Raw genomic sequence first — 72,089 nt, 5'->3', positions numbered from 1 at the left:
ATCCTCTGTGCAGAGCAATGCTCCGCGAACAATTCCCCTGGCGAATGGCCCGGTGCAGCCGCCTGCACGAGCCCAGGCTGCGCACACCCAGCCAGGGCCGCGCCCTCAGGCAACTGAGGCCGCGCCGCTGTCACAGACGCTGAGGGCCCGGGCGCGGTTACCGGGCAACCGCGGCACCGAGTGCCGGGCCGGGCGGGGCCGGGCCGGGCCGCAGGGATTTGCAAAGGAGATTGTCTCTGAGCGACTGACTGCAGTTTGGTGCTTCCCAAGAGTCTTTCTGTAAGTAATGAAAGGTTAAAATGTGGGGATAAAGGCACCGATGTCAGGTCTATACATTGCTCTTTGCCGCACTAGTATTTGACCCTGGCTGGAACAGCAGGAGGGGCTGAGGCAGCAGGGAAGGGGGCTCAGCCTGGAGAAAAGGAGGCTCAGGGGGGACCTTTTGGCTCTGCACAACTCCCTGACACGAGGGGACAAGAGGCTGCTGCAAGCTCAGGCAGCGCCGGAGCCGGGTGGTTCCCCCTCTCCTCCCCAGCTCCGCCTCTTCCTCCCTCCCTCCTCCTCCTCCCCCGCTGCCGGAGCCCTCGCAGTCCGCGGCAGGGGCAGGGATGGAGCCAGGACAAGTCGGAACGCAGAGAGGGCTGGGGGGATGCCAGGAGTGGGAGTGACTGGGCTGTACTGGGATCATCCTGGGATCACACTGGCAGTGAGGAGGAGCAGCGCGATGGCTCCAGCGCTGGGGCTGGGGGCGCTCCTTGGGGGCCAGGGGGGAGCAAGACCCCCGGCACCAGGACCCTGAACCGCCCCTGCCGGCACCGGGACCCCTCTGCTCCCCTTAGCCTGCACAAGGCTCCCCCTGAATCCCCCATTTCTGGACATCAGGGCTCCCTGCTTCCCTTCTCCTGGCCATCCCATGGCTCCCAGCCTCCAGACTTGCTGTGGGCTTGACCCTGAGATGCCCTGGAATGCCTTGGTCTCCCATTCCTGCCTTTCCCAACCCCCAGCCCCAGCTTTGTGCAAAATCAGAGACCCCCTGAACTCCTTGTTCTCAAACATCCCGGGTATCCCCACCCTGGGCCCCCCTTTTTGGGAAATCCTGGACTCCCCTTTCCTGGGCCCAAGGACCCCCTGGAACTCCCTTCTACCTCTCCACATCCCTGCCCGTGTCCCCTGTCCCTCAGCTGTGCCTTGCCCCTGTCCCCTGTCCCTTGGTTCTGTGGGGCCCAAGGTGGCAGCAGGAGCCAGGGCAGCCCCGGGGGAGAACAACCCTGAGCCCCAGCTGGGCCAGTTCCCCCCAGGTCACTCCCACCATGGGCCCTGTGGCTCCCAGTCACTCCCAGCATGATCCCAGTATGATCCCAGGTGTTTCCATTCACCCCTACTATAGTTTCAGGCACTCCCAGTATGGTTCCAGTCCTTCCCAGTATGATTCCAGTATGAACCCAGTGACTCTCAGTACAGTGCCATTTGCCACCAGTATGGTCCCAGTCACTCCAAGTCACCCAGTATGATTTCCAGTCACTCCCAGTAGGATTCCAGTCACTCCCAGATACTCCCAGTATTATTCCAGTAACTTCCTTTATGGTTCTTTTGTGATTCCATTCACTCCTGGTCTCTCCCAGTACATCCCAGTTGTCCCTGGGTTTCCACTCACTCCCAATTGCTCCCAGTAGCTTCCAGTATGATTCCATTTGCTCATAGCCACTCCCAGTCACCTCCAGCATGATTCCAGTCACTTCCTGTATATCCCAGTTGCCCCAACATGGTCCCAATTGCCCTCAGCCTGCCCCTAGTCACTTCCAGTATGATTCCAGAAGGATCCCAGTCACCCTCAGTGTGGTGCCAGTTGCTCCCAGTATGATCCCATTTGTCCCAGCATAGTTCCATTTCCTCCCAGTGTGATCCCAGTTGCCTCTAGCACAGACCCAGTCCCTCCCAGTATGATCCTAATCTGATGCCATGATGATCCCAGTTGCTCCCAGCTTGGTCCTAGCTGGTCCCAGCTTGGTCTTAGTTGCTCCCATTTCCTCCCAGTCTGATCCCAGTTGCTCCCAGTGGCCCCTGTGTTATGTTTTGGAATGGGAGGAAATTTAGGGAAGTGATACAAAGTTTTTTGTGGATCTGACAGTCTGTTGAGCTGCTGAAAAGCTAGACATGCTTTTGTGAAACACACATGGTAAAGACCAAAAAATTCAGAAACTTTTCTTTTCTTTGTTGGTTGGCAGGGAGGTGCTGGGTTTGGGTTTTGGCTTCAGCTCTGTGTCTCGGCTGGGCTGGGCTGGGCTGGGCAGTCTTGCTGCAGGCTGGGCTTCTTTTCTATTTTCTGGGTTTCTTGCTGGCTTCTCTCTCCATGGGCTCTGGTTTGGCTGGGCTTCAGCAGCTGCCAGGCAAGGAGACAGGGGAGGCTGTGGAGCTTTAGCCAGAGCAGGGTTGGCTATGGCTGTGAAGATCTTGCTGTCAGGCTGCTTCTTCTTCTTCTTGTGAGCATGGCTGAGACCAGAGACTTCTGTAGCTGCTGTAGAAAACTAAACACTAACTATAAAGCTGATCTGAACACAACTGAGCCACAGCTTTCTGTTACTAGTTATTGGTGGGTTAGGTAGGCTTCAGGCGTGATGTTAACTTTTTCAGTACTTCAATCTTCTTTTAAATGAGAGAAAAGAACAAAATGCAAGTATATTGAAAACAAGATGAAGATTCAAGTTAATAGTAAGTCCCAGATGGGAGGGGTGAGAAGATGCTTTGTTTTTAGAGCTGAAATACTCTTGTAAGATATAAAGAAAAAACTCTTTTCCCTTATAACACATAAAACTCTAAGGAAATGAAAGTTTTTGAATTGATATTAGGTAAAGGCTTCTATATTAAAGTAAGCAGATGTTGAAATAGCTGTAATCCCATGAGAAGTTTGTACAAAGAAAGAGAGTAGTCTTGTGCTTCTAAAAATGAAGATCTCTGCTCCCAGAGATGAAGAGGATTTTAGAGATAGATAATGAGAACTTTTGCCTTTGAACAGCTCATCTTTAAAACAATACCTCATCAATCAACATAGCCCATCTCCAAGCTGCGGGAAGGCTTGTAGAAATAAGAAAGATTTTATGATAGCAAGGTTCCCCTGGCGGTTGTTATTCATGACAAAATTGAGAACCATGAGAAAACTGTTTTTTCCTTTTGTAGAAAAGTCTCCATAACTTTAACAAGAGGGACTTCTCTCCCTAAGTGAACTAAAAAATGACTATTTTAGAGGTAGTAAACTGACTAGAAATCTTAAGTTTAGTTTCTTTACATTGTCAGTGAGAAAGAAAAAATTGTGGGGAGAAGTATTCTAAAAAGTTTGCTTTCATTCCTACTACCTTTTTTTTTTTCTTTTAGTTACTATTAATAAAATTTTTCTTTCTACCCTTTTAAAGTTTTGAGCCTGCTTTACCTTTCTCCTAATCCTATCTCACAACAAAAAATAAGTGTATTAGTAATTAACCACACCAAACCCACCACATTCTTTAGTCCATTAGCCAAAAAAGCCTCAAAATTAAAGAGATCTTAAATTAGCAAACCAAAACCACGACACCCTGGCACAGAGCCAGTCACTCCCAGTATGATCCCAGTATGAATGCACTGTGATCCCAGTCTTCCCCAGCACAGTCCCAGTCAATCCCAGTTGCCCCCAGTGTAGACTCAGTGACTCCAGTCACTCTCAGTGTGTTCCCAGTCATCCCCAGTATGGTTACAGTCACTCCCAGTATATCCCAGTTGGTCCCACTGTGATCCCTGTTGCCCCAGTTCTGGCCCTGCTGAGTCCCAGTGTGCTCTGATCCTGCTCCCAGTGGGTCCCAGAGCTGGGTGCAGTGTATCCCGGTGTATCCCAGTGTATCCTGGTGTATCCCGGTGTATCCCACTGTATCCTGGTGTGTCCCAGTGTGTCCCAGTGTATCCCAGTGTATCCTGGTGTATCCCGGTGTCCCAGTCCATCCCAGCCTGTCACAGTCCGTCCTGGTCCCTTCCCTTCACTGGGAGTGACTGGGATCCTACTGGTGGAAAGTGGAACCTTACTGGGCCAAGTGGATGTGACTGGGAATGACTGTGAGTGTGCTGAGGGCAACTGGGATATACTGGGAGTGTCTGTAACCATACTGGGGGTGACTGGGAACACACTGAGAGTCCCAGAGGGTCCAAGGACACCGTGGTGACACTGCAGAACCTCATGGAACCAAGGGGATCATTGTGGCACCACTGGAGCCTGTGGAACCAAGGGGCCTTGGTGACACAGCAGGGCTTCATGGAACCCAGAGACCATTATGGCTCTGTGGGGCCTGATGGAACCATGGAGACCACTGGGACCCTTCAGGGCCTCGTGTCACCAAGGGGGCATTATGGCACCTCAGGGACACATGGAAGCAATGGACCATTGGGTCCCATGGAACTGAGGGAACATGGAACAGGCCTGGCTGGCTTGGCCTCCCAGGGGCCACCGGACAGCTCTGGCTGATGTTGGAATGTCAAGGGCTGTCTCTCATCAGCTCCTGGAGCACTGTGGCTCTGTGCTTTCCTTGCTGTGAAAACAACTGTCAATCTCTTCTAAGTACCCATGGCCAGAATTGGGATTTCAACTCCAAATTTTTCCCATAGGAATATTGCCAGGACAAGTCTGGCTGGCAGTGGTTTCAGGAGAGTCATCTCCCATCTGTCCCCAAAACACTGGGGAAGGCTCCGTGCTTTCCTCCCTATGAGAAAGAACTGTCCTACTTCTCCAGGCACGCATAGCTGAGATTGGACTTCCACCTCCAGAATTCCCTATATCCAAAGACTGCTCCTAGACAAAATCTGCCATTCCTGACAAGTCTGGCTGGCCTTGGCCCAGTATGATTCCATTCCATAAGGCCCAGTATGCCTTCCAAACGCTGAGGCTCTGTGCTTTCCTTCCTATAGAAAAGAACTGTCCTTCTCAGCCAGGTGCCCATGGCCACAATTGGGATTTCACTTCTAGCATTGCCTGTTGTGAAAGACTGGAGGAGATTGCTGGCTCTAAACATTTTGTGTGTGGGGGAGGAAGGGGCAGGTCCAGCCCTGCCCTGCCCTGTGACCCCAATCCCCCCAGAGCCTCTATCCCAGCCCAGCAGTGTCTGACAGTCCCTGGCACAGCACAGGCAATGCTCCACAGCCACCTCTGCAGCCCCCAGCCCAGCTCCTGAGGGACCAAATGACCCCAAGGCCCACCTGGGGGAAGGGCCCAGGAAGACCAAGGGGTATTGAAGGCTGACCACAAGGCAAGCACACATCTTGACCCTACCTCCTCCTGGAATTTCTATCTGAACACTGCTGGAATCTAGGAGTTGGTAGCTGTGTGCGTGCTTCTCTGTATCTTTTTTGTCTTTCTCTCTTTCTAATTCACTCTTCTTGTAAATTTTGAGTAACCTAAAATTGAACAGGCTCAGAGTTAGTGAAGTTGAATGGGCCAAGTCAGTGCTTTGAGAATTGTTTTTTGTTGATTGAATGTCATAATAAACCTTTTGCCAAAGTTTCTCTGATTTTCTAAAGTTCCCAGTAAAGGCTGTTTTGTTGTTTTGAGCTCCTGAGAATCACTTGTTGGTATTTCTCCAGAGCATCCAAATCAGAGTACAGAAACAGCTGTAATTCCTTTTAAATGTCTCCTTGAGAGAGTTTTTTGGGGAATGGCAGTCAGGGCTTGTCTGTCCTGCTTGGCACAGCCCAGCAGGGCTTTCCCAGCCACATTCCACACTCCATTTCTCAGCTGGAGCCATTGGTGCCACTGAGTTGTGCTGCCCCAGCCCCAGGGACGCTCTCCTTGTCTGCCCATTCCCCCACAGTCTCTGGGCAGGGATGGCCTCAGTGGGGGCTGCTGACATCCTCAGCAACTTGGAGGCTGCTGCTGAATTTTCCTGCTGCAGAGGCTTGTTCAGCCTTCAGCTCTCCAGTGCAGGAATTCAGCGTCCCAGGGCTCATTAACATTCAGAACAACTTAACAAGCCAAGCCCTGGGAATAATTTGATTTAGGTTTTAAAATATTTTGTGGTTAATCGGGCAGATTTCAGAAATGCATTCAAATGGAATATATTCTATTTAGAAAAACAGTGAGAAAAGATTTCTTAGGTCCCATTTAGGTTTTTTTCTCTGTTGATAAATTGATATGTGCAATCTCCAATTGACACTGAATCCAAGTACCCCCTCATGCAGTTTGAATAGAGATAAAAATTAAGACCCTTCATGGCTGACAATCAATCAGACTCTGTCCCTACCCCCACTCCACCATTTCCCCCATCCAAGCCCTGGCACTCAGAGCAGCCTTGTGCAAATCTGAGCTCCCTCCAGCCCAGGCTGCACCTGCAGCTTTCAGCTCCTTGGCTCCAACTCCCGCCTGCTTTTCTTGGAGAAGGAGCTGCCTGAGACACAGAGGGATGTTCATTTATTGTCAGCCAACAAACCCACGGGAAGGCACAGCTCCATCAAATGCAAAAGTCATTCCTTTGCTGGATATTAAATCCACTTTCCACAGCAGACAGCCTGAGAGCAATGGAAAACATCTTCTGTGCCCAGCACAGATCCCAAGGTCTCCCCAAACCCTCCCTGCCCCGATTCTGCCCAGATTTGCTCTTTGCACACACGAGTCACAGGCTGAAGTCAGGAGCTCCCTCCATGGCCAGAGGGATGAAAAGAGAGAAAGGGGATGAAGAGCTCTCCTGTGCAGAGCCAAGGTCCAAGTGCTCTGGGATGTCCCAGCAGCATCTGACGTGTCCACCATCCCCCAGAGATTTCTGTACAGCAACAGTTTTAGACAAAGACAAAAGAAAAGGTAATTCTCTGAGATATACAAACAATTAAGATGTTGACTAATATGATATTTATTTGAGCTTCAGAAAGATTGGACAATTCCCTGAAGCTCAAAGCATGAAACCAGTCAGCTGAAGGGCACTTGAATGACCAGAAAGCATTGGGAGGAGTGTTGAGGGTTTTTTGCAGGACAATGGACATATGCAACATATGCACAATACAGCCTTCATAGAAACTGAGTACGGTCACTATGCCCTTGAAGGACACAAAATAAGGAGAACACATTCAGCAGCAGACGGTTCAGGATGCAAAGGCAGACAAGAAAAGGGCAGTGACATACATGAAGAAGAAAGACTAACTAAAATAAAATGAAATATCAAAATGTGTGTGTAAAAAGGATTTAACCGATCATGTATTAGCTTGAGGTGTGAACAGTACAGAACAGTATAAATATAGATTGTTTTTTGTAATAAATTGGCTTCACTTGATCATATTGATCATGATGTGATGTCCCATTAATGATCCTCTCCACCTAGGGACCAGAAATGCATGCAAGCCTCCACCCCAAGAGACATTATGAATTAAAAAAACATGGCCATTAACTGCTTGATACCAACACAGAGTAATGGCAACCAAAATGCACTCAGACCAGGGTTTTTTCCACTCTCTTTCAAGTCTCACGTGTTAGGCACCAAATTTTGTCCTGGTTTAGGGCAAATTTGGGAGAAAACCTCCAAAGGGGCCCCTCCAGAAAGCAAACCCATATTGCCCCTCCCCACAACCGGGTCAGGGAAGGATTCCCTGGAGAGAAGTGGAAAGAACCTGTTTATTTAACAGGCACAGCATCCCCAGCACACAAAATTAACAATACCAGGTGACACCACTCTTTCACCACTCTGAAAAAGATGACAAATTCAGAAAGCCTCTCTTGGGGGTGGTCGCTCTGTTATCAGTTCCTCCGGTGCTGGGGTAGCTGCTGCAGCCACAAGGTGCAAACTCTTGGTGTTTCCCAGGTCCCAGTCCAGAGCAGGTTTGAGTGGTTCCAAAAAAAGGAAAGGAGAAATAGTCCAGGGAAAAATTCGGACTGCTTAGCTAAACTAATTAATGAACAGAAGCAAAAGCAAGAGCAAAGCAGGAGCAAAGCAGAACCAAGAGCAAAGCAAAAAGCCAAGCAAAAAGCAAAAGCAGCACCATGTACTGCCCTGTCTCTGTGTCCCGCCAGCCGTGGGGGAGTGGCTGATAACAAAACCAAAACAAAACTTCACTCTTCAGAGCCAGTCTTGAAGGCACAGAACATAGTATCCAGCATAAACAGAACAGACAACTGGGGATACAAGCGTCCTAACGTCACCCTAGGACAGCAAAGGTATTCCAAACTGCCCCCCAGCAGCTCCCTCCTCACCGATGCCATCTGCTGGGGCTGTGCCAGCTTCAGGAGATGCCTCCAGGGCCTGCATTCCCTGTGTGAAACACGCATATTGTATGACTGGCTTTTAACAAATATTAAAATGAATATTTGTACTGGTTTAGGGCAAATTTGTTAAAGAATCTGCAAAGGAGGCCCCCTCCAGGAAGCAAAGCCCACACGGCCCCTCCCCCCAACCGGTTCGGGAAAAAATCCTCGGAGAGAGGTGGAAAGAACCTGTTTATTTGACTGGCACAGCACCCCCCGCACACAAAATGAACAATACCAGCTGACACCGCTCTGAGAAAGATGACAAAATCAGAAAGTCTCTTTCGGGGGTGGTTGCTCTGTTCTCAGTCCCTCCCTGGGCCAGCTGCTGCAGCCAAACCTTCGGTGTTCCCGGGTCCCAGTCCGGAGCAGGTTCGAGATGGTCACAGGAACAGGAGAGGAGAAACAGTCCAGGAAGGAATTTGGACTGTTTAGCTAAACTAGCTAATAAGCAGAAGCAAAAGTGAGAGCAGAAGCAAGAGCAGAAAAGCAAGCAAGCAAAAGCAACAAGCTGCCAGCTAGAAGGGAAAAGCAGCCCTATGTACTGCCTTGCCTCCGTGTCCCTGATAAGGGAAACCCAAACAAACTTCCACTTTTCAGAGCCAGTCTTAAAGGCACAGAACAGATGAATGGGGATACAAGCATCATAACGTCACCCCAGGACATGTGTGACATAACACATATGTGTTGTGTTAGAAAGTTATGTTGTACTAATTTTCTTAAGTAGTGTTTTAAATTTAGTTTTAGGTTATAACATAATGTTAAAATAGAAACCATGCTATGTAAGATACTTTTTTAAAGAGAGGACTCACAGTGAGATAGCAGCCACAGGACACCTAAATCTTTCAGAGAAAGAGAATTTATTGCTCTCTTAACAGAAGAAATGAACTTCTTCTTGCCTGCTCAGCCATGAAGACACCGTCAGGATTCAGAGGAAGAAGTTGACACTGACCAGATAGAATCCTGTGTTTGAATAGAATTTATGCATCATGGATGAGGGGTATGAATATGCAACAGGTTATTGTTTTTAAGGGTTAATCCTCTGTTAACCTGTGTCCTTTCTCGGGCTTATTTTGCCCAGAAAAAAGGTACTTGGACATCCATAACTCTTTGTTCTTCTTGTCTCATATTGTCCTAAAACTTAATTGTCCAAATTTTTATTATCCTAATTATATTAATCTTTTTATAACAATTTAATTACTATTAAAATTTGAAAATTTTAAAAACAAATGATTGGCGTTTTTCACACAGTATCTGACACACAACATCCCATGTACCAATGTTTCTGGGAGAACCATTTACAACATGGGGGGGGTCACAGGATGTGAAAAACACCAATCACTTGTTTTTTAAAAATTTAAAAGTAATAAAATGGTTATAAAAATAGCAATATAATTAGAGTAATAATAATTTGGGTAATTTGGATTAAGACAATATGATACAATAGAAACAGAGTTACAGATGTCCGGGTAACTTTTCTGGGCAAAATAAGCCCAAAAAAAAGACACGGGTTAACAGAGGATTAACCCTAAAAACAATAACCTGTTGCATATTCATACCCCTCATCCATGATGCATAAATTCCATTCAAACACAGGATTCTGTCTGGTAAGTGTCAGCTTCTTCCTCTGAATCCTGACGGCATCTTCATGGCTGAGCAGGCAGGAAGAAGTTCGTTTCTTCTGATACGAGAGCAATAAATTCTCTTTCTCTGAAAGATTTAGGTGTCCTGTGGCTGCTATCTCGCTGCAAGTCCTTTCTTTAAAAAAGTATCTCACATAGCATGGTTTCTATTTGAACATTATGTTATACCCTAAAACTAGATTTAACCTACTACTTAAGAAAATTAATTGTAAAACACAAAGTTGTGTTTCGTGTCAAGTACAAACAGGCGATGTGTGTAGTTGTGAATGCGAAATGTGTAGACCCCGACAATGAGAGAGCTGTGAATTCTAATAATAACTGAAGAGAATAAAGCATAGAAAAAGGCCTTTAAACCTATCTATTGTTTGCAAATTAACCCTAGTTGATTTAAGAGCATTAGAATTAAAGTGTTAAAAATGTTGCTTTTTGCCTGCATTTAATCCATAAAGAGTTCTGCAATAATAACCTTTTGAAGTATAATTTTAGAATATTACTTGTATCCTTGAAACTATAGCTTTAGAATATATATAAAAGAAATCTGCTTATCTTACGCCTTATTGAAGCAGAGAAAAACAGCTTGAGAAAAGAAGATGAACATCATATCAAGAGTTTATAGTTTCGACCAAAAAGAAGCTAGACATCACTGTTATGAGATTTATAGTCTCTGCAATTAAAAGGTGAACACACATCTGAAGAGCTAGACCCCACCACATGAGATTCATCTTTCTTCTTTCAGAAACTAAACCGTCACCATCTAGAGATACTCCTTTTGAGATACATCCTGAAAAACTAAGATCACAATAGTGTATAGAATCATGATGTAATAATTTAGAATAAAAATTGCTGATAAGTAAAAAAATTAGAAACAGAAACTGCTGAAAAAAACTGATGAGTATCCCTATAAATACCTGTAACCATCAATTATCGGTGTGCAGTTGTAGGGAAAACTTCCCCCACTGTACCCAGCGCTGTATTGCTCATACTTTACCATATTAAATAATAAATTGATTGCTGCTTGAATATTAGCCTAGTCAAGCTTCTTATTCATAACATGAATACAGCATAACTTTCTGACAAAACACATATAATATTCATTTTAATATTTGCGAAAAGCCAATCATAAAATACGCATTTTTGCCACAGGAGGACTGGGCTCTCCCAGTTATTCCCTGTACAGGCGGGACCCCCCCTTCCCCTCACAGCTCTCCCGCGCTGAGGGGCCGCTGCCGCTTCCCGCCCTTCGCGCCCGCCCTCAGCGGCTGTCGGGAGCTGGGGCCGCCCCACCCGCCCTTTTATCGGAGCCATGGAGAAGGAAAACCGCTTTAAATTGTTTATGCCGCCGCGCCTGAGCGCTGGGCAGGTGTCTGCGGGCAGATCCCAGGTGAGCGCTCGGCCGCGGGGCCGCTGAGGGCGGCCCATACCACACCTTCCCCCCCCACGGCTGCCCCTTCGGGCTGTGCTGCTCTGGAGGCCGCGGCTGAGGAGGGGACGGGGGGAAAGCGCAGGGGCCCTTCCCGGGGACACGGGGACAGTGCTGGGCCCGGGGAGTGCCCCGGCAGGGCCCCGAGCTGGAGCACACACACACACACCTGCCCCTTGCTCCCAAAGAGCCCCGAGCTGGAGCACACACACACCTGCCCCTTGCCCCGGGCTGGAGCACACACACACACCTGCCCCTGTATGGGCCGGGACGGCTCCATTGCTGGACTCATTTCTGTGTGTATCCCTACAGTGGCACGTGCACAGACATATTTGGTTTGAATTTCAAAGACCTTTGTTGTTGTTTTCTATCAAAACTGAAGGGAATCATCTTCTCAAGCATCCACTCTGTGTTGTAAGTCCGTGTTTGATGTGGGTAATTCAGCCCAGAGAGCGAGCAGGGCTCTGTCGCTGGCCGGGGTCTGTGTACAAATCACCAATGGGACGGGATTGCTGAGGAACTGCCTTGAGCTGTTTTATTTTCCAGCATCAGTCTCATTACATGGTTATGACAGTGGGAAGATGCCAGCAGCTCACATCCCAGGCAGCTGACCAAGAACTTAATGTTACAACTTACTTTAAAAGTTTTTTTGACCAGTCACACAAATCAAAAGCACATTGACAGTAGTTCAGTCCAAGCACTATAAGCACACGTACCTTTGGTTAAAACAATGCTTGCTTATTTTGAATACAATACTTGCTTTTAAGCCTTAAAGCAAAATGCACATAGCTCCATTATTAACCTTAAAACTTCCTAATATCTCGCTAGATAAACTTTTCTGTAACTTAGGGAGTTATTCTAGCCAAACGTTAATACACAGACCATTGTTCTATTTGTCCTTACTTTTCTACTTTTTACATTATTTTTCTGCTGACCTATCTCATGGCTACTGCTTGGCTCTAATCCCAGTTCTGCTGTCTCTGAGGCTGCCTTTTGCAGCTTTCTGAAACCACTCTGATTTTATGGATTCCCACAGGCCCCACTCAGATGCTCGCACTGGCATTGGTGTCTTGGTCTCACTAGATCAGGTGTGCAGTGAAAATGTCCTGTCCCCACACTGAGTAATGGGAATTCCACAAGTTATTTTTTCATGTCGAAGCTCCTTATGAAATATGTTGAGATTCAAATGGGATATTCTGACAGCAGATGAGTTAGCTGTTTACAGGATGAACTTCTGTGACTTCAAAACCTTGTAAAAGGGTATTCTCATGCTGACACATAATCAGATATGGTTTTGAAGTGCCCTTGGAAGTAAAGCAAAAAAGACATATCAACTACTGGTCTTCAAAAAAGTAATTTGTCTCCCTGAGTCCTTTGCCATGCAGCAGTGCCCAGACAGGCAGGAGCTGCTGAGTTCCCTGCATTGAAAGCTCCCCTTTGGCCACAGTCTATAAATCAAACTGCAGGACACCAACAGTTTGATCAACCACTGGGAAGTAAGAAGTGAGTTCCAAAGCCATTACCAATACCTTGGGCTTTGAAAATTGTAGGCAGCTGTTTTATTAATGATAAATTCTATTTTCATATCATCTGTAGGGATCTTTTTCCCTTGGATTTTACAATTCATTTTTTACAAATCTACCCATAAGGAACTAATTTTTTAATTTGTGCAGGGTTTTAATAGATGTTCAGATGATGACTTTAAGCTGCCATTGGATGTGTGGAGCCGTGGCGAAATCACTGCTTCAGGTACAACTGGAATGTTTGCCATGCACCTTCTTTAGATTTTTATATATTGTCAAATTTTAATTTTCATGAGTAGTCTCACAGTTCCATATCTGTAACTGTTAAATACAGTTTCACTGTTACTTGTTTTAGAAATACATTGATCAAAATCTCTTCATGTTTCAGATACAATTTCACAGCAAGTGAAACTTTGCTCTGAAGTAGATGAAGAGGTGAGTTAAGTATCAACTCTGCCCATCTAATTCCTTGGGGTCTTTTGAATTTGTTCCCAAACAGTGCCTAAAGCATTATTCAGTAGATATTTCAGGCCTAAAGGGAGTAGTCAAAAGGGAATAATGTTTTCTGTCTCCTGTTTAAAGCTGAATAACTTAGAGGAGATATTTGTGATTTAGTGAACATGCCTGGAAACAAATCTTTAAAAATTAGGGTGATTGCAATATTGTTGTTGTTTTTTTCTTTGTTTGAAGTGCCTGCGAAGTCTATGAGCTTTATTTAGAGTAAGATTTAAACACTTAAGTATCCTTGTGGAACTGGTTCTGAATATTCTGTTGAGGGCCAGAAGGGTTGAAGTCAGAGTATTCTTTGGAAAACTGAAGTAGATGATCCCAATTGCCTTGTCTGGCTTTATTTTATCTGTAAAACAATGAATTTAGTGGTTTCCTCAAGCACTGGATTCTTCTCACAGTGTCTTTACCAGCAGATCTCTGCTTTAGCACAATTCACTACAACTCATTTTTTTTGCAATAGCTTCTGTACTTTGCAGCTACAAAACACTGTTTGCTACCACAAAATAAAACACATTTCTTGTGCTCTCTCTGCTGATTTTCATATCCCTGACAACTTTTTAGACTCTTTTAATCCTAAGCTATTAAAGTACCATCAGGACTGTAACAAAAGTGTGATGCAGCCAAAACAAGGATGGTGTTTGGGGCTGTTGTAAGTGAACCAAAGGGCCCTTAGGGCTCGTGTGTTGCTCTCCCTGCCTCGACCACTGGCCCAGCACTGCTTGTAGGACACTTTCAAGGTGTTCTAAGGGCACAAGGGTGGTGGTTTTCCTTCCTGCTCTGTGTGTGAGCAGAGAACTGCTGGGACACTTGGATATTTATAAATCCCTGGGTCCAGATGGGGTCCATGCCAGGGTGATGAGGGAGCTGGCAGATGAGCTTGCCAAGCCTCTCTCCATCCTTTATCAGGAGTTGTGGCTCCGTGGTGAGGTTCCAGATGATTGGACACTGGCCAGTGTGACACCCATGTACAAAAAAGGTAGGAAGGAGGATCCTGGTAATTCCAGGCCAGTCAGCCTGGCCTCAGTAGCAGGTGAGATAATGGAGCAGTTCATACTGAGTGCTATCACACAGCACTCACAGCATGGCCAGGCTATCAGACCCAGCCAGCAGGGCTTTACCAAGGGTGGGTCATGTCTGACGAACCCGGGCTCCTTCTGTGAGCAGGTGACTGCCTGGTACATGCAGGAAAGGCTGTGGGTGTTGTGTATCTGGGCTCCAGCAAGGCCTTTGGCACTGTCTCCCACAGCACACTCCTGGAGAAGCTGCAGCCATGGCTGGGACAGGAGCACTCTGTGCTGGGCTCAGAACTGGCTGCATGGCCGGGCCAGAGAGTGATGGTGAATGGTGCTGCATCCAGCTGAAGCCAGGCAGCCAGGCACCAGGGGTGTCCCTCAGGGCTCTGTATGCTGGGACCAGTTCTGTTTAATATTTTTGTAGACCACATGGATGAGGGCATCAAGTCCTTGATCAGTAAATTTGCAGAGGACACTAAGCTGGGAGCTTGTGTTGATCTATTGGAAGGAAGGAGAGCTCTGCAGAGAGACTTAGATCGGTTGGATGGATGGGCAGAGTCCAGCAGCATGAAGTTCAATAAGTCCAAGTGCTGAGTTCCACATTTTGGCCACAAAAATCCCCTACAACGTTCCAACCTGGGGACAGTGTGGCTGGACAGTGCTCAGGCAGAAAGGGCCCTGGGGGTGCTGGTGAATATGAGCCAGCAGTGTGCCCTGGTGGCCAAGAAGGCCAATGGCATCCTGGCCCGGATCAGGAATGGTGTGGCAGCAGGAGCAGTGAGGTCATTCTGCCCCTGTACTCGGCACTGCTGAGGCTGCACCTTGAGTGCTGTGTCCAGTTCTGGGCCCTCAGTTTAGGAAGGACATTGAGATGCTGGAGCACATCCAGTGGAGGTCAACAAGGCTGGTGAGGGGTTTGGAACACAAGCCCTGTGAGGAATGTTGGAAGGAACTGGGTATGTTCAGCCTGGAGAAGAGGAGGCTTAGGGGTGACCTTATTGCTCTCTACAGCTTCTTGCAGGGAGGTTGGAGCCAGGTGGGGTCGGTCTCTTCCACAGGGCAGCACTGACAGAACCAGAGGACACAGTCTCAAGCTACATCAGGGAAGGGATAGGTTGGATATTAGGAAAAAGATTTTCACCAAAAGAATAATAAAGCGCCGGAATCCTCTTCCCAGGGAGGTGGTAGAATCACCATCTCTGGATGTGTTTAAAAAAAGCCTGGACATGGCACTTGGTGCTGTAGTTGAAGTGTCAGGGCATAGGTTGGACTCGATGATCTGAGAGGTCTCTTCACACCTTATTATTCTGTGATTCTGTGATTCTGTGTGTGTCCATGGCAATATCACAGGTACTCTTGGGCAAAGTCTCTGAAGCTGCTTTTACTTAACTCAGCAGTGTCTGCCAGAAGGAGAGGACAGAAATGGTGGGAAGAACCTACTAGAAGGAATTCTGGCTTCACTGATAATTCTAGCAAAACTTTTATTGATTTTGGTGGACTGAAGTTATCCATGTCTTTAGGCCCATCTATTTGGTGATGTCTGAAGGGGGTTTGGGATATTTCATTGTATTTGTTTCTCCTGTGTGCTCTGTAATGCCTTTTGATACATACATAGAGGATGCACAAAGATTTAAACTTGGACTCCTGATCATATCTAAGCTTATATCACCATCTGTGGAAAAATATTACTCTTGTGATGTTTCTAGGAGAGAAATATGTTATCTACAACAATATTAATTAGATATTATATACTATAAATTGGATAGTATTTGAGATTAAATTGTGGAACCTGTTTTAATAGAATCCAGAAACAACGAATGAATTGTTCTCAAAACTCTACAAAGAGGCTGAGAAGATCAAGCAGTGGAAACTGACTGTGGAAACTGAACTAAACCAGAAAGAAAGAAAACTCCAAGAGAATAGAAAGATTATTGAAGCACAGAGTAAAGCCATTCAAGAACTGCAGGCCAGTATTGTATAATGTACATTGAATAGATGAAGTTCAGTGTTTCCTGATTCAGTATGACACTATTATTGATACAATTAAATATTAAAGACTGTTGCAGCTTGATTTGTGCCTTGAGAAAGTGATTATTTTGAGAAGTTGCAGGCACCTGTCCTGTGTGAGTGTGTGTATGAAGAATAAACCTGTAAGTGTCTCATTTGCTGGTAAATTATTGTTCATTAATTACTGTATCTTTCATGAAAAAGATGACTCAGCATGTAATACCAGATAAAACAGACTTCTGTCTACTGATGCCCTAAATGACTTTTTCATGAGGGATTTGAGAAATCAAAGTGCATTTCTAATACATTTTTCAATAACAGTGTCTTTTTGCATTTGTTCCCCATGAAATCAGTTTGAAAATGGAAAACTCCATTTGAAACTGGAAGATGAGATATGTGAAAATAAAGATCTCTTGAAAGAGTAAGTAATAGAACCAAGGATATATTTTTGTGGTGGAAATAATCCGTTTTCACATGGGCAGTTTTATGTAGCTGTTAAATATTGAAGGTCATTTCCATTGTTACTCCTTAGGTGTACAAAGTACTGTGCACTCCTGTGCAAACATGATATTTTTCCCTCCTTTAGAGCTGCTGCTTCGAGGCATCTGTGTAATCTGCTCAAGGAAACCTACACTTGTTTCACAGAGAAGACCAGCAAATGTAAATGCTTTTTTAGTTTTTATTTATCAGAGTAAATGTGCTTCTAGCTTGCTCTGAATTCACAAACAGAAGCAAGAAGAAGAAATTTCTCGTGCTGTTCAGAGAAGTTCTCCAGTTGAGATCGACTGGATGTGGCTCTCAGAATGAGAAGTGAATTTTAAGTGGCTCACAAAATTGGAAGTGAAGCCCCAGGTCTAACAGACTTTTGGTTTGTAATGCTAAATGCAGAAGGCTTTTGAAGGCAGTGAAATTGTTTGCTGCAAGGTTGCCAGCCTGGGAGCTCTTTGGTGCCCAAACAGTGCTCCAGGTTTGAGGCAGTGCCCACAGCCCCGACTGGCACTGGCAGCCACTGCAGAGCAGGGCAAGGCTCCCCAAGGCTGCTCAGCCCATTGAAGCTTTGCAGTCCCAGCCACACACTGGGAATATATTCAGACATAAGAAGTGACACTTCATGCCTGTTTTTAGGCAGTAGAATCTACTCTAAATTCCCAGCACTCTGGAACAGATTTCCAGAGCTGACATTTCCTGTTTTCAGCCATCACACATTTGTGGGGAAAAAAGGTCTGAACCCCAAGGTATAATGAGTAACTGGAATTCTTCTCATGAAACTGAACAAGCCAAGACAGTTGGATAACCTAATGAAGTTTAAATTCTTGAGGTTTTAAAACATGTTCTTGATTGGGAATTTTACTTTATATGCAATTTAGAATTTTACTAACTTGATCGTGGAGACTTAAGAAGTGTCTGTTTCTTTTTTGTCTTAATTCTAGAAACACTAGAATAGTTGGAATACACTTAATTCTAGAAACACAGTGCATAGATGTACTGTTCTTTTTTGATACCTGTTTCTGTTACTGTTCTCTTTTTAATTGTTTTCTATCAATTACAAAGGGGAAAGAAAAGAAGGAAAATATGGACATGGAGTGTTGCAATTTTATGACAGATCTGTGGTTATAGGTATCTGCTGATAGGAAGAAATTCAGTGCTAAACCCTAGATTACAATTTATAAATACTAACAGTTTTGATACATTATTATTCAACAGCATTAATACTATAATAGTTAATATGGTCACATAAGCTGATCCAAAATTACACTTTTCACAGAAAAAAATATCTTGGGAAGGAAATTTAAAAGCTGAGCTTGCTCAGTGTTTCAATGAAATACATATTTTCCCTAGATTCTAAATTTTTTTGGATTGTAACTTTTGGCACCATGTTTCATAATGACTTATTTAATAACAATGGAGCTGATAATTCCTTTTTTAATTCATTATGCTGATTAAGTATTATGACTTGGGCAGCTGGCATTCTTGTTCAAAAGAAAAACTTTCTCATATGTTCTTGCTTTGATAGATGAACAGGAAAAGGAAGCAACAATACAATTGTATGAGGAACTTCACAGCAACGTAGAAGTAAGTGACCAAGCTTGATGAAAGGAATGTGAGTTCTGTGAGCTGAGCTGAGTTCCATGTTTATGTTGGGATACTGTTTGTGTCCATCATGTGTGGGTATCATGTCATGTGTGATGCAGGAAGTTGTGTTTTCAATCCCTTTTCAAGAATTATTTTTGTGTTATATCAAACACGTTCAATGGAGAAGGTGCAGCAGTGTGTGGGATGTAGATCCCTGTGATCTGGGTGATGTGTGCTTAGTGCTGGGTCACTGCCACAACTTCTGGCTTCTTTTTGGGCTCTGTTTCACCTCCCTGCTGGTTCCTCAGAATGGTTGAGGTGGGCAGCAGCCCCTGGAGAAGTTCCAGGGTTTCCAATATTGAACTTCAAGTATTAAATTTTGTTTTTAGAGAATGACAGTGGCATTTGAAGAGCTTCGTGTGCAAGCAGAGAACGACAGACTGGAAATGAGTTTCAAATGTGAGAATTCTGTTTATTGAGTTTATGCAGCTGGCTCAGTTTTGTACTTCATAGCTTGTGTTACACATGCAGTGTCAGGGCAGGCAGATGTGAAGTGCTGGAATGGTGAGCAGCTCACACTGAGACACTGGGACCCTTCTTTTATTCCTGCTGCCTTTGGTCACTGCCTGGCCCCTTCTGTTGCTGTTCCACTGGGCCAAATCTGAAACTTTATTTTTCAAACAGTCACTCAAAATTGAAGTTTTGTCTGTGAGGTACAGTCTAGAGATCAATATTTATTTCACATAGTTTGTTTATTTAAATGAGAATCCACTAGTGTATAGCTACAGAAACTTTAGCTAAATGCTCTCTCTCTGTATGTATAGCCTGCTATGTTCCTGTTTCATTTTCACATGGTCTTTTCTGTTTGTATTTTGATTATAAAATCAAACATTGCCTCAAGAATTACTCTTGGGAAACAAATGCTAGAACTGTAGAATTCCAAGCAATCTTAAAGTGGAAGTTGTATTGAACTTGGAGTATATCTCAGCTAGAATGTTAACTATGGATGTTACTGTATCTCCAAAGTAAAAGAAGAAGCAGAAAAAGTGGACAAGTTTGAGAAAGAATGCAGACTGGAAGTCAGCCAAAAGGAAAAGCAGGTTTGCTCATTTTACCATCTAAGATGTAGAGCTTTATTTGTGCCTAAAGGGGCAATGCAAGAGCCAAGAAGTGTTTCTGGGTATTAGTAAAAAAGACAAAATAATGTCTGAAGCTGCATTTAAGTCAAATCTGCTAAGTTTAATGATGTTTCAGTACCTTTAGTCTACTGGAATTGATGGTTTGATTTTGAATTGGAGAACTTTTTTGTTTAGAGTAATGTGACTTGATCAATATTTGGCTAAGATTGTATCTAGCCAAATATTATCTATCTATCTATCTATCTATCTATCTATCTATCTAATCTAACTTGAATGACAGCAAAATGTCTGCTTATCATAGCTGGGGTACAAATGAAAATTATTATCTGTCCCTTTTCCAGACTTCATGATGATATTTGTTGCATTTTTCTAGATTTCAGCTCTTACCATACAGAGAGATGAAAAAGATGATGTCATAAAAGACATCAAGGCTCAGCTGCAGATGTCACAAAATAAGATTGCTGACTTAATGGAAGCAAAATGTAAGAGTTCTGCCTGCTGTGTTTAAATGTAATTGTTTACAGAATTTCAATGTAGTTGTTTATGATTGTTTATTTATTATATGTAATTGTTTATTAGAAGCATAGGAAACAGGGCCATGATAGTCTTATTCTGTTGCTGGTTGGCAGCAGAATTTTGGGGCCTTGAAGGCCTTATTTTTGTTTGGAACAGGAGCTGCTCATGTGGGAGCAGGACTGGCAGGGCAGTTTTTAGGGTGAGTCAAGCAGTGAGAGCTTTTGAAAATTGCAAGGGGAAAATATGTTGCTTCAGTTTTGCAAATTTAAAGTCAGGCAGATGTCACTGAGGAAACTTACTTTTCAGAACTTACTTTTCAATATTTTAAGCCATCTATACTCAAATTTTATCTATCATTTTATAGTAGATGATGTCAGTACCATTGGTCTTTGTTACATTCTTTAAATGTATGTAATTTTCCATTTTTAGCAGCATTTTTTAGTAAATATCCTATTTTTAACAATATAAACTTTTTTTTTTGTTTAGTACATAATGAAGAAATGTTAAAGGAATCCCAGGGCAGTAAAGAACATTTGAGGGCAGAGCTGGAAGAGGCTAAAATTTCATTGCAAAAGGCAGAGGTACCCCTTACTTATAGCTCTATAATAGAAATAGACTAGATGAGCATTTGCATAAATAATTATGGATACTTTAGACACGAAACAGCTGTAGCTGTTTGTTGGAAAACATATTTAGAAATGATACCATGTCTTGAAGGTTACTCAAAAGAACTTGGAAACTGAATTCCAGACTACAGTGAAAACATTAATTCAGGTTACTGGAGAAAAGGAAGAGCAGGAGGAAGAATGTAAAAAAATGAAGGCTTTGCTTGCAGCACTGACAGAGGAGTTTGAGACTTCTGTTGCCAATTTGAAAAGCTTGCTGCAAGAAGAGCAAAATAGGTAAATTAATGAGTTGAAATTCCAAGAGTGATCTTACAGGTTGCAGTCTATGACAAAACCAAGAACAATTGGAAATGAAGCTGAAATTTGGAGGGTTTTTTCACACAGTGGTCTAAATGCAGAGAATTTAATGTAATTTTTTTTGTTTGTGATAGTTGATACTGTATAAAAAGTAAATTTTTGCCCCCTTCAACTTGCATAATTCTGTCTTTAAAAAATACAGATTTCTGTAGATATATATTTGTTTACTTTTATGTCTACTGTTCTGAGGTTGTAAAACTGTAATTTGATGTGTGTTGCAGGCAGATAAATTATCTGCCTGTTAAAAGTTAAATGTTCTTAAAGTGCTTGTGGTAAGACGTTGTCTTATTGTCCTGTAAGTTTCAAATCCAGTGCTTTGTACTCTACATTTGGGATTTTTCATTTACCATTTCCTTAGATTAAAGAAATCTGAAGATGATTCAAAGCTGCTTACCTTGGAGCTCCAGAATAAATCTGCTGAACTGGGTAAGGCTTGTAGAAAGGCAGAAAATGAGCTGGGCAGTAATAAAAATGTTTTCTGCTTTTTTCTGGAAATGTACTGTCTCTAGTAGTTGGGAAATGATTTTACAGTACCTGTACCTGTCAGGAATGCCTGGATTTATTTTTACTCAGCTGATCCCTTTTCTTTGGGGGTCATTGGTGCTGGCAGCAGCCAAAGGGCAGTGCTGTGCACAGCTCCAACAGTCAGACCATTCATGCATGAATTCCTCTGGAGGTAATTTTGGTTTGCAGCTCAGAGCAGCAGCACTGCAGGTGCCAGGAGTGACTTGTGCAGCAGAGATAAAACCTCCCATGGAGGTTTCTGTGACCCTCCCCATGCTGGAAGTGCAATGATGCTGGCAGGGGTTGTTTTTAAATATCATCAATTTGATATCCTGTGGTTTCTAGGGATGTGCTCCTTAGTCCCCAGAGTAAGAGCTCTGCCTTGCTGTTGAGAACTTGTAAAAAATACCAGAATTGTGACTGTGCACACAGAAACCATCTGGAAGTTAGTAACAACTGGTTTCCTTTCTCAGCATATCCATCTGATACCTTCAGCAGTTCAGATTTTTTCTGGAACAATGCAGGTGCAGCAATACTTGGAGAATACTCCAGTCTTACAGTCCATGGTTTATTTGAAGCTATAATTGTGGAAAACATCATAGGCTCTAAATTTTATTTAAGATAAATATTTAGCTTCTCTTCAGATATAGATTTGCTAATGTCTGAATCATCTTTTCAAGTCTACATTTAGATTAAGTCATAAATTAGCTTTTCATTTCCTTAAATTAATCCAACAAGTTTTGAGAACTGGGTATTGCAAAAGGGTAAATGTTTTATACTGCCTGCTAATAATGAAAAATTATTCCTGTTCCATTCATTTTACATTCCATGTGCTGTAGAAGAGATGACTAAAGTAAAATGTGATAAAGAAGTGCAACTTGAAGAGCTGTCAGAAACTCTGGTAAATGTTCATTTTATTAATCTCATGGCATTTGCTCTTCATATGAAATTCCTCTTGCTTTGTAAGTATCTTAAATGCCATAAATAAACACCATCTAGTCTACCTTAACATTTCTACTAAACTTTCTCACACACAATTTCAGTGTTTTCTTTGAAGAACTTCTTTATTGCCTCTGTTTTTCTTGTCTCCCATGCTTTTGGTTTTTCTTGTCTCTTGTGCTTTTGGTTTTCCTTCTCAAGGTTTTTGGTTATTTCTTCTTTGTTCATGCCCATTCAAATGCCACTCCCTCTGGATATAAAGTTTTCCCATTTTTTCTTCCTTCCAGGAAGGTAATTAGCTCTGGCCTCTGTGAACCCTGCTGTGCTGTGACACAGGCCCATTTTCTGTCACAGAAGTCAAAGCTATATGAAATACACTCTTAACAGAAGTTTATTTTCATTATGATTTTATATTTACAAGCCTAACAAGAATCCATATCAACTCAAGTTAAGATAGTGTGAAATCAGGTGTGCATTTTACTGTGTCTGCTTGTTGTTATAATCTGTGCATTGAGTGTTCTGAACTGAGTTTCACTCATTTTCTAAAATGGGCAAATTGGAGGACTTTGATTGAAGAAGAATCTTGAGGCTACTGTAGAAAATATGCAGAGAGAGAAAAATGTGGAGAGAGAAATGAAAATGCTCTCCAAATGAGAGAGGTCTGAAGCAGGGCAACAGTAACATGTTTTTAGAAATACTGAAGTTGCACATATTGAACTTGTATACAAGTTTATACATAAGAAACAGCACCCAGAGCAGGGTCCCACCCGAATTTTGCAGCCCAGGTAATGAAACTCACAGCAGGGGACAGACATGAACAGCACTGGTGTCACAGTTCACTTTGTCACACCACTTCCAGATCCCAGCAGAGATTGGAAAGATGCAATCTGGATAATCCATGGCATGGATGTTGTTGGGTTCTTCTGAAAGCCTTGTGCTCTTAGTTCATGTCTGATAACCTCCAGCAGTTGGAGTTTGCACATGGGAACTCAAAACTCTTCCTTTTCATTTTGCAGAAAGAATTCCATGGTTTGAAAGCACAGCTGACATGTACAGCTGAGAAGGAACAAGATTACTTAAAGCAGCTTGTGACTCTGAAAACAGATCTTGAACAAGAGGCGTATGACCATTTTGAAAATAGAATGTTTCATTAGTTTTGGTGTAATATAGAAGTTGCTTTAATCCACAGTGAAATGAACTGTGATTGTTTTCTAATGGAAGTTTTGAACCACATATATGACATTATTTATATACTTACATTTCTAAATTCCACTTTCTCTATTTATATGTATTCTATGGCATATGTAGTTGTTCCATATCTCTCTGACTTATTTAACAAGAAGAGAAAGTTTCTGAATTCATTGTTAATCTTGCTTTAAAATACATAATCTTCACTAACCATTATATTTATATAAAAGTTGACTCTGATTTTCTTTCCTTCTTCTGTCACCTTTTTACATCTCTCTGACTCTGCTGCAAAGCTTATATTTGTAGATAATTCCTGGACTTCTTTCAGCATGGAATAACACTTGATAATGGGTATGTTTAATTTAAAATGAGATTTCAAAATGCATCCTCTTATTCCTCTTGGCCATTTGTTTTAAATTAGGTTAAAGAATGAACAGCTAACAGTGTATCTCAGTAAGCTTTCACTAGAGAAAGAACAAACAGCACAAGAGAAAAATGCTGTGGCTGCAGAACTCAAGAAACTGCAAGAACAACAAGAGGCAAGTTGTAAACTTCCAGCTTTCTTGAAAGGACAATACTCAGTTTGACAAATGACTCAGTTTTGCAAATTAGATGATGAGCTGCAACATGACTTGGGTCTGTAGAGTACCTGAGCTATTTTTTGTGTTTGAATTGGAAAGGAAGTGTATTTACACTTGTGAACAAGGCAGGTCTGTGTGCTTTGGATGGCTTTGAATTTTTTAGGAAGTCACTTTGAATTTTATTTCTTTGCTGACACATGGGTCTTTATTTAGGATAGTAAGAAAAAAGAAGACAATACAAAGCAGTTAGTTGAAAATCTAGAAGAGGCAAATAGCCAGCTAAGGCAAGTAAAAGCAAATATTATTAACTGATATTGTTAAAGGAAGTAGACTCAAATAGTTAGTTGTGTTCAAATGCTGCTTTCTGGGATTTTTTGTTTAATGTTTTTCTAGATTATCTAGGTAAACAGAAACTATTCAGAATTGCTGTTGGCCAAGTAGAAATTTTCTCAGATTAGAAATACCAATTGCTGCAGGAACAATGTTTGCCATCATTTTGTATTCCATAGTAAGAGCTGTCTTGTTTTGCATTAGACATCTCAGGTGTGAAGGAAATTCAAATGGAAGTTGAAGGTTATGGATGAAATGTGACAAGGCAAAACTGGATCAGAGTTACTCTCTGTATCCCCAGTTCAATAGGCAGCTCCCATGTTTCACAGCTGCATTGCAATAGTCCAGGTCAGGATGTATTTTCCTGGGGTTCCTGGAACATCTTCTCCTACTTAAAAGAAGCATGGACAGTTCACATATTGACTTACTGGGCCTGTTGCTGCATTTTAAGAACATTTTCATTGAGCAGCTTATGAAGTTCCCATCAACATTAGCAGCTCTTTTTAGAAAATAAAATATGGGTTTATTAGAAGTACTGAAAACAAGTTAAAGGCAATATGTAAATATTTACTAATGTTTGTTAATTTGGTACTTAGAAATGAACTGGAGTCTTTGAAGGAGAAAATGGCAAAGACAGGTGAAGAGATGAAAAGCACACTGGATGAAAGAGAAGAAAATGTATGTCCTGTGTCATGAAAATATCTTACAGAACCTGCAGGGCAGCATTCAATGTAAAATCTTTGTTGGGATTTTTTCTGCAGAGCTCTGCCTGGGGGATGTGATCTCTGCCAGAGGTTTCTTCTTTCCCAGCTGCTGCCAGCTGTGCCCTTGTGTGTCCACATGTGAGCCCTGGTATTTCAAAAGACAAGCACAGTCACTGGGATGTTCACTCTTTGCTGGAAGTTTAATATTAAAGATTTATTTGTTTTCAGGCAAACAGAGAACCTGCTTTTCTGGTTTTTATATACCCACTCAGTGATGGATGGGCTCTGGATTAGATTTTTATATGTACTGTGAGTTTTAGCTTAAATAGATTCAAACATTTTTACTTTCTTTCTATTGGTTCAAAGCAACCTGGGGTTTTTAACATTAGAATGGATTTCAAAATTTCATTGTAAAAGCCTAATATTTACAATTTTAATTTCAGGTTAAGAGAACTGAAAATGAAATTTCAAGAAAGGAAAAGCCATTGAAGATTGTAGAAAATAATTGGGAAAATTCATTTTTTCATGGATGTAGGGAACTTCATACAAGTGCATTTTTTAAATTGTGAAAATGCTGGGGGTTTTTTTCTTCTTCTTTCTTAACTCCATAGCCACTAAGGAACTGGTTCACTGCTGTTAATTAACATCTTGTGGTACTTTATGGCTAAAACTCTGATTATTCTGACATGGCAGCTGGTGTTTCAGTCCCATTGGAACAAACCAGACTGGTGCAAGGGCAGATTTGAGAACATTTACAGGAATTGCTCACATAGGGAGTCATTTGTTGAACTTACTAATTCATGTCTGAAATATCTCTTTCAGATGAATAATCTGAAGAAACAGGTGGAAAATAAAACCAAATGCATGGAAGAGTTGCAACAGGAGGTGTGTAGAGATTTTAAATGTCACAAATACATAAACACATTATACTTTGGGTTGCCTTTTCAGCAGGTTTGTGTCTGCTGTGATGTCTTTAGATACACCTATGTAATTTAAAAATTCTCCTTTTTTATCCTAACCCTGAGCAAACTAGGGAGTCAGCTTTGGAATCACTTGATTTGTTAAATGAGCCTTAATTTGAAAAAAAGCAATTACAAAAATAATATCTTTAATAAACTTCTACTCTTTTTCATTTAATGCATAGTGTTTTTTATGTACTTGTATGAGTATCTCAGTTATCACTAGTAGAAAAGAATTCTGCACTAGCACAAATTGTATAAACTTCACTGTAAAAATAAATAACTTGTATTTTTGGTCATGACATCTTCACACCTTCTGTCAGCAGCATCTTAGTTTTAATTCCCATTCTGCTCCTCATTTGTTATTCCCTGCTGCTGCTCAGGAGGAGCCTTTCCTAAGGTCATGAAGAAACAGTAATTATCACAGAAATTAGCTGAACATTCATTTGTTTGAAGAATTGTTCTGGAACCTGAGTTGCACAACAGAGAGTTATTTGCCTGATGAAAGCTGGAATTTCTTGATGCAGTTAAACCATGACATAATTCTATGAACTTATTAAGATACAGTGCTTGTTTTGTTTTATTTCAACAGAATAAGGTGCTGAAAAAGAAAATTACTGCAGAAAGCAAGAAAAGCAACACTTATGAAGGGAAGGTAGGTTTAAATAACATCATGTAGAAGATGAGGTGAGTGTTTTAAGTCCCAGTGTAAGTAATTATAATACTTGTTAAATACATTCTGAGCTGGTTTATGGATCTGGGATACAGACTTTGCAGGAATGAGCTCATAGTTTTTAGAAGATGCTTCCATTTTAATCATTGGGCACTGACTATTGGACATTTAAGAGATGGATTCAAATTGCAATTAATGATGTTTCTTATCTGTTCCTTACTTTTTTTTTCTTTTGTTGATAGTGGACTGAACAGGGTTCAGCAACCTCATTGTAACAGAAAAGCATTTAAAAGACATATATATACACATATATATATATATATATATTACTCTTTTTAGTCTGTTCCTTAAATGTGTTCTGCAGTGGCAATCCCTCTGATGGGAATATTGTGTCCAGCTTTGGGTACTGCACTTGAAGAAAAGTGGAGTTTTTTGAGGATATTCATATGATAAACTTAAAAGGAAAAACTGTAATCAAAATGCACAGCTGGGAGGAAAATGTACCATAAAACCTGTGAAAATCTGATACAGATTTACAAGAGAGAAGAAACAAACATCTGTGTTTATTTTTTCCTGAGGCATTCAAAGCATTTAGGGTGACTGCTTAGGGCAGTCTTCCCCATTGTGCTGTTGCCATTGTTCCTTTGAGTATTTTCTAACTCACTTCAAGCCAAAGTTCAACTCTTTATTAAAAAAAAAAAACCTGAACTTTTAAATAGGAAACACTTGAATCATACCTGAAAAGTAACAGTGTTTGTGCTCAAAAATAAGAGGTAAGAAAAAATCATCAACATAGTAATTACTAAACAAATAACAGCAGCAATTCTGCATTCTCCAAAGGTGAATAAATTGCAGTTAGAGATGGAAAATATGAACAAGCAACATAAGGAAGAAGTTGACATCTATAAAAAAGACATAGAAACAAGAAAAGTAAATGAAAATAAACTTCGTGAAGAGGTGAGAGGTGTTAATTTTTACTGCAATTTATTTTTTTTAATTTAAAATGTTTTTATGAAGATTTATTGGCCAGAGTCCTTGCTCATATTTCAGTCTTATTAACATAAATGGAACTTGTTGTGAATCCCTGTGAACAAAGCTTTAGTACATTAGGTGCTTAGGTTGAAGTATTTGAATATGTCTTTGAAAATGAGAACTCAATTAAAAATTCTTTCTTTCAAGATATAGTTCAAAGAAATTCCACCCTTGGTATAAAGTCAGCCCAGTTAAATTAGATTATAACTTCTCCCACATTAGTATTTTTCTGCCCACACATTTTTTGATGGCAATGCTAAGAAATGTTAGGGCGGAGTGCTTGAAATGGCCTTTTGGTTTGCAGTGAGCTTGCCTGCCATGGCTGTACCTTTGATCTTGCCCATGTAAACAATCTGCAGAAAAGATGAGGCATTTGAAAGGGATCTTAAAAGCAAATAAAGGCCAAGTGGGACTGCAAACTTTGTACCCACAGGGGGAAGAAGAAATTAAGATTTTTTAAAAAATATATTGTTATGTTGATGAATGAAATGCAATTTATTACTGACAGGTAGAAAAGATGAGGTTGCTTTGTGATGAAACTGCAATGATACAGAGAGAAACTGATGCCAGATGTCAGCACAAGATAACTGAGATGATGGCACTGATGGAAAAGCACAAGGTCAGAGATTTTCCTGCTTGCTGTGGTTTGCAATGGGTGATACCATGTCAATACCATGTTTATAACTTGTGACACCACGTTAATGACCTTTCAAAAGCAGAAACAGGCCTGAGTCTCAGAAAAGGAAGCTGAACACATGCTGGACTTTGCATCATCTAAAATCAAATTCATTTGAAGATTTTGAAAAGATTCCTATGGGCAGATAATTCCAGTCATCTAAACTTCTGGGATTTCTAGATTTTTTTTCAATTCAGGCTTCCTTTGATACCATCTGAATGCAATATTTTTCAGTATCAGTTTGGCCTCTTTCTCAGAGGTTACCTAGTGACTGTCAGCAGTTTAGCCTGACACATTTTAGTTTACCTTTCTATTCCTCATTTTGCAATATCTTTAGCAGATACAGTAATAAAGATGGCACAGCTGGCTCTTAGTGCTGAGCACATATTGCTGCACAGAAATAAAGCACTCTCTGCCAGTCCACAAAATAATACTTGAATTGAGCATTTTCTGTTTTACAGTTTGTGCAGAAGCATCAATGAATCTTTTCTTTCTGAATCCTAAGAGCCTGGTTTGAAAAAATGATGTTTTAAGACTGGATAACTCCATAATTGTAACATTTAGTCACATGTTTTGAGTTTGTTGTTGGTTTGGTTTTTTTACCACAGAATGAATATGATAAATTGGTTGAAGAAAAAGATGCAGAGTTAAAAGTATACAAAATGAAACAGCAAAAGCAGATATCATCAGAAAGGGCACTGGTAAGGAGCACTTTGCAATGGTCAATAATTCAGTGAAGGGGCTGATGTCCTTGTGGAGTGGTTTTATACTGGCTAAGTGCCAGGCGCACACAAAAAAGCATTCACTCATTTTTCTCTGCTGTAGTTGAGCAGTGGAGGGGAAAGAAAAATTCAGGGACTGAGTTGAGATAAAGATTAGGAGAAAAACACTTTGAGGGTAAAGCAGATTCGAACTTAAATAGTATCAAAAATTATTATTAATAGAATTAAAAGTGAGTAATGAGAATTAAAATAAACCTTTAAAACACTTTTTTTCCCAATCCCTGCCTCTTGCCCACCCACAGCACAGAGAGACAAAAGATGTGATCTTCAGTCAGTGTGTGACTTCTAAAGATCTTTTTTCAGTTTGCTTCGAGAGTTTCTTTTCCTGCTGTGCTCTGGGGTCTTTCCCACCAGAGACAGTTCTCTGGGAACTTTTCCAGTGTGGTTTGAATTTTTACCAGTAGCAGTCCCACCCAACCTGCTGCACCAGATCTTATTCTGGGCACTAAAAACTCCAAATGTTTCTAAAAAGAAATTGGAGTAGCAGTGTGCTTGTGTCTGCTCCTCCAGCTAGTGGGTCATGTTCTGACTCCCCACTTTGAATAGGAAACTTATGTTTTAAATATTTAGATTGTGCCCTCTCACTCCTGTTCTCCCAAGGGTTTTAAGCTATTACCTTGAACACTTCTGATCAAATACCTGTTTCTAACAGTGCTTCAGTCTTTTTTAAACAAGCTAAAGCAAAGCTTCAAGTATAGGGCTGAAAAGCAAATAGAATTATCTTGTGTACCTAATGAGTGTCCCTGTTAATTAGTCCCTGTCTCACTTGGGACTGTTTTCCTTTTTCTGGGCTGTGCATAGTTAACCCTGTCCTTTATTTAATGGTTTGTAGGAAAATGAGCTGTCGTGTTTGAAAAAGGAACTGTCCTCCCTTAAGGAACAACTGAAAGCAGAAATGGAAGAAAAGGTGGAGTTTTTTATTCACTGAGCAGTGGGGGTGAGAGGTGTGGCCTGGGCTTGTGCTGTGGGAAGAGCTGGATTAGAAATGAAACTGAACAGAAAAATAGTGACTTTGGAATGCTGGGGTTGTGCTAAATCTGGTCATCTATTTGTGTGAACTTTGTAACAGTCTGTGATTATAGATTATATATAAATAAACAACAAAACAAAACTCTCCTTTATTTTTGGTAATTTTAACTGGCTAAAGCAAAAAAGTTCCCTAAACTGCAGGGGTTTTTTCAGTGACTTTTGAATGCTGGGGTTGTACTACATCTGGTCATATTTTTGTGTGAACTTTGTAGCAGTCTGTGATTATAGACTGTGCTCTGTCATTACACCAAGAACATTTTTAACAACTGAAATCAAATAAATATTTCCTTGCTGTCACATAACTCTTTTGTAGGAGAATCTCGTAAAAGAGCACTCTGGCAGTATGATTTCTGAAAGTGAAAAGAAACACAAGGTAACTTGAACTTTTTAATTGCTTTTAGAATTTGGGAGTGTTGATATGTGTAGAATCAATTGAAATGCCATGACAATTTATTTGCATTCAACAAAAGACATTGGAATGCTTTTGACTTCAAACTTTTTAAATTATAGAAAATACAAACTTATGTTCCTGGTACTCCTAAACCTTGTTTAGATCTATACAGTGAATCTATTAATGTAAAAAATAAAAAGTCTCCAAATTATATTCCTAAAATTAAAAAAATAAAAGTAAAAATAAAAAAAATGTGTTCTTCAGAACAGGAAGCCCCTTGGGCAGTCCAACATTGAAGTTTTGTAACTCCTAACAGTGAATTTTTCTTGTTGCATTTTTCTGCCTGTATTTCTTACTTCTCTTTCGATGATTTTTTTTTTCCCATGGGATAAGAAGGGATTTTAAAGGGTCACACCATTCCATGGAGATATTAGACAGCAGTTTCTGGGAGGGCTCCCAGTGTGTAATTTTTCTTGCTCAGTTGTTGATATTTTATGTCTCTAGAATTGTTTTACATAGTCTTAAAAGTGTCCATTTGTAAAGGCACTTTTCCTCTATAGAAGAGAAAAAAGCTGATATAGCTGTAAAAATGGTCAAAGTATCAAAGTAGTCCTGACTGCAGAACTCACCCTTCTTCCTGTAAGGAGTTCACTTGTGGTTTTCACATTGGAACAATGGAATCCAGCACCATTTTGATGTTATCTGTCAAAAAAAAGGTTGCACTGGACCATTCAATGCTTCTCAGTTTAACTTCTAATGAAAAAACTATTTTAAGTAACACCAATCTTGATATAGCTATCAGTCTTTCTCTGGAAGCCTTTTCCTGCAGTTTTGTTTGTTCCCATTTTCTTTGATGTTTGATAGAGTCCAATGGAGTGGCTACAGTTCAGAATAACCTAAATTTCTGCAGATAAGCATGGAGAACTTAAATACAATGTGCCATGAAACTCAGCTCTTCCATAGCTTCCCCTTCATTCTCCTCATTTGGCAATAAAAATAGTATAAAAAATGATATTTATACCCCACCCCACTTTGTTTGGGTCTTTGCTCCATGTTTGGATGGAAAGATCAGAGTTCCACCATTTCTCTCAGGTGAATTCTTGGACACTCAGACTGTAAACTGGGTCCTGAGTTTGGCTTTAGATTCCATACTTACCCCATAAAATATAATCTAAAAAGAAAAACATTTTCTTTCCCAGACATGTGTTATAAAGACTCCTCCAAGGGATAAAATGCAGAGTGGAAGAAGCACAAACCTGCCTGCAGAGCAGAGCAGCAGGAAAAAGCAGAAAGTGCTTGTGCAGCTGGACACTCAGTCAGACAGCTCTGAGCACACTGACCTCCTGGTAAGAGTCAGAGAACAAATCATGTGCTGAGCAGCTCTTTGTGCTCACTGCTGGGGCTGAGAATGGAAATAAAGAGTTTGGGCTTCCACATTCAAGCCAATATTTATGTATATTTTTAATTTATTGGTTCTTTCTGGAACTGTAGTTGTATGTACATAATTAACATTCTTTTTATGGAACTGTTAAGCCTCATAATGACATCTTAACTTTTTTTTTCATAGTTTAATATCCTTAGGGGGAAAGAAAAAGTATTTTTAATATAGTGTGACTAAGTAACTTTCAATTTAACTTTTAACTTTTAATTTAATAGAGCATAGTCTCAGAAGAAGAAATGTTTAAAAATTTGTACAAAGATTATCCACAAGCTTCACAATTACATTCCACAGCACCAAAAAAGGTATGTTAGCCTTTCCTAAGATTAAACCAAGCAGTTAATCAGATTGTTTACAGAAACTAAAGGATGGCTTTATTTTCCTTCCTAGAGCCCAGCTCCATGCAGCGTGAAATCTCCAGGCTCTGCTCTGAAACTCAAAACCATGAGGAGAATGCGCGAGGCGGGCTGGACTGCACTCTCCAAAATGGACAGGAAAAGGAAAATTATAGATGCTGTAAAGCTCTTTGCTTAAAATGCAGAAATATCCAGTGCCCTGGCATTGCTTGCAGGGCTGTTTTTCTCTCAGAGTTAGTGCTTTGTTGCATTTTTCTGTCATACTCAGTGTGTTTAATACTATGTTCATTCCTTTACACAAATAAACTTTAGAGATCCATAACTGCAACCCCTGCAGAGCTTTTTCCACCTTTCCTCCCTTGTGCTTCAAAATGTTGGGAAAAAAATTGGCCAGTTTTAAATTTGGAAATAAATAGAACTACATAGAAAGTTGTTTCAAAGCTGTTTCTAGCATTAGAAATTCTAGTTTTAAATAACTTCTGTTCTTTTGCATTTACTCTGTTTCTCTTAACACATAAATACTTAGTGGAGAAAATGTAGCTGTTAAATGAATGTTCTTTTACTGAAGTCCTCTTGCTTTTTCCTGCATTTTAATGGCTGTTCGACCAGTCTTTTAGATTGTTTTATTTTCAGTATGTTAAAATGGTTTTGAAACTTCTACAATTTCAGTAGAATTACTTGTATTTAAAAAGATTTCAGCTTCATAAGGAGTAAAATATGCATGTTACAAGATTGTGAAGACAATGTGAAGATGCCATTAAATTGTTTATCTGAAATATAAAGTGTGGGACTATTTGTTGTTGCTTTACATATTTGAACACAGACAGAAATCACCCACCGGGCCTTCCTAGGGACCAGCACAAGTACAAGGATAGTTTAGAACATCTATTTCTGTATTAATCCTTGATTAATCTTGGTTTCACAACAATGACAAACCCTACTTCAGAGCCTAGACATAACAAGAAAACTACAAGTACATCTTAAAATATCATGAAAAATCAAAAATCCCAAATGCAGCTGAAGTGGGAAGCAAAACATATTTGTTTTATTATTTTTGTGTAGTCTTAGGGATAGGCCAGTAGTTTGGGTTCCTTATGTTGAGCTGTTGAGCAGTGATGTAAATGAGATTTATTATTGTATGTAGCTAACAAATATTGTGCAAAGACCTGGAAGAATATGCTGTGCTTTCTTCATGAGCACCTGAAAGTGAAAAATGAGAAGTTTGTACTGCCCGCTTCTAGACTCAAACAGTAACTAATCAATTAGAGCCTTGGTATTTTTTAGGGACATGAATCCATGGTATATCACATAATTCTCCTGATCCTGTGAGTGTGTCCTGTGAGGTGCTGTGTCAATCACCTGAAAAAGTACAAAAATATTGCCAGCAACACTGCAGAAAGCTTGCAGGAAATGCAAACAGCAGGGAAGGGTGTAAAATCACATCTGCCCCTTTCTGTGCCTGTTTTCCTTAATGGATGAGGGTGCCCTGCTTGTGGCCATGGCAGCAGTGCACGGCTCCATCTCTCCTGTCTCTCTCTCTGGCTTCAGGCCCAGTTCCCTGGAGCACCCATGGGGGAGAATCCAGGGAGTGAAAGAGACAAAGGGCCCAAACTCCTGGGCTCAGACACAGACACGTCCATGGGGGAAGGAAAAGCTGTGCAAGGAAGTAAAGCCAGGAATTCATTCCCGGCTTCCCACAGGCAGGTGGGTGTTCGTCCATGCCCAGGTGAGCAGGGCTCCACCCCAGGCAATGGTGACCTGGGGACACAAATGCCATCACTGCCAGCATCCCCCCTTTCTGCTCCTTCCCCCTCTTTCCAGACTGATCCTTCTTCCACACGCTCTGGGAATGCCCTGGGCTTGAGTCAGGGTCCCTGTCCCAGCTGTGTCTCTGCCCCTTTCTGCTGCTCCCCCAGCCCCTCGCTGCCAGGGCAGGATGAGGAACAGGAAAGGCCTTGGCTCTGGGTAGGAACAAAAACCTCCTGGAACCTTCCCTCTGTTTCCAGGCCAAACCCAAGCCCTGCCCCAGAGAAGCCCCTGGGAAGGAAGTTCAGTCTCCCCAGCCCAAAGTAGTGCCCAGAGCCCATCCCAGCCCCAGGCACTGCCTTCCCCAGAGCGTCTCCTCTAGGGCAGGGATGGCCCAGCGAGCACCAGGCCGGTGGCGATTGCAGCTCAGGGGAAAACAGGCGGGAGGGGATCCATGCTGGGAGTTCCAGTGGTGCTTTATGGGCCAGCACACCCAAGGGCTCCAGGCACCAAGAACCAAGAACAAAGCAGGGCCCAGGGTTTTATATGGGACAAGGGAGGTGGAGCTTTGGTGTTGCCATGGTATTTTGTGAAAAATCCCTTTGCCAGGAGTTTTCTCCTGAGAAGCTGAGAAGCCTCAGAGGAAAAGAAAAACAATCATTATCTGCTGCTGTGGAATGCAAGGGGTGCATCTTTGATTGGTCCATGTTGGTTGTTTCTAATTAATGGCCAATCACAGTCAGCTGGCTTGGACTCTCTGAGAGTCACGAGCTTTTGTTATCATTCCTTTCTATTCCTTGCTGGCCTTCTGATGAAATCCTCTCTTCTATTCTTTGAGTATAGTTTCAATATATCATTTTCTTTTAATATATTATAAAATAATAAATCAGCCTTCTGAAACACGGAGTCAAGATTCTCATCTTTTCCCTCATCCTGGGGCCCCTGCAAACATCACCACACTTTGGGTCTGAGGCCAATGGGCAGAGGGAACAAGGGCGGTGCAAAGGCGGGACAAAAGGGCAACAACCAACTGGGATTCAGGGGAGGAGCTGCAGGGAACGGGAACCAATAGGAAAGTGGGAGTGGGGAATGTTGGAGATGAAGGGGAGACGACCATCCTTTAATGCATCGAACTCCAATTTTATTGATCAATCAATCACCTTAAATAACAAAGTTAATGAACTTCATGCATATTCTGTAATCCAATTTCATGATAGGCTAACAGAGAAACTTCTAACCACTCCTCTTGTTTTAGAATACCTACAATTGTTTATTAAAAACAGAACCAGTGTTCCCAAAACTTCTTCATCAGTTCTCAGGGTGCCAGCTTTTCCCAGAGACGGTGTTCTTCTTGTTATGGGAAGACAGCGTGAGAACTTTATTGTTTATAAAGAGAGTCTAATTGTTTATAGAAATCAGAAGGCTGAGAACTGTTAGGAACTGCTTTACTTTTCCCTTCTACTTTTCTCTCAATTATATGTCTCATGGCCTTTTTCTTCAAGCCATTCTTGAAAAACTCTCCAACATTTCCCCCGTTTTCCTTTCTTTGAGAGAAAAGAGGTTAGCTTGCCAGGTTTTCTCTATCATCCTACTAACCATCTTTTGAATGCAACAAGGTAAGATAATGGTGAAGTTTTTCCTCATAGAAACTCTTGTGGAGGAGGCATTACCAGATGTCAAGAGAAGTGCAGACCCCGCTCTGCCAGGGCTCAGCTGCACCAAAGGCCTGAGGATAAACAGGACACTCAGTGTCAGAAATGTGATCCTGTGGAGAAGGATCAGAACCAGTGCTCAGAGGTGGAACTTGCTTAAATAACAAGATCCACCCTGCGCTTGGGCTGGTATTCCATTCCAGGCTCTATCTCCACAGATTAGAAATATTCCTGTGGGTAATTTCTTAGGTGTCATGATACTAGAGCCTTTACACTGGTTATAAAGTTGTTTGGACACTATTTCCGGGCTTAGAGATGAATCCAGAGTAGCTGATGTCTGTTTATGCTGACTCATCCTTTGAAAATTAGAGTAATCAAAGCTGTAACTCCTCCAAGGCTGAGACAAAGCAATGACTGATTAATCTGTCTAGCAAGTGTTATCCATACATTATCTCTAGGTTGACTAAAATGTGCTACCTTTAATTCTTCAGCTACTACTATACTGAGCAATATAACAAAAGTGAACCTCATTTTTCTGTTTTTGTATTGACCTTCCTTTTCATATCAGTTTTCAACCTTACTGTTCCTGACACCTGAAAACCACACCTTTGTAACCTTCTAATGCAGTTATCTAATGCTTAATTGGGATCTCCTCTTATAGGACCTACAACAGAATGTTGTGTTAAAGGCACCAGTTTTCTACACCTTATTGAGGCTATATATGAAGCACTTTGATCTTTAACCTTTTTCAAAATACACTGTACCTCCCATCGATAATAAGCCAAGATTTTCTGCTCATGAGATTCATAAAGGTCTAAAGCTGAGGCAGTGTTTAGCTCTGTATCATTCCATAGTGCCTGCTCCCAATTATGTTCCCAGATATGCCTATAATTACAGGTGTTGCACCATAAATGAAAAAGTAACAACTGATCACAACCCCCACAACACAGTGCAACCCAAGCAGCACAATTTAGGCTGTGATATTCAAAACAGTTCTCTTTTGCCGGTCCTCTTATATGGAAAGATGATAATGATTCAATAATGTCAATCAGTTCCCTCGTCGTCCGGCAACGGCGTGTTATGGCCTTATCAGGCATTGCAGGACAGGTGGTAATTGGACTACGAAAAGAAAGCTGTTAACTGTTTTCATTCATGCAAACCTGGAGAGGAGGTGAACAAGCCTGAAAATGCTCCTTTCTGTCCTTACATGGGTTTCTCAGAAATGTTCAAAGTCAGTTTTCAGTTAGTAATCCTTTAGTCACTTGGCTCAAATGGCATCAACTGGGTGATTCTCAGTCCTTTGTTAATTTGGAGTGGTGGAAAGTAGTATGCATTTAAAGCACTTAAAATATTTAACTTAACAGACTTATTTGCAAATCATGTAAAATCACTTAAATCTACTTCAAACTTAACAGAATCTAACTTAACTTACTTAATAATACTTAACAAAAATTAATTTTCTTCAAATCCCACACAACTCAAACCTATATATAATTTAAACTTAGAAGACCTCGAACCCAACCGAAAACAAGCTCAACAAACTTAACCTTAACATTTAATGGCACTTAATTGATAACTTAACTTAAACTACTTAATAACAGATAAAACTTACTATAGAAATAATATATGGCATTCACTATAACTCACCCACGGGCCCGATTCCAAAACACTCAACTAAAACAACTTTTCTCACGTTTTTTGCTGCAGCATTTATACCAAAAAACACACTCACAACATCTCACTCATACAATCCATCCAACACATCTCAACATTTTTAAATTTTTCAAAACACAGCTTTAGAGTCTAATGTTCCACCGGCCCAGCCATCCGGGCTTCTGATGTTCAAAGTCTCTGGTAATACAGGTGTTTCCAAGACAGCATAACCAATGCCGAGCCAAATCGGCCGAAATTTGACTCCTGCATTCATTTACGCCGATTTCTGCTTTACAGTCTGTGCTGGGGAGAACAAAAGATCTTTACTAACTTAGGTGAAAAACATCCTGACAGCAATAGTCCTTGGTGTCGCTTGTTTAGTTTCACTAATCTTTTAATTGCAATAGGAATCTTTTCTTTTGTTGACAAGAGTCACAGTTATTACGGCTGTTAGATCTTAAACTGTAGCTTTTGCTGGCTACGGGGCGGAGGGAGAAACGCTCCCGCTTGAAAAAGCGCTCCGGTCCCCCGGCGCTCGTGTCGGAGCGGGCAAAAACTCCCCCCTCGCGCTGGGCTCTTTGTTTACTCACTGTTTGCCGGCTGACTGCTGCAGGCACCGCTGCACGCGTGGCTCCCCCCGCGGTGGCGCGGCTCCTTCGCTCCCCCCGCGGCGCTCGGCTCCCGCGGCGCCGGCTTCTTCGGTCGCTCCCCCCGCGGCGCGCTTCGGTCGCTCCCGGCGCGGCTCCCGCGGCGGCGGCTCCTTCCGCGCGGCGGCTCCGCTCTCCCCGCCGCTGCCTCCGCAGCAATTCAGGCGGTCGCTCGCCGCGACTGCTCACCGTGGCGGCGCGCCTGTGCCGGGTTCGGAGTAGCACAGCACCGCAAGCGCCATGAGCTGCGGCTGCTGTTTTGCACTCAGAGAGATAGTAACACAGCGCACCATACATCACTCGCCATGGCTTGCTTAGCTTCTTGGCAGTTTTATCACTCTCTAAAGCAGCCTCTGACAATAAATCACCGAATTCACGCCATGCTGTTAAGTCGTAAACCTTACGGAAAATCCCTTTATCATAGCCGTAAGTCCAAAGTCCTGTTAATTCCTTTTGCCAATTCATTCCCTTAATTTGTCTTTTTTGCAAGAAAGTAATAAAAAGTTCTATGCAGCTTGCCGGTCCATACCTATATAAATGAGCGCGCTCTGCAGCACCTCCGGCGTCGGCCGCACTTACCAGCCAAGACCCGTCTGTTACGGTCGCTTGGGGCCGGCATGCATCGGCGGACTTCGTCCGCTTTGTTTTCGTGCTTATTGCTGTTCCGCAGCTGCTCCTCGGAACCTGGACAAGTCCTCACCTCCCCGTGGTTTTCGTTATCCCCGAGAGCGTTCGATCGTGGTTCGGTATCACGTCCAGGGGTCAACCATTTGTTGGAGATGAGGGGGAGACGACCATCCTTTAATGCATCGAACTCCAATTTTATTGATCAATCAATCACCTTAAATAACAAAGTTAACGAACTTCATGCATATTCTGTAATCCAATTTCATGATAGGCTAACAGAGAAACTTCTAACCACTCCTCTTGTTTTAGAATACCTACAATTGTTTATTAAAAACAGAACCAGTGTTCCCAAAACTTCTTCATCAGTTCTCAGGGTGCCAGCTTTTCCCAGAGATGGTGTTCTTCTTGTTATGGGAAGACAGCCTGAGAACTTTATTGTTTATAAAGAGAGTCAAATTGTTTATAGAAATCAGAAGGCTGAGAACTGTTAGGAACTGCTTTACTTTTCCCTTCTACTTTTCTCTCAATTATATGTCTCATGGCCTTTTTCTTCAAGCCATTCTTGAAAAACTCTCCAACAGGGGAACATTCTAGAACTGGGGAGGAGAACAAGGATGATGTAACTTGGGTCACCAACATGTAACGGACATGACGCCAGCAGGACATGCACCAGGGGACAATGTCACCACACCTATGGGGATGCTGCCACCAGGACGCCTCCAGTGACACCAGCATGGCCCCGCATGGCCCCTGTGGGTGACACTGACCCTTGCCCTGTCCCCAGGGGCGATTGGGGTCCCCTGAGCGCGGTGGCCCTGGGACACCCTGGTGGCTGTCACTCACTCCTGGACCCCTTGTCACCAGCTGAACAAGCTCCCATCCTGCCCTGCTGGGGGGTGACATTCGGTTGGGACACCAAAATGGTGGCAGGGAGGACGTGGTGGCAGGAACTGCATCAGGCAGCGCCATGGCTGAGATAAAGGTGCTGGTGGCACTGTGGTGGCACTGATGCTGTCCCAGTTCATGTCCCCATCCATGTTCATGTCCTCCCATGTCCCCATCCATGGCTGTGTCCCCCCCTGTCCCTGTCCATGGCCATTTCCAACCCAGGTCCCCACCCAAGGCTGTGTCCCCACACATGCCCATCCAAGCCTTAGTTCAATGTCTTGATTTTTACCCCAGTTTCAGGGGTTTCAAAGGGATGAACAGAAAAACCTTTGTGTTTGAAGGCCAAAACAAAAGGATTTATGTGTCCCTGCCAGAAGAGCATCCACATGCTTGGGTGGGTGGGAAGAACCTTTTTTGGAGGGGTTTCTACCCCACTGTCTCCAAAATCATGGGTTTTGCCCCAATCTAACCTGATTTGGTTGTGGAAGATGCCTGTGGGGCAGAGAGAATTAAAATGATGGATTTATGTTGGAGAAGACCTCCAAGGCCATCCAGTGTTACTTGATGCCACCAAAAGACGCAAAAAGTGAGATTTTTCTGGGGTCAGAAGTCAACAAATCTGCTCGATGTCACTATAGGACACAAAACAACACGAGCGCACATACCACTGTTGTCAAGGTGAAAAAAGGAAAGTTTATTTTCTGACTCCAACATTTATAGTTTTCCAAAAGTGACAGTGGATCAGAGGGTGAAAGTCCCACCTCTCCAATTACTCTGGACAAACCAACAGTCCATCAAATTTCTCCTCCTCCATCAAAGAATGCAAAACAATAAGTTATTTACAGGAAGTGTGTGAGAAAGTTTGCTACAAGAATGTAAACATCAGAAGGCTTAGAAAATCTTAAAAAATCAGGGCAATAGCTCTCCACAATGGATTTCTGATGCTGGTCCGTGGATGTGTCCAGGTGCTCATGGGGAGCCAGGAGCCAGCCAGGTCTCTTCCTAACACAGATCACTGGCACCAGAGGTCACCAGGGCTCTGCCCACTGGGGTCACTGGGGATCATCCAGTGCTTATCCTCCAATGAGGGATGGAGCTGTGGAGCTGGAGTAGCACACAAAGCTCTTCCTGCCCTGGGGGCACTCCCACAGCTTCTCTCAGTGCTGGCTGTGTTGGTGCTGGGTCAAGGCTGACCTCTTGGAGAAGTTCTTCCCACACTGGGGACACTCGTAGGGCCTCTCCCCGCTGTGGATGTGCTGGTGGGCAGTCAGGTGGGAGCTCGTCCTGAAGCTCTTCCCACACTCCCCACACCTGTAGGGCTGTTCCCCCATGTGGCTCCGCTGGTGGGCAGTCACTTCATAGCTGGTCTTGAAGCTCTTCCCACACTGGGGACACTCGTAGGGCCTCTCTCCAGTGTGGATGAGCCAGTGCCTGATGAGGGTGGAGTTCTCCCTGAAGCCCTTCCCACAGTTAGGGCAGCGGAAGGGCCTCTCCTCTGTGTTGAATGCGCTGGTGCTGGAGGAGATTGGAGGTGGTCTTAAACCTCTTCCTGCATTTATCACACTCGTACGGCCTCTCCCCTTTGTGAATCTTCTGGTGGCGGATCAGGCTGGAGTTGCAGGAAAAGCTCTTCCCACACTCCCCACATTCGTAGGGGAGTGCTGCTCTGGTGGATAATCCGGCTGGACCTCAAACTGAAGCTCTTCCCATACCTGGGACACTCCTAGGGCCTCTCCCTGGAGTGGATGAGCTGGTGCCTGAGGAGGCTGTGCTTGTGCCTGAATCCCTTCCCGCAGTGGGGGCAGTGGAAGGGCCTCTCCTCGGTGTGAGTGCACTGGTGCAGGAGGAGGCTGGAGCTACTCTGAAAGCTCTTGCTGCATTTGTCACACTCATAGGGCTTTTCCCCTGTGTGGCTCCTCTGGTGGAAAATCAGGCTCGATCTGGCTCTGAAGCTCTTCCCACACTCAGGACATCCGTAGGGCCGTTCCCCCGGGTGGACGTGCTGGTGGCGGATCAGGCTGGAGTTGTGGCTGAAGCTCTTCCCACACTGCCCACACTCGTAGGGCCATTCCCCAGTGTGGATTCTATAATGGTAGGTCAGGTGGCATCTCTTGCTGAAGCTCTTCCCACATTCTGAGCACTTGTGGGGCTTCTCCCCATCCTGAAGCTGCTCAGGGACCCCCGGCTCCAAGCTCTGGCCGCCTCCCTGGAACAGGGTGGGTCTTTCCTCCTCAGATCCCCGTGATCCACGTTTGCAGCCTCTCCTTGTGTGAGATCTCCGGAACTTTTCCTCCCCATTGGATTCCTGTCCTGTGAAGCCGCTCAAAACGGCCTCTACCAAGAGGTTCTGCTGTGGGGATTTGTCCTCCCTGCTCTCCATCCTCAGCTCCTTCCCTGGAGGAGGAAGGACAAGGAGAGGATGGGATTTGCCTCTGTGCCAGAGGGAAGGGGAAGGAGATCCCCCCAGTGCATCCCTGGCTGGACAGCATCAGCAGTGGGGTTGTCCTGCAGCCGGGAGCCATGCTGGGCTGGGAGATGGAGCAGGACAGAGGGGGAAATGGGCACTGACTTCTCCTCACCTGCCTAGGTGCCCTGGGCCATCTTCTTCCTCTTCCTCCTCGCAGCCTCTTCCTCCACCTGGCCAAGGTTTGGGAATGGGAAGTCCTGGTTTGGGGAGCAAAACAAGTGCTGAGCGTGTTGGGTTTGATGGTCCCGGTGCCCAAGGGCAGCTGGAGAAGTCAGCGCCCCTTTCAGGCTCGGGGGGCCCGGACCCCACTCATCCCCAGCCTCCCGCACCCCTCCCGGCTGCCGGGGGTCCCTCTGCCCCGAGATCGTCCCTCTCCGGGGCTCTTCCCACTCCTGGGCTCCCGCGTTTCCCCCCTGGCTCTCCCGGGGATCCCCAGAGCCGAGATCACCCCCTCCCTGCTGGTACCGGGCCAGCGCCCCGTGGGACCCCCCGAGATCCCTGCGGGGCCGTTTCCGGCTCTGCTTTGGGCTCCTGCACAATCCAAACATCCCTGCCCCGCCAAAAAACCCTCCCGGAGAACCCCCGCCATGGGCTTGGGGCAACTCCCCCTCCCCGCTGACCTGCGGGCTCCGGAGGGGCGGAACCGGGGCAGCCGCGGCCCGAGTGGGGGAACCGCGTGGGGTTGGTGCTGCGGCTTGAAATAAGGCTTGAAATAAACAGGGCCAGGAGACTTCTTCTCCTTTTTAATGCCTTTATTACAAGTGATCAGCTCAGGATTGGGCGGCTCGACGGGTCTGCAGCGTTCGTCGTCTCTCAGGGCGACTCAGAGAAGCAGGAGGATATGCACAGCTCTGTCCACTAGGGGGCAGAGCTGGGGGATCCCGTCCTCGTGGGAGTCTTTTGGGCGCGGTAATCTCCGCCAGATGTTGGCTCGATCCGAGTCCCACTCCCTCCCAGACCTGGCCCGGGGGCCCTCGAAGACAGGGTGAGGAACAATGAAGGCCTCCAGCATCCCTGCAGGCCCAGCACTCCGCTCCTCACATCCAGACATCACTCCGGTCTCTCAACTCTTATTTGGCTCGTTGTTTTTGGGGTCTTCTCAGTACAGCGGGAGACGCACACATCATTCTGGTCTTGGAGTCACTTTGCATAACCCCCCCCTCACCTTCTCAGGTGTCTTCACTATTCTGAGAAAGGTACAACTTAGCCTCGGGCAAGGCTCTGCTAATACAAAAGGAGCAATTAGCCACAACGACCCGTGATTAAGATAACAAAACACGCAGAACTTGGGCAGGGCCAGTGGTCTGGCTGCCTTTTTGTAACTTTTTCTCACAAAAAAAATATTACTGAATTTTTGTTCATAACACGGCTCCTCCTCCGCTGTTCCTCTTCCTCCTGCTCTGGCCCTCCACTTCCTCTACTTCCCGCTCCTCTCTTGCCCTTTCCCTTTCCTTTTCCTCCTCCTCTGTCCCTCCTCTCCCTCCCGCTCCTGCTCCGCTTCCAGCCCAGCCCGGGCAGTGCCGGCACCCAAAAGCAGCCGCGCTCTGCCCTGGGGGGGGGGTTTCAAAGCGGCCCCGGCCCGCGCGGCTGGTGTTATGAACAAAAATTAGGTTAATATTTTTTTTGTGAGAAAAAGTTACAAAAAGGCAGCCAGATCACTGGCCCTGCCCAATTCTGCGTGTTTTGTTATTGTAATCACGGGTCGTTGAGGCTAATCGGTCCTTTTGTATTAGCAGAGCCTTGCCCGAGGCTAAGTTGTACCTTTCCCAGAATAGTGAAGACATCTGAGAAGGTATGGGGGGTTATGCAAAGTGACTCCAAGACCAGCATTCTTTGTGGGACCCCGACTCCAAACTCACGGAGAAAACTCCAAAAACAACAAGCCAAATAAGAGTTGAGAGACTGGAGTGATGTCTGGATGTGAGGAGCGGTGTGCTAGGCCTGCAGAGATGCTGGAAACCTTCATTGTTCCTCACCCTGTCTTCGAGAGCCCCAGGGCCAGGTCTGGGAGGAAGCGAGATCCAGACTGGACCAACAACTGGACGGGATCACCAGGCCCCAAAGGCTCCCACGAGGACCTGATCCCCAGCTCTGCCCCTAGTGGACAGAGCTGTACATATTCTACTCTTCTGAGCTGCCGTGGGAGAGACGACGGGGAGTGCAGTCCTGCCAAGCCGCCCAATCCTGAGCTGATCACTTGTAATAAAGGCATTAAAAAGGAGAAGAAGTCTCCTGGCCCTGTTTATTTCAGCTGGGAGCGATGGTGAGAGCAGCGGGCAAGAACTGGGAGCGCTCTCCCTGCCGGTGCCGCTCTTACTGGGAGTACTGGGAGGGAACTGGGAGCGCTCTCCCTGCTGGTGCCGCTCTTACTGGGAGCACTAGGAGCGATGGTGAGAGCAGCGGGCAGGAACTGGGAGCGCTCTCCCTGCCGGTGCCACTCTTACTGGGAGCACTGGGAGGGAACTGGGAGCAAACAGCCCCCGGATGCGGCTGCAGCCGGCGGGGGGCGGGGGCGGAGTAAAGGGCGTGGTTATGCTAATCCGGGAGCGATCGCAAGCTGGGATTGGTGGGCGGGAGCAGCGCGGGGTTTGCACGGTCACGTAAGGGCCGGGGGAGGCCTGAGCGATGGCGGCGGCGTCCGGTGAGAGGGGACAGGCAATGGGAATGGGGGCAGGGAATGGGAATGGGAATGGGAATGGGGACAGTGACCGGGAATAGGGAGAGGGAATGGGTACAGGGACCGGGAACGGGACCGGGAATGGGGACACGGCCGGGGACCTGGAATGGACTGGAAATACGGTACAGGGACCGGGAATACAGGACAGGGAGAGGAATGGGGTCCAGACTGGGATGAGACCTGGACATGAACGAGATAGGGGGGACATGGGAACGGGCCGGGTGAATGGGAGTGACAGCGGGAATGGGGCAGCCGCTCCAGGGGACACCAGGAAGCGGGATAGGGGCACTGGGGGCAGTTCCAGGGCAGGGGGTCCTTGATCAGCTGCCCCAGAACCTCTGCCACGGTCTCCCAGCTCAGCCGGAGCTGCTCAGCCTGAGGTGCTCAAAGCCCTGAGCAACCCCCAAGTCCTTCCCAGGAACCCTCAGAACCCTCAGCTCCCTCGGACCCAGCATCCCCCACATCCCCTGGAACAGCGCCCCATGTCCCCATCCTTCTCTTAGTTCAATGTCTTTGTTTTTACCCAGGTTTTGGGTGTTTGGAAAGGATGAAGGGATATGAAAAGAAAATCCAGGCCACGGACAGCCAGGAGGATGTGGAGCCCCAGCCAGGTGTCTTCCCAACAGGGATCACCGGCACCACTGATCTCTGGGGCTCTGCCCACCGGGGTCACTGGGGGTCATCCAGCACAGATCCTCACGTGGGGATGGAGCTGGAGCAGTGCAAGGAGCTCTTCCCACACTGGGGGCACTCCCAGCGCTTCCCTCAGTGCTGGCTGTGTTGGTGCTGGGTCAGGGCTTACCTCTGGGAGAAGCTCTTCCCACACTGGGGACACTTGTAGGGGCTCTGACATCCCCAGAAGCAGCAGGGCTGGGGAGGGGAGGGGAGAGGAGAGGAAAGGAAAGGAAAGGAGAGGAAGGGAAAGGGAAGGAAAATAGAATGAAGGCTTCATGGCTTGACATAAGGACTGGGACAGTCACCCAGCAAATGACATCATGGGCAAAATAGGTTCAAAATTAGAGACATTAGTTGAATTTATTTCTATCCAGATCAGGGCAGGATAGTGAGAAGTAAAATAAAGCTTCACAAACACCTTCTGCTCATCCCTCCCTCCTTCCCAGCTCTGCCTCCTCCCCCAGTGGTGCAGGCAGACAGGCACTGGGGGCTTTGCTCAGTTCATCACCCGTTGTTTCTCCTGCTGCTCGGGGAGAGGAGTTGTTCCCCTCCTGTGCCAGGGGTCCCTCCTGGGCACACTTCTCCATGAACTTCCCCAGGGTGAGTTCATCTCAGGGACAGCAGCTCTTCACAAACTGCTGCAGGTGCCTGGCTCTCCATGGGCTCACAGGTCCTGCCAGGACCCTGCTCCAGCGTGGGCTCCTCTCGGCAGGGCTTTGCAGCTCCCTGTCAAGTCTCTGCTCCAGCACAGGTTTTCTCATGGGCTTCCAGCCCCTGCTCAGGCCCGCCCTGCTCCAGCACAGGCTCTTCCAGGTGCTGCAGGTGCATCTCTGCTCTCCGGGCCCTCTATCGGCTGCAGGGGCCCAGCTGCCTCCCCAGGGGCTGCCCAGAGAATCTCAGGGCAATCAGCTCCAGCCCCTGGAGCAGCTCCTGCCCCTCCTGCTGCCCATCCTGCCCTGGGCTGTGCAGAGTTGTTCCTCTCAGTGTTCTCACCCTGCTCTTCCCTGCTCACACTCACACCTACACCATCACCCATTTCCTGAAATCTCTCACCCCAAAGGTGTCACCACCCTTTCCAACTGGCCCAGCCTTGGCCAGTGGCCACTCCATCCTGGAGCTGGTTGGAATTGACTGTGGGACACAGAGGAGCAGCTGCTTCCAGCAGCCTCTCACAGAAGGCGCTCCTAGAGCTCCCCCTTACCAAAACCTGGCCATGCAAACCAAGTATAGCATGGCAGGGTTTTTATTACCATTATTAATTCTTGTTATTGCTATTGTGACTATTATTGCTATTAACATTAAGCTATTATTTGTATTACTACTAATATTTTTAGTATTTTTGACTCTATAAATAGTGGCTATAGTAGAACTCAAAACAAAAGTTCTTCATTGCAAGTAGAAGTTATAATTCTGTCAGCCTCTTGCCCTGCCCTGTTCTGTGTCATTGCTGTGTGTGAAGCTGCTGCTGCCCGGGCTCCCTATTTCCCTGGTTTGGGAAATTCCATGGCATTGCTCACATGTCAGAAAGAGAGGGCTCATTCCAATCAAATGGATTGCCTGAGCTCTTCTAGTCCCAGTGCTGGAAGCTTATTTTCTAACGTTGTTGGCTTTCTCAGCTTCTGTCAACATTTGTGATTTTATAACAAAATGTTCTGGGATGTGATTTTGCAAGATTCTCTAATCAGATTTCAGCTTTGCTCTTGGATTCCAGGATGGTGTGTCAGAGCTGAAGGCAGTAGTTTGGGTGGGAAGCCTTCAGTGGGAGCTGGGGTTGCCTCAGCAGTAGCTGGTTGTGCCCATGTGTGAAAAACACCAATCCCTTGTTTTTAAAATTTTTAAAAGTTTAATAGTAATAAAATGGTTATAAAAAACACTGACACAATTAGAGTAATTACAATTTGGACAAATTGAATTAGGACAATATGAGACAACAAATACAAGGAGTTACAGACGTCCGGGTACCTTTTTCTGGGCAGCACAAGCCAAAAAAAGGACACCCGTTAACAAAGGATGAACCCTGAAAAATAATAGCCCGTTGCATATTCATACATTTCATACATGATCCATAAATTCCATTCAAACACAGAATTCTGTCTGGTCAGTGTCAACTTCTTCCTTCTAATCCTAACAGCGCTTTCGAGGCAGGAAGAAGTTTGTTTCTTGTGATAAGAAGGCAATAAATTCTTTTTCTCTGAAGGACTTCGGTGTCCTGTGGCTGCTATTTTGCTGCAAGCCCTTTCTGTTAAACAAAGCATCTTACATAGCATAGTTTCTATTTTAACAATTTTTATAACCTCAAACTATATTTAACGCAGTACTTAAGAAAATTAATTCAGCATTGCTTTCTAACACAACACATATAATATTCTTTTTAATATTTGCGAAAAGCCAATCCTAAAATACTAGCATTTTTCAAAATTCCCACTCTTACTCTTTGTAAATCATTTGGCTTGAGCAATATTTCTTATCTATTTGTATCTTCTGGACTATGCTGGCAAAATAAAACAGGGGATTACGCAAGGAAGAAATACAAAAACAGTTGTAGCACAAAATGAAAGATCTTAATTTCTTCTAATACATTACCTCACCAGCTGGATTTTAACATTGTTTTCTAACTTTTGGACTGGTACCTGGGTTATTATATGCATATATATTTTTCTTCTTTGATTTCTTTTGCTTTTGCTAGAATGACTTTTCTGTGGTCATCAATTTTCAAATCTGATATATTGAACTTTCCACAAACACCCCCTTCTTTGGCCAATAAATAGTCCAAAGCCAACCTATTTTGATACCCTACAGTTTTTGTTTGGCTTAGCTGTCTTAATATTAACTCTAATGCTTGGGCAGCCTTAATTGCTATCATTTCTATAACTGCTTGGAGTCTTGTAATACAATTCAACAGATAATTTGGAGTCAATATAGAGTTAGATTGCTGTGCTGGTTTTACCTTTTTGTTTATTATTTGTTTTTTTACCAAATCTTGAACCGTATCTTCAAGATTAAATTTAAAACAAATCCATCTCTCTACTTTTGGACATTCAGTTCTAAATCTATTACCACTTTTTCTTAAATTTCTTGTAATCCAATAATTTACTCCATTTTGCCTACAGGTTCTTAATTTGGATGGGTTATAACAGTGGCTGTTGACATGGGTGTGTGTAATAAAAGAGGAACTTTGGTTTCTTTCCATGTGATGCTTTCTGTAGCATTTGTGACACGATCTTGGTGGTATCCCAAAAGGGAAAAGACAACAAATGAGTGCCAGAAACAGGAATAACAGAGGTCCAGTACACCTTATACTCCCACCTCCCATGCCTGTGAGGTTGCAACCCACAGCAGGCTTATATGATCTTTTCGGTGGCAAAATACAGAGGCCAATTTGGTCTTGCCCTCCATTTCCTTGTCACTTTCTCCTAACTAATTTCCAGGCAAACTGTTTTTGACACCCTTTAACTGTGGTCTCTTACTGTTCCTCAGGTATCTGTCATTCAACAGGCACTAAAATTCCCATCCACAAAACAAAGTTATTCCTTTAACATTTTTTGCAATTAGAGCATAAATTTTGTGAACCACAATACTAATTACTCTCACAATTCCAGCATTTACTTATAACCCAGCTAGCATGTCTAGTATTGGAATGAATCAAATAAAGTTTACTGATGGAAATGGTAATTCCCCTTCTCCCCCGTACAATTCTCAGGCTAAGGTCAGAATACAAAACCAGTCTTGATCCTTCTATCTGAAGTATTCCTCCCCGAAGGAGATGTTTTATTCAGGCAGTGCTCAAAACCAGTGATATGTTATCTTATTTCTTAATTCAGTGTTATTCTTTGTAGATTTCTTAGATCATTTGAGTTTTTCTAAACTATTACACTCAGTCTCCATTGGAAAGTCAGTTCGGTATCAGTCGGTTTAAATGTGATAGTCCATTCCTCAGGTTTCTTCACAAGTCCTTTGATTCTGCTGGCATGAATTCACCTTCTTTCTGTGATTCTGATTGTTGCTTCAGTAGTACCTGGAAAGGACTTCTTAATAGCATAGTAATAAAAGAAAGATAATACTGCATTAACTTTTACTATTTGCTTTCCTCCTAAACTTTCTGGGTTTAGCTAAAAGCTTTCTCTACAGCAGCCTCTTCTTCTTCAGGAAAAAAACCTTCTCGTTAACAGCAAACAAAACACACAAAAGAAAAAAAAACCAAAAAACTTCTTACTTAAGAAAAACAAACTGTTTTGTGAGGTTTGTAGAGTCATCAATCTTTGCTTTGATTTTTATCTTTTAGTGCTAGTCCCCCCTCCCCATCTCTTCACTGCCTTGCTGTCAGTGCTGTTCTTCGCCCTTCCCCCGGTGCTGCCCCTTGGCTGCAGGGCCGGAGCAGGGGAGAGCAGCCACCGGCACGGGGACCCTTGGGGATATGCCTTGGGTCTCTTTTGCCCTCTCTCTCTCTCTCTCTCTCTCTCTCTCTCTCCCTCAGCCCACTTACCAGGCCCATGCTGTCATCCTGGGCTCGGGACCCCGACAGTCTGGGACCCCCCCCGGCAGTTCTGCCACGGAGCCAGCCTGCTCCTGGCCAGCAAACCATCCTCTGCTACCAAATTGTGAAAAACGCCAATCACTTGTTTTAAAAAATTTTAAAAGTTTAATAGTAATAAAATGGTAAAAAGAATAGTGACACAATTAGAGTAATAACAATTTGGACAAATTGAATTAGGACAACATGAGATAATAAAAGCAAAGAGTTACAGACGTCCGGGTGCCTTTTTCTGGGCAGCACGAGCCTGAAAAAGGACACCCGTTAACAAAGGATTAACCCTTAAAAACAATAGCCCGTTGCATATTCATATGCTTCATACATGATCCATAAATTCCATTCAAACACAGAATTCTGTCTAGTCAGTGTCAACTTCTTCCCTGTAATCCTAACCGTGCCTTCGAGGCGGGAAGAAGTTCGTTTCTTCTGATAAGAGGGCAATAAATTCTTTTTCTCTGAAAGACTTCGGTGTCCTGTGGCTGCTATTTCGCTGCAAGTCCTTTCTTTTAAAAAAGTATCTCACATAGCATAGTTTCTATTTTAACAATTTTTATAACCTTAAACTATATTTAACGCAGTACTTAAGAAAATTAATTCAGTATTGCTTTCTAACACAACACATATAATATTCATTTTATTATTTGCGAAAAGCCAATCATAAAATGCATGCATTTTTCACACCATGTGAGCAGGGACACCAGAGATGCTGTGACTGGGACGTTGTGCCCATGTGAGCAGAGATAGCAGAGATGCCATGACCGGAATGTTGTGCCTGGCTGGAACCCTCAGTGCCCGGCTGGAGGGAGCTGCGCTGGGGCCGCAGTTGTGCCGGGGGCGGGCAGGGGCCGCAGCCCCGGGCAGAGCCCGGCCATGGACACTGACCCTGGGCCGGGCAGGGGCTCGGGGCCCTGTTGCACCGGGCGCTCGGGGCCCGCTCCCAGCGGGGCCGTGGGGGAGCCGGAGCAGCAAGAGAGCCCGGGCCGAGCATCAGCCCCGGGGCGGGCATGGCTCGGAGGGAGCCCGGCCCAGGGGTCCCGCAGAGCCTCCCGGCTCCAGAGCCGCGGCTGCGGCAGCACCGGGGGCAGCACCGGCAGCTTTGGGGCGCGGAGGAGCCGCGGGCGGGCGTTCCAAGGGCTCCTTCGGGACGGGATTTTGTCCTGGTGCGGGGAAATGGCGGGGGCTGGGCAGCCTGGGGCCGCTGCCGAGCACCGCTGCCTTTGCCCGGAGCCCCCGGGCAGAGCTCTCTGCTCAGGGCTGGGAGAAACACGGTCACTCTCCTGGGAAAATTCAGAGAGTTTAATAAAGGACAAGGGGAGACAAGGAGCATGGAGCAAAGGTTATTACGGTCGGGTGCATCTTGGCACTGAACCAAGACCACCCTGTTATCTTCGGGATATCCCTTCAATATCTTTTCCTTCCATCAGCCTGTTGCATATTCATGGACCCTCATGCATAGTAAACTTTTTTCCCAAACTAGTTTCCATATTCCAAGAACTGTTTAGCATGGCTCCTCCTCGGTTCCACCTTTTTAGAGCATGCACATGCCTTGGTTGTGGTTTTACTCCTTTTTTATCATCATCTTCAGTTTTGGCCACGGCCCACACTGCCTTCAGACAGTGAGTGCTGATGGCTGGCACATCTGTACCAGGTGTCTTCATCTCATGTTCATTGGATGTTGTCCCATCCAAGCAGGCATTTTAACACAAGCATACTTATATCAGCCATTTCACTACTATGTCTAAGCTTATAATTAACAACAGAAATAAAAACTATACCTTTATAACAAATGTTGTAGTGCATTTTTATACTTTGTAATACTTGGAAGTAGTTTTGTTTTGTATCCCCATATTTTACTCTAATGGTTTATCCCAGACTGTACCCCCCTCCCTTTACCTGTGTAATCCCTTTCCCTTGCTGAGATCATCCCCAAATCCCCACCCTGGCTCTCTGTCAATCACTCAGCATCCCATCCCCTCTATCTAGAAGCTTCAGTCCAGGATGTCAAGTGATCAGCCAGAGGCCAGGGGTCAGTCCCCCAAGCCTTGCCCCACATGCTGTCCTAAATGTCCATCCCCCAGTACCCATCCCTTAGGGTCACTTATTGGTCAGTAAAATGTTATCTACTTTTGGTTTCCACCTCCCTTTAAATGTAACCTTGGCACATCTCCCGGGGCTCTCAGCAGGAGCCCCCTTAGGCGTAGGGGCTCCTTTGGGACTCCTAGAATAAAACCTTGGATTAAGCCCTGGTAAGAGCCGGCCCTTTATCTCCTACCGATGTCTCTGGTGTCTCTTGTGCTGCAAAGGTGACCAGCCCAGGTGCCCTCAGTACCCTCGGGGCACAGAGAGCGTCTCCCCATTGTCGGCCATGTCAGGGCTGCCCCCCCGGTGTCTGCCGACTCGGGACTGGCCGGAGATCCTGAGAGGCTCCCAGAGAGACAGAGACAGTGCTGCTGGTGGCAGCACCAGGAAGCTGCCGGGTTTGGGCTTTCCTTGCCAGCAAATTGCTGCACTTGGGCTGTGGTGGCACAGGGAAATGTCCAGATCTGGGCATGGGCGGTGCTATCAAACACCAGGTCTGGGTGGTGACAGTCTTGGCACCAGGAAATTGCTGCACTTGGGCTGTGTTGGAAGTGAGAAATGTCCAGATTGGGGTACAGGTGGTGGCAGCAAACACCAGATCTTGGAATTGCCAGTGCTGGCAGTGGAAATTGCCAGATTTTGGCTTTCTTTACCAGAAAATTGCTGAACTTGGCTCTGCCAGAGCAAGGGAATTTCCAGATCTGGGCACTGGTGGTGGCAGCAAACACCAGATCTGGGCGGTGCCAGACCCAGTAATGTTGGAAATGAATTTGTAGAGAATTTTTAAGGTTTGATAGAAGGTTTCTATAGTATGTATACAAGTGTCATGATCCGTCCTTATGAACTGGTTGTGTGATGGTTTGTGGGTTGATCTCAGAGTGCAAAAAACACCGACACGGTACAGGGGGTTGCTGTGATAATCAAAATAAATGTACCATTATTGAATAACCACAACAAAATCTGTTGAGGAGAAACTGGGGGAAAAGGGAAAAAATAAGGAAAAGGAGGGAGGAAGAGAAAGGAAGGTATAGAGCTACCAACTGTTTTACTAGGCCAGGACTAGACCCAGAGCTAAGCAAACACATGCAGCCAGGTGACATTGTGTAACATCAGAAGCTGGCAACCATGAGGAATTTGCTGTCAAAAGGTTACAGTCTGCACTGGGCCCAGAAGTGTTTTTCCCTAAGGCAAAACAAATTGAAATGAGAAGTTTAAAAGCTTCAAATGACTATGAAAGGAAACTGCAGAATAAGTTCTGGAAGGGCAGCATTGTCAATGATCATGCAGCCCACCAAGAGCTGGAGCTGAATCCAGAATTGCTTCTTCCAGCTGTGCAGGAGTTCATTCCACTGGCAAGCACTGGTCCATGAGAACAAATGATCCCCTGGCCCTGGGCTGAATGGCACCCAGGCTGCAGTGCAGATTTGAGGAGCCCTTGTCACTTGTTATTGGCCTCCCAGTGCACTCATCCTTCTGCAAACAAGGTGCAAACAACACAGCTGGACTGCTGCCCCCAGTAAATATACATACAGGTGACTTTGCCAAAGCAGTGCATCTTTTCCCAGTGAAATACATGACCTCTTCTTACCTATGGAATTGTGATTGAAGACACCTGTGAGCCAGATCTGTGGGAGATTGCAAAGGAGCAAAGCTTTGGGATTTGGGCACACCCCTCTTGGTTTCTTTGCTCAGGCCTTTGGTGAGCACAGAACACACCTAAGTAGAAAACCTTTGACTAGACAGGATCTTTTGGATCCATTGTCCCCCAAACAGGTCAACAGGTGACTCTGTTGTAATGCCAAGTAACAAAGAGCAGCACAAATGACACAACAAATCTATGGCCAAAGAGGAAGAGGAGAGGCCCAATGAGGAAAGGATGTGGTGAGACACTGGCACATCGAGTGAGCTGCACTCCCATAATCTCTAGGCTAGCAGGTCCTGGTCTCTCATTGTCCTCTTGGTTTATTTAAATTTTATTTATTTATTTACTTTTTTTTCATCATCAAAATAAAATATATACAATTAGAAATATGTCGTCAAAACTTAAAGACAGAATCAAAACACATTAATTCAAAACTACATCTAAAGATCAGAACATATGTACAGCTGTAACTATGAAGCCTAACGCATCAATCCTATTCTTCAAACACTCTTCATACAGGTGGCAGCTTCTTCCTGAGCTTGGAGGACAGAGAGCTCTTCTGGACGGGAGGCGAGGACTTTGTGGGTGAGGGAACATAGGAAGTGTCCAGAGAAAACTTCTCGGTAAGACTGTAACCAGCCAGATCTGCAAAGTGGAGACACAAAGTTAAACAGAGGCCTCCATGCAACCCTAAAGCATCTGAAGCTCCATATTTCATGGGACACATTTCCTGCAAACTTCTAAACAGCTGCACAGGGAAACATGCTCCTGCTGGCAGACACTTGAGGCAGGCCAGGGCACAACCCTGAGCCACTTGCCCAAAGCTAGCACAGGCACAGCGTGGCCTCTGGGCTGCCCTGGGACAGCAGGGAGCCCAGAGCCCTGTGCTCTCCAGGAATGGCTCAGCTGCACATGCACCCTCCTGCTCCTCTGCCTGCCCCACAGCTCAGCAGCCCTACAGCTCCAGGGGCACTGGCAGCAGCACAGCTCATTGCAGGGGCACATGCAGGGCACAGCTGTTCCCTGGCAATATGCACAGCCTCTCTGGGCTGCCACAAGACCCTTCCTCCCAGCAGAGATTGGCCCAGCTCCCCCCTCACCTCTGTGTGAGGCTGAGCCATGATTGCCTTCACCTTGTCCTCCATCTGGAGTTGCTTCAGGCCCCCCATGCCATGACTAGGAATGGCAATGGAGAGAGCAGGGGCAGATGCACACCCTTCCTTAGGATTTTGTCATTTTTGGCACAGCTCAAAAGGCAAATCCAGAGGTGTCCAACTCAGCTCTTCCTCAGCTTTCTGGAGAACATCTTGCCTTCACCAGCCCAACATTTGGGAGAGGTTTTCCCGTACATGTGGAGGCTTGCTGGCAGCACATTTCTTCAGCTGGGTGCCCATCACCTTGCAGAGGGCAGAGGCGAGCTTGGTGGCCACGGTGCGGACGTTGGCGCTCCGCACAGGCAGCGCCTTGTTCCCCAGGAAGGACCAGAGCACGGGCAGGACATCGCGCTGGATGACTTCAGGGCTCCTGGCATGAACCCACTGCACAAGCACTGCCGGGACAGAGACACAGCTCCTTACCCACCAGCCTCACTGCAAACAAGGATCTACCTCTGCTTTTGCTTCTTGCCAGCCTCTCTGGCCAAGATCAGCAAAATAGCACCCACAGCCCCTTGATCCAGAAACGGGCAAAGCAGCTGATCATCCTGGAAACAGAACCACCAACCCCTCAGCACTAATTGCTCCAACCAGAGCCTTGTCCCTGTGGCAGACTTCCTACCTTTACTAAATTCTTTCACAATCTCTTTCTGCATGAACAATGAATGAAATGTCCAATTGCCTTTGATTTCCATTAAGAAGTTGTCTAAACACACACTTGAAGATTTGGAAATGCACCATAGAGAGGAAATGGAGAGACTTCTAATAAAAGGGATGATTCCATTTTTGTAACTTTGATGTCAAGTGCCAAATGTCTAATCTGGCTCTTCCCTTGGCTCAGTGGCACACAGCAAAAGGCAGGATTAGAACACACCTCAAAACTCCAGCCCACCAGAGATGGCTGCTGCCTGACAGTTGGATGAGAAACATCAGTGACCAGCTGGTGTCTTTGGCAGAATGCTTTTGGGGCTTCCAACAAAGAGCTGTTTCAAACCTCAGGGTGTCTTAGAGAATTACCCCGACCCCAGTGCTTTGGCACTTGAGCATCTCCACATTTTAATGCCATTTCCCCTTCCAATGGTAATGGCATTTTTTTCTTATAATGTACACTGAAATAGAGGCATAGAGAAAGAAAAATGCTACACAGGGGACTGAAATGTAACCAAAACATGAGTGTTTTCCCATATTGTCTCTGAAATCTCTCTGCCCATTTTCTGAACTGAACTATATCAAACACAGACAAATATTTACTACCAACAGGCTTCTTGCATGGCAGAGTTGGCTGAGAGAAAAAAACCTGAAATGCTCTGGAGACCATTCTTATTTTCTGATCAGACAAAATGTTATCTTGCAGCCATTTAATATTCTGTGGTGGAGGAGACTTCATTTTCTCTATGCTGTTAATCCATCAGCAGTCATCAACATTGAAACAGCTCCTGCAAGTACCAAAAACCAATTGTGCTAAGCAGGAAAGGGTTATGGTACCCATTTTAAAATGGGAATTCATTTGAGTTTAAATGTATTTAAAGAGATCAGTGACTACTGAATGTGAGGAACAGCTCTCCGGTCCTGCTAAATCTCAGAGAGAACATCTACTTTTTCTAAAGTAGTCCTAATTTATGGTTAATTCCTTTATTTGAAAAAGAGATCAAAAGAACTGCTAAACTAAACTCCCTATTGCTGGAGATGTACTTTATTCAAATGCTCTTTAAAGGGCCTTTGAGATTCCCAATTGCTGAACATGCCCTTTTGAGATTCCTAATGAAGACACAAAGTGTATTAAACCTTGCATTCAAAGACGTTGGCATAGTTAGAAGTGGATTTAGCCCCAGTTAAAGTAAGGCTATCAATCGTCTTTTCTACTATATATTGAGATTATCATTTTTCCATTCCTTGGCTCTTGCTGGCATAGCAAGCTCCTCTGAGGAATCGATTATCAGCTGCATTTGTAGCATTTTGGACAGCGCTGACACAGGCAGACACTGTTTGCACACCCTGAAAGGCTCAGTCCAAGGTCACTCTGACAGCACAGGCAGGGAGCCTCAGCACTCTGCTTCTGTCCCTGTGCCCACAGAGACTGCCTTACACTAAACCTGTGCCTCTGATACCTCTGTTGAATTCTGACCTAAGCTGTGACCCCCCGGCTCTGCACGGTTCAGCCTCAAAACTTTCCAAGAGGAAAACAAGAATTCTGTGAGGACAAAACAAACTGATGCCCTGAAACAGCATTGGCCACCATTTCCCCTCAAAGATCACAGATGTCCCTGAGCTTCCCAGAGAGGAGCCAGCTGGGGTATTTTAGCCCCTGCCTTTGCTAGAGGTGGTTCTGAGATGCCCCAGTGAGAGCTCAGCCCCAGGCTGAGCGCTGCCCCCATCTCAGATGCTGCCCAGCTCTGCAGCAGCCAGGGAAAACCTGCCAAACCCACCTGCCTTGGTTATAGGGCAGCAGGGACAAGCTCAGCACCTCCTGGTTTGGAGGAGCTGCTCTGCTGTCTGCTCACAGGCATTCCCTGTAAATGTTCCCTGGGAAGAGCTCTTGGCTCAGAAGGGGAGGCCATACCTGTTATACGCTTGGTGACATCCAGCAGAGCTTGGCCACTCAGGTGATTCCATTGGTAGCTGAACTCTTTCAGCAGTGACACTTTATCTACAAGGAAAACACACATTTCTGCTCACTTTTCTCAGGTCATAGGAGAAAAGACAGTGGGGAGGGAAAGGGCAGGGCCAACCCCATTTTAAGAAATCAAGTACATTTGTGCGCATATTTGAATCCTTTTCTTCTTTCCTTCCAGCATACTTGGCAGGGTTTTAAATTCCAAAAGAAAAGCTCTCCTTTCACATTTGTAAATCCAAACTTGTCTGCTGTAGCAGGAGCTATGTTAAAACATTTCACATCAGGGACCTCAAGACTTCAGTCACATGGAAGCAGTGAAAAGGTTCTGCATTCCAGAGCAAAAAGAAAGAGCCCCATACTTGGGACACAGAAAGGCACTGAGTCAGGCAGTTCCTGAGCTCACGGAGCAGCTGGGGAGGAGAAAGTGGAAACTCCTCTTGAAGACCTGCCTCTTCAACACTCCTTTTTTCAGGCATATTCCCCCAGTGCAGCATTCTCAGAGCTGACATAAATCTGTGTGGCAAAGGAATTTAGAGCAGCCCTTGCCTATGTAGTTAATTGCTGTGGCCATCTTGCCCCATGCAAAACAACATGTGGAACAAGGCATCATTGACAGCTGGGTTTATACCTGTTTGTTCTAAAGAAATGAACTTGGTGAATCATAAGTTCCACTTTGAAAATAGAAGACAAAGAGAAAAGTGGAAAATAGGCAGCTAATGCAGAGCTAATGTAGAGCCTTGCAGGTGGCTGCTCTGCAGAAGCTGTGATGGGTCAGTGTCCCTTCATGCCAACAGCAAAGCTGTTCATTTGGGAAGTCATATGGGGTCCAAGCAAACTCCAAACCCCCTTTGCCTCTGAACTGTAGCAGAGCTGTAGCCCAAGACTTGCTCTTCAGACAAGCAGCACAGAGCCAAGGGCTCCTGGGACTGTTGGGAAATGCTGATCCCATTCCAGCCTGTTGGGGATGGTGCATAAGGACAGCACCTGCACAGCTTCTGGTGGGTGTCAGCTGGAGGGTTCCACAGACAAGAGCAGCTGTCAAGGCACTCAGCGCTCTCTTGTGCAGGAGAGACAGAGACGAAGTTGAGGAGAGTCCCTGCCAGGGCTCAGCCTTACCCAAATGAGCAATGGATTCTTCCAGTGCTTTCACAGCTGCCCCACGAACCCTGGGATCCTTTGAGTTCAGATTCTTTAGTATTCCTTCCACCAAACCAATGATCACCAGGTTCAAGGCATCTTTCAGGGCTCCTGTGATTTCAGCCAGCACGTCCAGCGCCCTCTGCTTCACTTTCTTGTGGCTGTCAGATATTCTCAGGACAAAATAATCAAAAAGCTGTGAAGAGAACAAGCAATGTGAAAGCTGGATTCAAATGTCCTTGTTTGAAGAGTGGATGTAGCGGTCAGCAATGTCAAGGATGAAAGTGATCCTTTCTGTCACGTCAGCACTTCACTATTTTCCTGTGGGCCACTCACTGGAATGGTGGCACAGCCTCATGCTGGTTGAAAGATTTTCTTCTGTTTTCTGGAGGTTTGGCTGGGGACAGAATAGTTCCTATGGTGTTTCTCTCCATCTATAAACCGTTAAATCAATTCCATTTATTAATGCTAAAGAGTACCTTTGCTTTGAATGGAAGCAGATGTTTACAATGCCTGGTTTTCTATACAGTTGCCTCAAGTACTGAGGGCAGTTATGATTTTGCCATGGCTGGAGGAGATCTAAGTTTTCTTTTGTTTGTCTCAGAGCCAGTGTCTGGAAAAGTGCAGGGCTCTGATCAACTCTTCCAGGATCCAGATAATTTCTCTAAGTAACAGGTAGACTTCTGAAATGTAATGTGCTGTACAGCTCTCATTAGAGCAGGTTCAGTCCCTTGACAGCCACATTATCAGGCACCTTTCCCTCGAAAAGGGGAAAAAGCAGCTACTGGGAAGAGAAGGCAGAGATGAGCCCTTAGCCGTTTTCCTCCTTTTCCAAAGAGAAAAAGCGACCCCCCAAGAAGGGTGAGCACTGTCTTTACCAAGAGGAATAGGAACAAGGATGGAAATGAGTAGCCAGAGCTGTGCCTGTGTAAGACAAGATGGATTATATAGAAGTATTCTTTTAAAAAAAACAACTGGGTTTAAACCAAGCCTGATACTTCTCTTCCCTATTGAAACCCATTTTTGGTCTAGAGAATAACTGCCTTGCTTTCAGGGTCTGGATTCCCTTCACTTAACCCAACAGGGAGTAGGAGAGAGCAGCAGTTACACCAGCAGAAAATTCTGCCATCATCTGATGAACAGCAGCAATAGGCACCTGCCAGACAAATACAGCTGGACTGAAATAACTTGTCCTAAAGCCTGGACCTGAATTAAATTTGTCTGGGGAAGAGGGAGCAGCATGTCCCAAATAGCCAAGACAGAGTGCCAAGACACACTGAATTAACTTTGCTGCTACAGGCTTAGGAAAGGAGCTAAAGGAAAGGAGCAGTGGAGATACCCTACATACTTGGGCAATGTTAGTGGAGATGAGCTGGGGGCTGGTTTTGCACAGGGCTTGGAGGAGTTCCACTCCTTCCATCCTTGTCTGAAACCCCTTGGCTTCCAGGAGATGGTAAAGCTTCTGGAGCAGCTCCATTTCTTCCACAGCTGGAGGTGACGTGACCTGGGCTTTTGCACAGTGTAGGAGGTTTCCATCAGAAGGAGATTTCACCCTGGAAAATAAAACCAAATGAGGACCTGGTGGTGATAATTATCGTAGCATTGCATCCCCGTGGAGGAAATAATTACCATTGATTCCAGAAGGCTGATCAATCACTTTATTATACTATACTATACTATACCATACTATACTATACTATACTATACTATACTATACCATACCATACCATACCATACCATACCATACCATACCATACCGTATCATACCGAAACTCATCACCCTTAGAGACAGTCTGATACAGACAGACCAGATTGGTCAATTGAATCCAAAGCACCATCATCAGTGGCCAATTAAGAAATCACCCTTTGGTAAACAAATCTCCATAACACATTCCACATGTTCACAACAACAGTTGCAGCAAGTGAGGATAAGAATTATTTCTCACTCTTTTCTCTGATCTTCTCATAGCCTTCCCCAGACAATGCCTGGCAAAGTTGTGCCTGCTGCTGTCTATGGAGAGAGCTGCAGCCACAGACAATACCTTCAGTTAATTGTGAGCAAAACATCTTGAGCAGCTTTCCTAATTATGTGATTTCAAGCTGGAAAGTCATGGGGGTCTGAAGAACAACGTGGACCTCATGACAATCATTACAGGAGACAATCTGCCAGTGACATTCTCACCACTGCTAACTCAGGAAAACCAAGGATGAGATGCATCTGATCTATTTTCAGATGGCTGCCAAGGCACACAGGTCACATTGCTTTGTGGAGAAAGAGAGACACTACTGCCAAGTTTAAATGCCTCCTCATATGGGATGTGTGTGTCTTAGAATAAGGAAACTCATCACTCTGGAGAAGTTTCTCTACAATCAGGCATGACAATCTGGAAAAGTAGCTCAGATGCATCTGAACAGATGAACAGGGCCATATTTGGAGGATTCAGAAAATCAGTAACAGAGATAAATACAGAAGCCAGACATCCCAGAACTACTCTCACATTTCATTTGCTACCCTAGAGACTAGATGCACAGCTTAAGAACCCCACTGGGAACAATTCTCCTGGATCAACCTGTCTCTTTCATGAGCACAGGAAGATGCCAGCTGTGCTACTGGGGCATGTGGTCACTTTCCTGCCACTGCTGAGCAGGACAGAGCTAAATAAATCCCCTCTGCTATCAGAGGAGAACAGGTACAAGCAGCTCTGCAACTGCCATGAAGAGACAGCAAGGAGCAATTCCTGTCTTAAATGCTGGTTGCAGCACAGGGGGAAATAAACCAAGCATGCTGTCCATCAAGCAAATTACATGAAGGACAGGAATATCAAGACAAAAAGTCCACATTCAGACACCTGTTGACTGAAGTTGTTCGGGAATTGCCTTGCTACTTACTACTCAAACTTGGTACTGTTTGAGGGTAAGAAAACTATGATTCAGCCAGGACAAAGCACATGGATGAGAACTGCATCTTTGTGGAATGGCATCTTGCTTCCAGACTGAGATTTCTCATCAAAACACCCACCTGAAAAAGACTCCACTCAGATGAAAAAAAAGCCCTGGTTGAATTTACTTGTCCCAAGTCAGGCAGCAGAAACTTGGCCCTCTCCCAGCCATTCCCTTGCCACTGCACTGGATTGTCTGAGCTGCAACCAATGGGTGTCTTTTTGTCTCCATTTTTGTGGGAAGCCCTCCAGAGAAGTTGTGTTCAGCACAATGCAGAAGTAGACATTTTTTATCCTAGAGCATTTGTAGGGAAAGGAAACAATCTGTGGCATTGGTCATCTCTGCCAGACAGTTTTTCCTGAGCAAGAGACATGTAAAGTTTGTCATGTGCTTTGTCACATCTGACAAAAGTGCTCAGTACCGTTTGCTAGCAGACAATGTGGCCTGGGGCTCCTCTGAGCCATTGTTCCTCTCCTTCACTGGCTCCTTGACAGATGGGCCTTCAGCCTTCTGGTTTTCCATCCCCTACAAAGACATAGAGAAACCTCATCAATCTTTAGAATATAAACCAGGAAATTCCCTGTTGAAAACAAAAGTTAGAACCAGGATCACTGCTACCAAGGCTTAGGGAAACACTTCCTAACTTACAGATGGAAACACAGCAGAGATTCAGTCATGCCAACTCTTTGTTTTCAATAGCCCAAGGCAGGTTATGGTTGCTACCAGACTGAGCAGCAGTCTAAAATCCCAAATTCCTCAGTCTTGAGCAGAAATGGGAATAATGCAAACTGGCAGGAAACGAGTGTTCGTGAAGGAAGCAGCAGAAATCACTGGACTCTTTGGGGGTTGGAAGTTGATTTGGTTCAACACTCACTCTCCCTGTGCCTGAACAAATGCAGGCTCCCTTCTGTAATGTCGATAAAAAAATAAAATCCTCCCCTAAAACCAACAAAGGATTTTCCACTGGATGCTGCTGAATTCACCAAGCTTCTTCCAGCTCCACAGGGCTTGACAGCAGGGCAGTATTCGCAAAAGAACGACAGTAATTGTAGTAACTAGGATTGACCTGGACATCTTTTGTAAATTTGGAAATTTTCTTGGCACTACTACTTCCAGTGCCCTTTGCAAAGACTCTGTTATCTTCAGAAGCACTATTCTCACTTAATTGGGCTTTACAGGCCCAACTCTAAGGTTTTTCAAATAATGGTTCTATTTGAAAGTCAAAAAAGATGTAAAACCTTTCTTTCCTAGACGTATTACCAGCACAAACTGTACCAGAATTTATGACCCATAACTCTACCGTGGACACTCTTTCTCTGGACTATTCCTTAAGAAACAAAGTCCTCACTAGAAATAAAACAAAATTAGCTAAAATATTGGGCTGGATTAGTTCCAAGGCTCTGTACTAAAGGCCAAACACATGTAATAATAGTAACGAGTGCACTAAAAGGTAAATCAATACAGCATTACCCAGTTCAAAGACATCTTGTGTCCTAATGTTCTCACAGAAGACTGTAAAAACCTGTCTATTTTTGTGGGTTTGTTTCATCCATTTAGCTGTACCTTCTACTTCTCTCCACTGTCTGAGAACATTGATGATAAAGTTGGATGACCTCATGTAAACTTCTAGAAATAAAGAAAGAGAAGCCAGTAAAGAAAGGCAAATTTGTTAATTGTAGGTGGAAAGAGGGAGGCCAACAAAAGAAAACCAAAGAACAATAATAATGAAATGCTCCCCTGTCTTCTGTGAAAAGTAAAGGCACAGACAAGAAAGAACAAGTGCAAAATTCTCACTAGAGAAACGCACTTTATCCGACTCAAGTATTTTGCGGTACATTTCTTGCTGTTTTCTCATGCCAAACATATTCATCATTGAAGGTGTCCCTTTCCTCTTTCTGGAATACAGCTAGGAAGATGGCTGTGTCATTGCTGACAAGCTGCTATTCTCAGAGGTGTCCAGCTGGAAGTCCTAGATCAATTAATTTGCTCTGTCACTTTGATATGGCATGACTAACAGTTTCAGCACCTGAACTTCCCCAGCCCTACAATTCTTTGCCCCTTGAATGGTTAGATAGGCTCCTTGGCAACTGGCATTTGTAAGGACATGAAACTATGCATAATTGTCACCATGAGACGATGCCAAATGAGTCACACCGGTAGATTAACTAGGGCATGCAAGGCAGAGAGAGGGAAATGAGAGCACAAGAAGAGAGTACACAAGAAGAGAGTACAATCTCCTTTTTTCTGAAACATCGTAGAAATCAAACTGAACACAAATCCTCCTAGGGGTGGTTCTTGCAAAAGACTAAGAGTTCTTTTTATGTTCACAGGCCTGGAATATTTAGCTTTGGATCACAGCGAAATGCAGATGACAAAAGGAGGCCTTTAAGTCACATCCAGTATGAAGCAGTATGAAAGAGGAAAGCAGCTGAGAGCGTCAACCCTGCTAAGTAGTCTCAGTATTCTTCTTGACATTAGCAGAAATTTGAAATGAGTCTCTGAAAATTACAAAGGAGGCAGAAGAAAAGGGAGCAATGACTCCTCTGGCATAGTGTTTCCTCACAGGGATCTTCAAAATGTAAAGATTGTATCATCCTTTCAACTGAAGGAAGGTATGAAAACAACAGGAAGGAAATGGCATCAAATGCTAGAAAGACTCTGGGCAGTGTACTTCTAGACAGAAAGGCCACTGATGGAAAACCAACTAAACTGGCACCAATGCAGCGGCATTGTACTAAAGCCAGAAATGTGCAGCGCTTCACTCTCTGCCATTCCATTCAGATGCACACAGCAGCTCTGCAACATTCCTACTGATCATCTCCTTGGCAAACTGGGAGTGAGGGTCCGTGGTGATGCAGAGTCCCCAGGCAGATGCAAAGGAGAGCTGCTTTATTGCAAAACCCAGGCTTTTAAAACACTCAGGCCTTTATCAGTTCCATAGCTTTAAGCCATAACAAACACCATTCAACCAACCACCATGCACCATGCTGTGAACACACGACGGTTCTAGAACTTGTTGATCTACCTCTAATTCAGATGCCTCACCTTCCCACAGTCCTTTTCTACTTAGCCAAAGTAATGGGCCTCAGCCCAAGGCCTTCCTTTTGTAAGCTTCTAGCTATATGCAGCAGCAAACCACTACTTTCTTCTGTGCCAAGACTTTAGGTAGACGATTTGCATCTGCCCTTCCAGTGAAACCTAATGGGGAGAGAAAAGCCTCTCAGAGATGTTCAGTCATTCCATTTTCTAGACAGGCCAAATCAAAAGAAAAGCAAGCTATGGGATTGTGTACTCGCTCTTACAAAACACCTGCTGCCCTCTGACAATGAACTAACAGAAAACCAGCAGAACTGAGACTTGAGGCAAACAACCCTTTGAAGGGAATAATGATGTGATCAATAAAGACAACACATTTTCAGGCTACCGAGATACTTGAAATGTCAGCAAAGGCTTGAGAGCAAAGGCTGAACTAATAGGGAAAGGGCAAAAGAATCCCAAGAAAAACATGACCAAAGGTTAAAACAATTCCAAGAAAAACATAGGCAACTGACCTGTTGAAGCCTACAGGAAATCAGTGGCCGCTGATTTACATAGGCCATTCAAGTTACTTGACCTGTGCACCTTCCACTCCTTTTTCGCCTTTCGGCACCATAGGGTGAATTGAGACCATGGAATCACAATTCCTTGGATTCTGTTCTTAACTTTAGGAGAGAAGTACAGCAGCTGAAGTACCTGTTACTACTGATGTGATACCCATGAACACCGAGGTGACACATTTCATTCTTGTCCAATCACAACTAGCAATACTAAGAGGATAAGGCTGGCTTCTTTTCATGAAACTTTCCTTGTTTTACACCCTGCTCTGATTCTGGTGAAACTATTTCATTAGCTTCACTCTAAAAGGAGAAAGTCCAGTTCAATGTCCCGCCCTACGGCAGCAGGTATACCATCTGGTTTGTCGAAGTTAAAATTGGAATTGGAAGGAACAGCGCTCACCCGAGCTAAGAGCCACTCCTGGTCGTCATTCGGCAAAAGCCGCGCTCTGGAGAGCAATGTGACCAGCACATTCGTCTTTGTGCGAAGAAGCCGCTTCTTGGCCTCTGGGAGCCGGAGAGAGCGGCAGCATCGGAAAGGCGAAGAAGTAAGCAGCACAAACGTGGGATTGTGTGCGCAGCTTACCAACTGATAGAAAACAGGACCATACCACTCTTCTGCCTTTTCCAATCGCATGAACATTCGATTGGAAGGTGTTTTGGACAACTTCATTTTCTTCTTGCCCAATATTCTGCAGATGTCCGCGCAACTTCTACAAGGCGATGGGAGATGTTTTCTGTGCTGGCACAGTTTCTCCCTGCCAGACATAGTGGAAAAGCTTTTTGCTAAGATGTAGACGACAAGAGATGCAAAGACAAAGGTACGGACTTCTCCTTGGTTAGGCGCCGCTCCCGGTGCATTTCAGCAGAAGCCGAGCTCCGGAAAGCACTGTGACCAGCACAATCGTCGTTGCACGTAGAAGCCGCTTCTTCAAGCCCGGGAGCTGGAAAGAGCAGCAGCTTCACAAAGGTGAAGAAGGAAGCTGCACGACACAGGTATTGTGTGCGCAGCTTGCAAACTGATAGAAAACAGCACCTTACCACTCTCCTGCCTTTTCCAATCACATGAACATTCGATTGGAAGGTGTTTTGGACAACTTCATTTTCTTCTTGCCAAATACTCTGCAGAAGGGCGTATAAGTTCTAGAACACGGTGGGAGATGTTTTCTGTGCTGGCTCAGTTTCTCCTTGCCAGACATTGTGGAAAAGCTTTTGCTAAGATGTAGATGACTAGAAACCCTAAAGACGAAGGTACGGAGCTCCCCGGAGCTAAGTGCCGCTCCCGGGCGTCTTTCAGGAGAAGCCGCACTCCGGAGAACACTGAGACCGGCAAAATCGTCTTTGCACGAAGAAGCCGCTTCTTCGCCTCTGGGAGCCAGAGAGAGCGGTAGCTTCAGAAAGGTGAAGAAGGAAGCTGCACAACACTGGGATTGGGTGCGCAGCTTGCAAACTGATAGAAAACAGGACCTTACCACTCTCCTGCCTTTTCCAATTGCATGAATATTCGATTGGAAGGAGTTTTGGACAACTTTCTTTTTCTTCTTGCCAAACACTCTGCAGACTTCTGTGAACCTCAAGAAGACAATGGGAGATGTTTTCTGTGCTGGCTGAGATTCTCCTTGCCAGACATAGTGGAAAAGATTTTGCAAAGATGCAGACCACAAGAGACGCTTAAGAAGAACGTACGGCGCTCTGCGGAGCTAAGAGCAGACCCCGGGCGCTTTTCGGCAGAAGCCGAGCTCCAGAGAGCACTGTGACCGGCACAATCGTCGTTGCACGAAGAAGCCGCTTCTTCTCCCCGGGAGCCGGAGAGAGCGGCAGCTTCGGAAAGGTGAAGAAGGAAGCCGCACAACACAGGTATTGTGTGCGCAGCTTGCAAACTGATAGAAAACAGTACCTTACCACTCTCCTGCCTTTTCCAATCACATGAACATTCGATTGGAAGGTGTTTTGGACAACTTTCTTTTTCTTCTTGCCAAATACTCTGCAGACCTCCGTGCAACATAGAGAACACAATGGGAGATTTTTATCTGTGCTGGCACAGTTTCTCCTTGCCAGACATAGTGGAAAAGCTTTTTGCTAAGATATAGACGATAAAGACGAAGGTACGGAGTTCTCCTTGGCTAGGCGCTGCTCAGCGACGCCGTTAGGCAGAAGCCGTGCTCTGGAGAGCACTGTGACCGGCACAATCGCATTTGCGCTAAGAAGCCACTTCTTCGCCAGCGGGAACCGGAGAGAGCGGCAGCTTCGGAAAGGCGAAAAAGGAAGCTGCACAGCACTGGGATTGTGTGTGCAGCTTTCCAACTGATAGAAAACAGGACCATACCACTCTCCTGCCTTTTCCAATCGCATGAATATTTGATTGGAAAGAGTTTGGGACAACTTTCTTTTTCTTTTCGCCAAACACTCTGCAGACTTATGTGAAACTTCAATAACATGATGGGAGATGTTTTCTGTGCTGGCACAGTTTCTCCTTGCCAGAAATAGAGGAAAAGTTTTTTACAAAGATGTAGACCACAAGAGACCCTAAAGACAAAGGTACGAGCCTCTCCTTTGCTAGATGATGCTCCCCGGGTGCCTTTTGGCAGAAGCCGCGCTCCAGAAAGCACTGTGACGGGCACAATCGCCTTTGCACGTAGAAGCCACTTCTTTGCCTGCAGAAGCAAGACAGAGCAGCAGCTTCGGAAAGGTGAAGAAGGAAGCTGCACAACACAGATATTGGTCGAGTAGCTTGCAAATTGTTTGAAAAAAGGACCATACCACTCTCCTGCCTTTTCCAATCACTTGAACATTTGATTGAAAGGTGTTTTGGACAACTTTCTTTTTCTTCTTGCCAAACACTCTGCAGACCTCTGTGCAACTTTTAGAAGACGATGGGAGATGTTTTCTGTGCTGGCACAGTTTCTTCTTGCCAGACATAGTGGAAAAGCTTTTTGCTAAGATGTAGACAACAAGAGACCCTAAAGACGAAGGTACGGAGCTCCCCGGAGCTAAGAGCCACTCCCCGGTCCCTTTCGGCAGGAGCCGCTCTCCGGAGAGCACTGTTACCGGCACAATCGTCTTTGTGCGTAGAAGCTGCTTCTTCAAGCCCGGGAGCAAGAGAGAGCGGCAGCTTCGGAAAGGTGAAGAAGGAAGCTGCACAACACTGGGATTGTGTGCGCAGCTTGCAAACTGATAGAAAACAGCACCTTACCACTCTCCTGCCTTTTCCAATCACATGAACATTCGATTGGAAGGTGTTTTCGACAACTTTCTTTTTCTTCGTACCAAACACTCTGCAGACCTCCATGAGACTTCTAGAACTTGATGGCAGAAGTCTTATGTGCTGGCACAGTTTCTCCTTGCCAGTAATAGAGGAAAAGTTTTTTACTAAGATGTAGACCACAAGACATTCTGAAGTCGAAGGTACGGATTTCTCCTTGGCAGGGCGCTGCTCCCCGGGTGCATTTCGGCAGAAGCCGTGCTCCGGAAAGCACTGTGACCAGCACAATCGTCTTCATGCGAAGAAGCCGCTTTTTTGCCTGCGGAAGCAAAAGACAGCGGCAGCTTCGGAAAGGTGAAGAAGGAAGCTGCACAACACTGGGATTATGTGTGCAGCTCTGAAAAATTTTGAAAACAGTACCTGACCGCTCTCCAGCCTTTTCCAATCGCATGAACATTCGAGTGGAAGTTGTTTTGGACAATTTCTTTTTCTTCTTTCCAAGCACTTGGTAGACCACTGTGCAACTTCTAGAACACGATGGGAGATGTTTTCTGTGCTGGTACAGTTTCTCCTTGCCAGACATAGTGGAAAAGCTTTTTGCCAAGATGCAGACCACAAGAGACGCTAAAGAAGACGGTACGGAGCTCACCCGAGCTAAGCGCCGCTCCTGGTCGTCTTTCAGCAGAAGCCGTGCTCCGGAGAGCACTGTGACCGGCACAATCGTCTTTGTGAGAAGAAGTCGCTTCTTCGCCCCCGGGAGCCAGAGAGAGCGGCAGCTTTGGAAAGGTGAAGAAGGAAGCTGCACAACACTGGGATTGTATGCGCAGCTTGCAAACTGGTAGAAAACAGGACCATACCACTCTCCTGCCTTTTCCAATCGCATGAACATTCGATTGGAAGGTGTTTTGGACAACTTTCTTTTTCTTCTTGCCAAACACTCTGCAGACTTCCGTGCAAATTCGAGATCACGATGGGAGATGTTTTCTGTGTGGCACAATTTCTCCTTGCCAGACATAGTGGAAAAGCTTTTTGTTAAGATGGAGATGACAAGAGACCCTAAAGACGAAGGTACAGAGCACCCCGGAGCTAAGCGCTGCTCCCGGGTTCCTTTTGGCTGAAATCATGCCCTGGAGAGCACTGTGACTGGCACAATTGCATTTGCGCTAAGAAGCCACTTCTTCGCCAGCGGGAACCGGAGAGAGCGGCAGCTTCGGAAAGGCGAAAAAGGAAGCTGCACATCACTGGGATTGTGTGCGCAGCTTGCCAACTGATATAAAACAGTACCTTAACACTCTCTTGCCTTTTCCAATCGCATGAACATTCGATTGGAAGGTGTTTTGGACAACTTTCTACTTCTTCATGCCAAACACTCTGCAGACTTCCGTGTAATTTCGATAACACGATGGGAGATGTTTTCTGTGCTGGCACAGTTTCTTCTTGCCAGACATAGTGGAAAAGCTTTTTATTAAGATGCAGACCGCAAGAGATGCAAAGACGAAGGTATGGAGCTCCCCGGAGGTAAAAGCCGATCCCGGGTGCCTTTTGGCAGAAGCGGCGCTCCGGAAAGCACTGGGACCGGCACAATCGTCTTTGCGTGAAGAAGCCACTTCTTCGCCTGCAGGAGCCGGAGAGAGCGGCAGCTTCGGAAAGGTGAAGAAGGAAGCTGCACATCACTGGGATTGTGTGCGCAGCTTGCAAACTGATAGCAAACAGGACAATACCGCTCTCCTGACTTTTCCAATCACATGAACATTCGATTGGAAGATAATTTGGACAACTTTCTTTTTCTTCTTGCAAAACAGTCAGAAAATTTCCGTGGAACTTCTGCTACACGATGGGAGATGTTTTTTGTGCTGGCACAGTTTCTCTTTGCCAGACATAGTGCAAAAGCTTTTTTTAAGATGTAGACAACAAGAGACTCTAAAGATGAAGGTAGGGAGTTCTCCTTGGCTAGGCACCGCTCCCGGTGCCTTTCGGCAGAAGCCACGCTCCGGAGAGCACTCTGACCCGCGCAATCGTCTTTGAGTGAAGAAATAGCTTCTTTGCCTGCGGGAGCCAGAGAGAGCAGCAGCTTCAGAAAGGTGAAGAAGGAAGCTGCGCAACATTGGGATTGTCTGCGCAGCTTTCCAACTGATAGAAAACAGGACCATACCACTCTCCTGCCTTTTCCAATCACATGAATATTCGATTGGAAGGAGTTTTGGACAACTTTCATTTTCTTCTTGCCAAACACTCTGCAGACTTCTGTGCAACTTCGAGAAAATGATGGGAGATGTTTTCTTTGCTGGCCCAATTTCTTCTTTCCAGACATAGTGGAAAAGTTTTTTACTAATGTGTAGACGACAAGAGATTCCTCTGGCATCAGAATGCAGGCCTCCGTGTGCCTTCACCTGGAGGGGCGTGCAGTACACCTGGAACCGACTGCCCCAGGGGTTTGAAGCATAATCCCACCATCTGCCATGGACTGATCCAAGCTGCACTGGAAAAGGGCGAGCCTCCAGAACACATGCAGTACATGGATGACATCATTGAGTTGAGGAACATGGCAGTGGGACTATTTGAGAAAGGGGAGATAATCATCCAGATTCCCCAGGAAGCTGACTTCACCATCAGGAAAAACAAAGTCAAGGGACCTGCCCGAGAGATCCAGTGCCTGGAAGTAAAGGGGCAAGATGGATGGCATCAGATTCCCACTGAGATCATCAACCGCGATGTCTCCACCAACCAGCAAGGAGGAAACACCAACTTTCCTAGGCACCACAGGATTTTGGAGAATGCACATTCCCAAGCACAGCCAGACTGTGAGCCCTTTCTACCTGGTCAGCCGCCAAAAAGAACGATTTCCACTGGGGCCCTGAACAACAACAAGCCTTTGCCCCAGATCAAGCAGGAGATCGCTCATGCAGTAGCCCTTGGCTGAGTCAGGACAGGAGCAGAGGTGAAGAACATGCTCTACTCTGCAGCTGGGTACAATGGCTTGTACTAGAGCCTTTGGCAGAAGGTGCCTGAGAAGACTCGAGGCCGACCACTGGGATTCTGGAGTCGAAGCAACAGAGGGTCCAAAGCCAACTCCACTCCCACAGAGAAGGAAATCTTGGCTGCCTATGAAGGAGTCCAGGCTGCCTCGGAGGTGGTTGGCACGGAAGCACAACTCCTCCTGGCAGCCTGACTACCGGTGCTGGGATGGATATTTAAAGGAAAAGTTCCCACTACCCACCATGCCACCCGCACCACACAGAGCAAGCAGATTGCTCTCATTACACAGCATGCCGTACTGGAAACCTGAATGGCCCTGGGATTCTGGAAATAATAACAAACTGGCCGGAAGGTGAAAACTGTAGTCTCACTGACAAAGAGGAGTGGGAACAAGCGACAAGGCTGAAGAAGCTCCACCATACAACCAATTACCGCCAGAGGAAACATGCTACGCTCTTTTCACTGACGGTTCCTGTAACATCATTGGGATGAACTGGAAGTGGAAAGCAGCCGTATGGAGCCCCACACAACAGGTTGCTCAAGC

General features: G+C 44.8%; 1 protein-coding gene across 1 annotated transcript; it reads left to right on the top strand.

The window, feature by feature from the left end:
• Positions 1–16,723: 16,723 nt before the first annotated feature.
• LOC128950304 (synaptonemal complex protein 1-like) lies at positions 16,724–33,055 on the top strand (the record flags this gene model as incomplete). Its single annotated transcript, XM_054295186.1, has 18 exons — positions 16,724–16,773; positions 16,939–17,012; positions 18,367–18,425; positions 18,815–18,884; positions 19,452–19,525; positions 19,938–20,046; positions 20,567–20,619; positions 25,116–25,283; positions 26,132–26,194; positions 26,861–26,923; positions 27,782–27,898; positions 28,482–28,592; positions 29,258–29,350; positions 30,264–30,338; positions 30,774–30,833; positions 32,051–32,197; positions 32,508–32,594; positions 32,680–33,055. Coding segments are annotated over 18 exons (1,617 nt in total), but the record flags the coding sequence as incomplete, so codon positions are not given.
• Between the last annotated feature and the right edge of the window lie 39,034 nt (positions 33,056–72,089).

The sequence above is a fragment of the Melozone crissalis genome, unplaced genomic scaffold (genome assembly GCF_028551555.1).
Source record: "Melozone crissalis strain CALT ecotype California unplaced genomic scaffold, PUWL_Pcris_2 ptg000537l_1, whole genome shotgun sequence".
Taxonomy (NCBI): Eukaryota; Metazoa; Chordata; class Aves; order Passeriformes; family Passerellidae; genus Melozone; species Melozone crissalis.
The sequence above is the reverse complement of the archived record's forward strand: the minus strand, read 5'-3'. Positions and strand labels throughout refer to the sequence as shown.